At 40.9% G+C, this 58,750-nt stretch overlaps 1 protein-coding gene across 1 annotated transcript; it reads right to left on the bottom strand.

The window, feature by feature from the left end:
* Positions 1 to 10,604: 10,604 nt before the first annotated feature.
* chd1 (chromodomain helicase DNA binding protein 1) lies at positions 10,605 to 52,667 on the bottom strand. The gene is made up of 36 exons (XM_046066372.1): positions 52,276 to 52,667; positions 50,704 to 50,822; positions 49,905 to 50,112; positions 49,426 to 49,539; positions 49,093 to 49,283; positions 48,626 to 48,900; positions 46,942 to 47,167; positions 44,524 to 44,624; positions 44,235 to 44,413; positions 43,992 to 44,116; positions 43,540 to 43,756; positions 43,230 to 43,319; positions 42,908 to 43,098; positions 38,172 to 38,360; positions 37,127 to 37,289; positions 33,819 to 33,971; positions 33,568 to 33,639; positions 33,323 to 33,472; positions 29,876 to 30,024; positions 29,591 to 29,687; positions 29,403 to 29,498; positions 29,117 to 29,293; positions 28,797 to 28,957; positions 28,670 to 28,711; positions 28,457 to 28,590; positions 26,443 to 26,581; positions 26,213 to 26,363; positions 24,149 to 24,271; positions 21,513 to 21,656; positions 21,140 to 21,409; positions 20,867 to 20,998; positions 18,089 to 18,267; positions 15,124 to 15,223; positions 14,982 to 15,033; positions 14,649 to 14,895; positions 10,605 to 12,163 (listed from the first exon to the last, which is right to left on the bottom strand). The coding sequence occupies exons 2-36, from the start codon at positions 50,754 to 50,756 to the stop codon at positions 11,881 to 11,883; spliced, it is 5,373 nt and encodes a 1,790-aa protein (XP_045922328.1). The 5' UTR covers positions 50,757 to 50,822; positions 52,276 to 52,667; the 3' UTR covers positions 10,605 to 11,880.
* Positions 52,668 to 58,750: the final 6,083 nt, after the last annotated feature.

Genomic DNA, 58,750 nt, shown 5'->3' with positions numbered 1-58,750 from the left:
TCATGCTTTGGGGGTGTTTTTCTGCACATGGGACAGGGCGACTGCACTGTATTAAGGAGAGGATGACCGGGGCCATGTATTGCGAGATTTTGGGGAACAACCTCCTTCCCTCAGTTAGAGCATTGAAGATGGGTCGAGGTCGGGTCTTCCAACCTGACAATGACCCGAAGCACACAGCCAGGATAACCAAGGAGTGGCTCTGTAAGAAGCATATCAAGGTTCTGGCGTGGCCTAGCCAGTCTCCAGACCTAAACCCAATAGAGAATCTTTGGAGGGAGCTCAAACTCCGTGTTTCTCAGCGACAGCCCGGAAACCTGACTGATCTAGAGAAGATCTGTGTGGAGGAGTGGGCCAAAATCCCTCCTGCAGTGTGTGCAAACCTGGTGAAAAACTACAGGAAACGTTTGACCTCTGTAATTGCAAACAAAGGCTACTGTACCAAATATTAACATTGATTTTCTCAGGTGTTCAAATACTTATTTGCAGCTGTATCATACAAATAAATAGTTAAAAAATCATACATTGTGATTTCTGGATTTATTTTTTTTGGATTATGTCTCTCACAGTGGACATGCACCTACGATGACAATTTCAGACCCCTCCATGATTTCTAAGTGGGAGAACTAGCAAAATAGCAGGGTGTTCAAATACTTATTTTCCTCACTGTAATGCTTAGGTTTTATTTAACTACAATGGGTGTATTTTATTCCAAACATTTTTATTTGAAATTTAATTAAATATTTTCCTCAAAAACACAATCATATTTAATATATTTTACCTAATACATTAATTCAAATTTACATGTAGCTTGATGGAGCTGATACTCAACAACTACAGATAAGTGGCAGGATTTTCTCCTGACCACAGTCTTACAGGCACAGCATTCTAAAAGCTCTACACATCAAAATCCCATCAAATCCTTATGGGTTTTTGAGGTTAGACATAGGTCTTGGTCAGGTTAGGGATTGTTAGAGCTGATGAAGAACTGACCGGGTACATTAGGGGAATACATCCAGGCACAAATAATGATAAATTAACTTTGAGCCCTCAGTAGCCACACCCTTCCTTGCTTTGATGACATGACAATATACAACAGCTGGGATAAAATGCACATATTTTAAATATCCTGCAGTCTGTAACAGCTGATTTACAGGCATCTGCTTCTCTGACATCTTTAAGGAAGAATTGTGATGACATAGTAGTTTGGGTTTAATGTCTACTTGATCATTTATGGTGTATTTAGGCTTGACCTATTTGCTTTCTCTACTCTGTAATTACATTCATACAGTGGCAGTTTGTTACTAGACTGGTAGTATTACAAAATGAAGCATCTCAAGAGTAGCTACCTGCAGACAAAAAACCTCAAGAGGCATCTCCTCAGTTGACAGGAAATCACATGATTTGGCACTAAAATGTAGAAACCTTCACCATGAAAAATGTTTGCTGTGTGCGTGTCGTATCAAAAATTTATGTTTTGCCATGAAACAGGAAGTTGTAACTTCATTGTACATGCTCAAATACACTCACCTAAAGGATTATTAGGAACACCATACTAATACTGTGTTTGACCCCCTTTCGCCTTCAGAACTGCCTTAATTCTACGTGGCATTGATTCAACAAGGTGCTGAAAGCATTCTTTAGAAATGTTGGCCCATATTGATAGGATAGCATCTTGCAGTTGATGGAGATTTGTGGGATGCACATCCAGGGCACGAAGCTCCCGTTCCACCACATCCCAAAGATGCTCTATTGGGTTGAGATCTGGTGACTGTGGGGGCCATTTTAGTACAGTCAACTCATTGTCATGTTCAAGAAACCAATTTCTCATTCTCGTTCTCATTCTGTTTGCACCAAATTCTGACTCTACCATCTGAATGTCTCAACAGAAATCGAGACTCATCAAACCAGGCAACATTTTTCCAGTCTTCAGCTGTCCAATTTTGGTGAGCTCTTGCAAATTGTAGCCTCTTTTTCCTATTTGTAGTGGAGATGAGTGGTACCCGGTGGGGTCTTCTGCTGTTGTAGCCCATCCGCCTCAAGGTTGTGCGTGTTGTGGCTTCAGAAATGCTTTGCTGCATACCTCAGTTGTAACGAGCGGTTATTTCAGTCAAAGTTGCTCTTCTATCAGCTTGAATCAGTCGGCCCATTCTCCTCTGACCTCTAGCATCAACGAGGCATTTTCGCCCACAGGACTGCCGCATACTGGATGTTTTTCCCTTTTTACACCATTCTTTGTAAACCCTAGAAATGGTTGTGCGTGAAAATCCCAGTAACTGAGCAGATTGTGAAATACTCAGACCGGCCCGTCTGGCACCAACAACCATGCCACGCTCAAAATTGCTTAAATCACCTTTCTTTCCCATTCTGACATTCAGTTTGGAGTTCAGGAGATTGTCTTGACCAGGACCACACCCCTAAATGCATTGAAGCAACTGCCATGTGATTGGTTGATTAGATAATTGCATTAATGAGAAATTGAACAGGTGTTCCTAATAATCCTTTAAGTGAGTGTATGTACCATGCTTTATGTATTTGATAATAGTCCCGTCCTGAACACATCTACATGCCACATTTGAGGTTGATCGTGTAAAAGCTGTAGGACGAGTTTGTTAAAGTACGGAGGGTTGAAATGGGTTGAAATTTCATAAATAAATTAAAATGGCTGACTTCCTGTTGGGTTTAGTGTATGGCTCCAAGAGGGTTAATTTTAAGTCTAGAAATGGTACATCAGCCCCCCACATTTCGTACAGCTACGTAAAGCATACGGCGGGGACTGCTTCTTTGAAATTTTGTAGGGGGTGTTATGGAGCCATTTTTCCACAACCACTCTGCGCAACCATATTAGAAAACAGAGAACACCCCTTCTGACATGCGTGGCAAGTTTTCTGAGGTTTTAAGCATTCCTAGCCATGTAAAAGCTAAAAAATCTCACTGAGACCATTTGTGTCTCTAAGGTGCTATGTGACATAAAACTGAAAAATAAAGGTATTGGAGGTAAAGTTTGAAACATGCCCTTTCCTGGTGCCAGAAGGTAGTAAAAGTACGGAGCCTGTAAAGAGGGAAAACGCTTGTAAATAAATCAAGGCCGACTTCCTGTTGGGTTTAGGGTATGGCTCCAAGAGACTTATTTTTAAGTCTGGAGAAGGTACATTGGTTAGTCAAGATTCGTACAGCTGTGTACAATGTACGGCAGGGGCTGCTTTTTTGAAATTTCATAGGGGACGCTATTGAGCCAATTTTCCACAACCACGCCCCCAAACCACATCAGCAATACAAAACAACAGTTTTGACGAGCGTGCAGTCCCGTTAGGATTTGACTATCCCTGGCCATGTGACTGCTAAAAAGGCTTTAGGGGGCACTATGCCAACCCTCAACTAGCCAACATGCAACCCTCAGTCTTAAACATGACATCAAATCGAAAAATTATCAGTTTGAGTCTGGCTGCAAAGCTTTGAGCATCCTAAAGGCCTCAAATATCTGTTTAAATAATTGAAAATGACGCAGGAAGCGCCATATGGCTGACTTCCTGTTGAGCAAAATCTCATCAAAAAAAGCAGAAATGTAATAAGAACAATAATCCCACCATCATGAAGATCAAAGAAACATTTTCCAAAACCTATTGTTTGTTTAGGGGCGCTATTGAGCCTCCTGGCCACGCCCGACCCCAATCACTACAGAACATTGGATTTCCCACCAGACCTGAGGTGTGGTTTTTCATGGGGATTGGAGTATCCTAAGGCCTTCAAAAATTAGTTCCCCGGGGAGAAAAGAAGAAAAAAAAACATCTAAGCAAAAACAATAGGTTCCTGTCTTATACCATATGAATTGGCAGTATCCCCAAAACACGTAGACATAAGGTTTATGAATGTGCAATGTAGTGGCACGTAGTTATGGGGCAAAATGTCCTTTGTTTGAATATCCCATTTAAATGAATGGGATTTATCCAGGGTTTTGAGCTTCGATTAGAGCATTACCTATAAGCCGAATTGCACCAAATCTTTCAGGTGTCATCAGGGGCCCATGGGGAAGAAATGGCCCAAATTTGGTATCAATTGGACTTGTGGTTATGGAGATATAAAATGCATATAAATCAATGGGATTTTTTTTCAAGTCTTTAATCTGCAATAACAGCGCCATCTATGGACATATTTGGGTGAACTTTGGTGTCTGTAGTGAGGGGACCATGCTGAACAATTCGACTCAAGTTTTATGTCAACGTGACGTGGTTATAGATAATTTTTGGGGGTTAAATAGCACCACCTAGGGGCTGGTTGCACCAAATTTTGCATAGGCCCTCAGGTCCCACATTATTGGACCAAATTTGGTGTCGATCGGACATTCCAAACCTAAGATATGACCTCACTTCCTGTTAATAACAGGTAACATTTGTTAGCCTAAAATTGCGACAATTTTAGTCGGATCAAAATTTCCTCTACAAAGTTTTATCAGCTTGGTCCAGAGATGGTCCGTGCCAAATTCAGTGTCAATCGGACCTGCGGCTTAAATAGGTTTTTCAGTTTTTGCGATGTAGCCAAAAAAAAAGTGTAGGCGGAAATGGGCGTGGCCTATACCACGAGATTCAGCTTGATCCCCCGAACGCGTGGATATAAGGTTTTTGATACGCACCTTCGTGAGCGGGAGTTCCAAGCCAAAACGCGTTGACCTTGCTTATAGCGCCTGAGGTACTTGCAGGGGTTTGCACCTACCCTATGAGTTTCGCGTCCCTAGCAGTCACTGTCTAGGCTGCAGTATTGGAATTAGCGGCGGAAGAAAAAAATAAAGATCCTAACGATTACACTACGGTTCCCAGCTCGGCTGGTACTGGGAACAGCGATGCCTTACCTTCACGGGTTCCCAGCCCACTCGGACTTGGACCCCTAATAACTAAAACAGACAAACATAGAAGGGTTCTACTGCTTCGTGGTTTGAACCCTAATAATAATCCCTTCAGTTTCAATAGGGATCTCGCACGGTTCGTGCTCGGGCCCTAAAAATAATTCCTTCAATTTCAATAGCACGGTTTGTGCTCGGGCCCTAATAATACATACTAGTTTCAAATAGTAAAACTTGTTCTACATGTAAATTGATGTAGAAATATTTTGCTAATGTTATTAGGTAGCTGGTTACAATAAACAATCTCTGAAGGTCATCTTCTCTACCCAAAAGTTATTCAGGAAAATGTTAAAAATGCCCAGAAATGTGAAAACATTTGGAAATATAGCCTCCAGCTTTTCTTCATTTTTGAGGATTACCAACTGATAGCTAGAAGGATACACAGTTAACGAGTAAGGTATATTATCACTTTAATAATATGGCCCTCCTTTTATTTAACACCAAGTGCACTGCAGAGGGTTGCAGAGGGAGTGACAGACAACTCTTCCGGGCATCCAGAATTTATAGAACCCTAGTTACATTCGTAACTCTTGTTCCATTTCATTCTTCCTGACTGCCAGACGGTGGTATTTTAGTCACTGGATGACTTATACCAACAAGGTCACGAGGAATGCTTACTGTGCTAAGGAGTGGAAGTAGTTGATAGAATGGCTGCTGCCACCGCGTGGGGAGCAGCCACATTTACCCGGTAATAGCAAGCTAAGGTACATGAAGACGCAGTACAGGTGTCATGCACAGAGACCCATCTCAGGATCGCCTAGGATGTGGACACACTCGAAGTAGAGTGACACTTTACCTTAGTGGGTGCAGGAAGGCCTTGCAACCTATAAGCGTGCAGAATCACATCTACAATCCAAATGGAAAGTCTCTGCTTTGATAGAGCTTCACCCTTCCTACAACCCCCATAGCAAACAAAAAGGTCAGATTTGCCTCCACATAGGCCTTCAGGGCCCGAACTGGACACAGTAGCTGTGACAGTTCTTCCGCCCCTTCAGATGAGCCTGGTGGACTAAATGTAGCCAACTCGATGGCTTGGTTTACATGCGAGGGAGGCCCCCCTGCTTTGGCAGGAAGTATGGATTTGGTAGGAGAGTAACTCCTGACCCATCTGGGTACCAACACAGGCACCTCGGGTTCACTGATTAAGCATGCAGTTCTCCCACTTGTTTTGCTGTGACAGCAAGCAGAAATGCCGTCTTAGCAGACAACCACCTCCACTCTGTCTGTCCTAACGGGTCAAATGGGGGCAGACCTAAGGATCTCAAAACCACCTTCAAGTCCCATGGTGGCACTACAGTGACACCTGATGGTCTAAGCCTCTGTGCGCCCTTCAGGAACTGACTAACCAGATAGCGTGACCCCACTGTGTGGTTGTCCACTCTCACGTGCCCCGCTGAAATGGCAGCTGCATACACTTTCAAGGTCGATGCACACCTGCCACCGTCCAACAACGACTGCAGGAAACACAGAATGCTGGTTACCGAGTAGTTCTCCGGTACCTCACCCCTTCCCCTGGTGACACAATCAATGAGGCAATGGTAGGCTCGACCGGGGCCATACGGTCCAAACCATAGTTATCTGCATCCTGCATGGCAGCCAAGTTCCTGTAACCACTGGTGTGATGAGAGTGTAACATGGGGTCTGACCAGAACCGTTGGAGCTCTTCAATATAGGGCTTAGAAGGAGGGACTGAGAAGGCAGAGGGCTGCGGCATCTGCCTGAAAAAGCACTTGAAGGTGCTAGCGCCACAGGAGCTTCATCCAGCCCCAGGTGTGCTAAAGCCATGCGAATCACTGGCTTCAGTGAGGACCGGCTGGCCTCCGACCCACATAATGGTCCCCCATCAGATACCTGAAAAAAACCCATCAGAGGCCCGGGACAGCGTGTCCCCCCTCCTTGTCTTGCCCTTCTTCCCCTTCATCTGTGAACAAACTGCAGGAGGCTGCAAGTCGATAACACATCATCCTTTTGAGGAGAGTCTCTTGTGGCGGAGTCACTACTGGGAGCTGGCTCCCCATTATCAGGCTGGAGATGAATCAGAATTGGGTTTATTGCCAGGTACATTTTCACATACAAGGAATTTGGCTTGGTATGAATTAGTGCTTAAAGTACACAAAATATAAATAGTAATATAAATATATAAAAAGAAGATCAAAAAAATTTACAAGTATACGAAAGATATAAAAAAAACAATAATACCATAATACAATGCTGACAAGTATGTGCAAAAGTTGGCAACATGAGCATAAAGCACAGATGAACGTTGTTGTAAAGTGTGGGATCAGGAGAGTGTATGAGTGTGTGAGAATTTGGGGAGGGGGGCATGAGAGTCACTGACAGTGGGGACCCGGGCCTTGTTGAGGAAGCCCACTGCCATCGGAAAGAAACTGTTCTTGTGGCGAGAGGTTTTGGTCCCGATCGACCACAGCCTCCCGCAAGAGGGGAGAATCTGTGTCGAGGGTGGGAGGAGTCAGCTGCAATGTTTCCTGCACGTCTCAGAGTCCTGGAGGTGTACAGGTCCTGAAGAGACCTGCTGCCAATCACCTTCTCTGCAGAGTGAATGATACGCTGCAGCCTGCCCTTGTCCCTGGCAATGGCAGCAGCGTACCAGATGGTGATGGAGGAGGTGAGGATGGACTCAATGATGGCGGTGTAGAAGTGCACCATCATTGTCTTTGGCAGGCTGAACTTCTTCAGCTGCTGCAGGAAGTACATCCTCTGCTGGGCCTTCTTGGAGAGGGAGGTGATGTTCAGCTCCCACTTGAGGTCCTGGGAGATGATGGTGCCCAGGAAGTCCACAATGGTGACTGGGGAGTCACACAGGATGATGGGGAAGGGTGGGGCTGGGCTCTTTCTAAAATCCATGACCATCTCCACGGTCTTCAGAGTGTTGAGCTCCAGACTGTTCTGGCTGCACCAGGTCACCAGATGGTCAATCTCGCACCTGTAAGCAGACTCATCCCCACCAGAGATGAGCCCAATGAGGGTGGTGTCATTTGCAAACTTCAGGAGCTTGATGGACTGGTGACTGGAGGTGCAGCTGTTGGTGTACTGGGAGAAGAGCAGGGGTTAAACACAACCTTGAGGGGAACCGGTGCTGAGGGTCCTGGAGAGATGTTTTCCCAGCTTACTGTGCTGCTTCCTGTCCGTCAGGAAGTCAGCGATCCACCTGCAGGTGGAGTCAGTCACGCTCAGCTGAGAGAGCTTGTCCTGAAGCAGGGCCGGGATGATGCTGTTGAAAGCAGAGCTGAAGTTTGGCTGTGGCTCAGGAGGTAGAGCGGGTTGGCCGTTAATCGGAAGGTTGGCGGTTCAATCCCTGGCTCCCCCTGTCGAAGTGTCCTTGGGCAAGATACTGAACCCCGATTTGCCCCTGGCGGCTATTCCGCCAGTGTATGAGTGAGTGTGAATGTTAGTTTCTGTTTGAGCACTTAGGCTCAGTGTATGAATGTGTGCGACTGGTGAATGCAGATGTAGTGTAAAAAAGCGCTTTGAGTGGTCGAAAAGACTAGAAAGGCGCTATACAAGTACGGAGCATTTACAAGTCCACAAACAGGATCCTGGCTTAAGTTCCTGGGGAGTCCAGGTGCTCGAGGATGTAGTGAAGGGCCATGTTTTCTGCATCGTCTACAGACCTGTAGGGGGTCCAGGAGTGGGTGATGGATTTCAGGTGGGACAACACAAGGCACTCAAAGGACTTCATAACCACAGATGTCGGGGGGGGGTCTGTAGTTGTTTAGTCCAGTGGTCCTTTGTTTTTTGTGGACAGGAATGATGGTGGAGACTTTGAAGCAGGCAGGCACATGGCATGTCTCCAGTGAGGTGTTAAAAATGTCTGTGAACACCGGAGACAGCTGATTGGCGCAGTGCTTCAAGGCGGATGTGGAGACAGAATCCGGTACAGCTGCTTTGCGAGGTTTCTGCCTCCTGAACAGTCTGCTGACTTCCCTCTCCAGGATGGTAAGAGAGGGGGAGGAAGTGGGGTTGAGATGGTGGACTGTGGCCGATCAGTGGTGTGACGGGGGATGGTGTCAGGTCTGTCCCATTGTCTTTCAAAGCAAAACTCGGTGGCATGGTGTGAGTCGTTGGATTAGGGGGATTTAGGTTTGTAGCTGGTGATCTGTCTAAAGCCTCTCCAGACAGAAGCAGAGTCATTCCTTGAGAACTGGTGTTGTAGTCTCTCTGCGTACAGCTGTTTAGCATCTCGCACTGCCTTGCTAAACCTGTACTTTGACTCAGATTAAGAGCTCCTTAATCTGGGCAAACTCAGACGAAAGTCCATCAACTTTCAGAGCAAAGGTGTCCACCTGCCTTGAATTTTTTAGATTTATCATGCGAGACTGCCCTGCGGCCCGCAGATGCTTGTGGGTTTGCAACCACACTATCAGGTGGTAGACTAATATCACCGCCTAGCTCTCCAAGTCTAGCCCTTCTTACTGATAGTATAAGTAGGTAAATGTAACTACACGTTGAGGCGATGCAGACCGTAAGAACAGTGATTGGTAGGCTGTAACACGATGGATCAATATATTTGACCATCACAACCCGAGCGAAATAACTCGTTTCACTATCAGAATGTGATCCATTCGGTCGCTAACTTTTTAAAAGTCTTTAACCGCCGCATGCATACAATTTTACACCCATTCACGTTAGTGGAGGGCTAAACCGGAAGTTAGCCTGCTCGGCCGGCAAAAGTCAACACAGTGGACGCTGTAACAGTACCGCCAACTAGCATTTGGCAGTGTAATTGCAGATCAACGGAGACACTGACGCACAAGTATAAATGCATGACTATGTGCGTAGCCTACAGTGTAGCCCTGATGCTGGAATATAAATCAAGCATTATTCAACAAGAACCTTAACGGCAAGACCATTGCTGTCCGTCCGAAAGTGAAAAAGTTTACAACAGAAAAAAAACCAGCTGATTGCAGCCTCAGGTGGACGTGATTACTCAACACCTACCCTCAGGTTACAAGGCTAAAAGCGATAAGCCGAATTGACCTGCTATTTTGTCTCCTCAATGCAAGAACATTGAAGGAACAGACCGTGTGATAACGTGAGGGTTTTATACTGGGGCATGCGCCCTGTCAATTACTCGACCTGTGCAAATGAGAGATGGAAACATCCAGCGCTAAAGCACCGCCATATAGCAGTCAGAAAAATGAAATCGAACATAAATTTGTCACAGTCAGCCATGTTTATTGTTTACATTTAGTGTCATGCACCACCATGCAACTGAAACGCTTTTGAGGTCAGAAGTCAGATATTTTAACTTGGAAATTTCCCAGTTCTGAGCAGCCTGGAATGGGCATTAGTATCGCCTCAGCTCGCTTGGAACCTCGACGGAGGTGATACGAAAAAAAGTACCAGATAACCGGTACAACTTTTCCCCAATGGAAAACCAAAAAGGCGAATAGAGTCGCGGAGAGTCGAGCTGGTTGGCTACCATGCGGTGGAAAAGGGGCATTAGGTAACCCTATAGGGGGCACCGCTGACTGAAGCCAAACAACTATCTGCTGTTACATTCAAACAAATGTCATGACAGGACTAGTAAAAATCTAGCTGAAAATGATTGCTGTGATTGCGTCTTACCCTGGTCTGAACAGATATTGGCTACAACTTTGCTTGTGATAGCTGAAGTGTAATGAAATCAACCAACCAGCTGGCAGAATCAAAACACGACCCCTTGTTGAAGAGAGACGGTACGAGTGAGTACAGTGATTGATTTTAATGGCTTCATAAACAACTATATAAAACAGTTCATAAAAATTCATGCACTTTCAGTGTAAATTCATTTTGAAATATAGAGGAAATGTATGTACAACAGTGTGAACCGTAACAGTAACTTCATTCAGTTGGGTGGTTCACCACAAATATACTTGGCTGCATAGAAACATTGACATTATTATTGCCTACGTATAAAATAAAATGAAGAGGTAAAGAAACAAATATATGTAAAAAGTTTTGTTTATCTAAGATTTAATAGGTGCTTCTATTGAAAGACAACAGTCTTTCAGACTGTATGGGTCAGTTCATTCCAACTCACTGATTTCAACACACCAAGACAAAAGAACTAAGCACTAGTGAATAAAACTGAGTATTGTTTAAGAACTTTCCCTTTACTAAAAGTTACATTCTGAAAGCATTATCATGAAAGAACTAATATACAGAAACTCACTTATAGAACGACAAAAAGGCCTGAGTTGATGGGGAAAGGTATAGTCATAATAAATCCCAAAAGCCTGAGGAAAAAGACCACTGATTTACTAATTTACAAAAATTTACACCAGTATTACAGAAGGAAAAAACATGATATAAGCAACTCTTCCCCCCCCCCCCCAACCTTTATTTTTACAGCTAAGATATGTTATTAAATAATTCACGCCTGGTGGCAAAAGAAACACCTGCTGAGGAGAATGACAAATGCTGTAAATGAGGTACTTAAGGTGGTGAGCCTGAGACCAGACTGGATCCAAGCGGACACCTTTACATCAACTTGTAATGTGATTCATGTGACAACTGATTTTTCATCCAGTCAACACTTAAATAAGGTAGATAATCACATTTAGCATGATAAAGAGACAGAGACAGACAGACAAACATAGAGAACAGTCAAATACAGGATCCAGTGTCATGGGTTGGTGGGAATATGAGGCAGCACTAAGGGTCAATTGTGTCCGTTTCCAGAGTAAAAAAAAAAGTTTATAAAAATAACAAAAAATGATGCTGCATGCTGTTCAGCCTACACAACAATGCAGCTTTAAATTCTTGATTACAAAAATATGCTTTGATTTTTGAGCTGCTGCCGGGTTTGGGCCACTCCCTGGCATTCATCTCACAGGTACCCGATATGAGCTGTAGCTGAAGCGAGGGGAACTGACTGATACACAGTGCTTTAAACAACATCAGGTTGGAGTCCACAGTCCCTGTAAGGCATTTGCTGTGTTACTGAGTCTATGGCTGCTACTAGCAGACCCAGGCAGCTCCTGTTATGTCTTGCGGCTGCTCCAGATCTGCTCTGGTGTGCTCTTGTGGTCTGACGAGTAGTCAAAAGGTGACGGGTGTCCCATGGGCGAGCGGGAGTCATAGGGTGAGCGCTGGTCTCGGGGAGAGCGGGGTCCACTGACTGAGGCTCGCTGCTCTGTCTGCCAGTCTGAGTGGTAGCGGTAGGAAGAGCGGTGGTCTGAATGGGAATGATCCTTCATGTCCAGACGATGGTCTCTGCTGGAGCGGAACTCCTCCAGCTTCCTGTGCTTACCATCACTGTAGTATCTGCATACACATAACATCAGCATAACTGAACAACAAAGCAAAGATGGAACTTAAACAACAAAACACTTTCAATGCTAGTGTACAAGCTGGTGTGCACCAACTTCAAGTACTTTAATATGTAATTCTAATCCAAAACAAATCTAAAATATAACCGCCCTGAAAATCAGAAAGTCTTGTTTTCTTCCTCTCCCTTTCCTTCCTTCGTCTTCTGACGCTTTCTTCTCACTCTCGTTCTCAGCTCGTCTTTCTTTTGCTCTTCTTTTAAAGTGAGTCTGGAAGCTGTTTCCCAACTTCTTTTTACCACCATTAACAACAAATATCCTCCCCTCGTCCTGAAAATTGATGCCAGAGTACTTCAGGGCTTAAAGAAAGAAATTTTTCTGTGCCTGAAATGTGTTCGGGATTTACAATAAAGATGGAGGGTAGGTGGCAAGACCGTAAACTTTGTGTTGAAAACTGTCGGGGACATAGGGAGTCAGATTATTATATTATATACATTCTATTTTTGCTCACAAAACATGAAGAAACACAATTGTGGGTTCACAAAAAGACGACAAGCAGATAATTGTATGCTGGTTTGATAAAACGTTCATTGTGGAAATATATGTTGGGGGGTCTTCTCCCAGCATATTTTGAGCATTAAACAGTTCATTTCCTCCATTCTGGTAAGATTTTCTGCCACCACCTATAATCAGTGCTTGAAGTGGAAAATATAGGTGCTGTAGCGCATTCGCGCAGCACATCCTCTCACTCGTCCCACTCTCACAATTATGATTAAGTAAATTTCAATTAAGTAATATTTTTTTCAGTCCCTTTTCCTCAACAAATTAAAGTGCTGTTCGTGACTCAAATTAATTAAATCAATGTTTCAATTATGAAACATTTGTTACATTGTTATTGAGGAAAGTTATATTGCGATAATTATCATAATTGTTTTATTTCCCAGCCCTGCTGGTACTTCCCATTCACATGGGGGCTCACAGCTGCATGAAAGGCATCGAGCTTCAACCTGCTCCATCTCCGCCGACAGAGATTAGCAAACAGGCGAGAATGGGAACAGATGAGAGCCACACAGAGCCCACCGGTACGCAAGAAAAGTCCCAGGACATAAAATTATTGGTATTACCAAACATGTCTCCAGAGACATTAGATTAAGATTAACACAGTTCAAAATTCTCCACCGAGATGCTGTAGTCCCATTATTTCAGGAATGGGTCTCAGAACTGGGTATGGTGGCGGCATTTGAGAAAATATCATACAATCTGATGAACGAAGTAGAGAAGTAAAAGGAAAAATGGGGGAAGTTTTTACAATTTCACTCATTACATTCGACTTAATGGACTAATTCCCAGATTCTGTGGTGTTGTTTCTCCTACCTTGCTGTTGTTAAGTCGTATTCGATCCATCTGTCAACCTCTGTCTCAACAAGTTATCTGTACTTGCAAGGTATGCGTGTGTATGTGATTGGACACAAGTATGAGAGAGTATCTGTATGTATGCATATTATTTTTTATTCTATTTTTCTTTTAAACTTGTCACAGTTGTGATTTCACTATAAAAAGGTAGGATGAAGGTGGTGAGGGCGCTGCAGAAGTAATAGCAAGGACAGTATTATATGGACACTATTCTATTATTTGATCCCACTATTCTACTATTATCGTGACTCCCCATGTGACAATGATACAGTCAGTGGACAAACTTCTAAGCTGAATCCTTATTTCAGGTACACCATCGTTGCCTTGGGTCCCCTGTTTCGTTTTGTTGTTTTTTTCCCCCTTTCGGTTGGAAGTCGTTTTTATTTGTATTGCAAACAAAATATAAAATATAAGTCCCAAAAACAAAAAGAAAAGTCCCGGGACACCAAAGAGTAAAATGTTGAAGTAACTTATTGGTATCGGTGGCCCACTTCAAGCACTGCCTATTATAAAAATTGACACCACTTATCTGTGAAGCAATACTCTGCCGGTGGATAACATTCAGACAAAAATAGCCTTGTTACGTTGGCAAAGGTCCAGACGATCCAATCCAGTAAAATATTTAGTCCAAAACGCATTATTATATCAATAAATACACAAATGTGGATTAATCTGCTCCTGTAAATATTCCCCAAGATATGCATTTCCTCATGTTTGAGTAATGTCTGCTATATATAGTGTCACACAGCTTCAGTAAATAACGGAGCATTTTAAACAAAATTAAACTTTATATTTGGGAGGTGTTTACAAAGATTTACGTTTTCAGGAAGAACCAATGCACTTGTGGCTGAAAGCCAGACAGAGAAGGGAAGTTAGAAAGGATTAAGACACAAACTAACACATTCTTGGTTTGGGTCTTAAAGAATTATTTTTTCCCATAACAACAACAACAACAACAACATAGTCTTAATAGGCTTGGATTTGGTAGGACACCAGAGGATAGATAATGTGACAATAACAATGTTTAATTTGTCCCTGGAAGCAGCACTCCTGCAGTCTGCGTCCCTCACCTGTCTTGTTTGTCTCGGTCCCTGCTGTCTGATCTGTAGTGGTCCCTGTCCCGGTGGTCTTTGCCGTTGCTGAAGGAGGAGTACGGTCTTTTCCTAGATTCTCCTCCCATAGTCTTTCTGTGGTACTCTGAGCTGTGTCTCTCCACACTGCTGCTGCTCTCATGGTATCGACCTAAAGGCCTGTCAGAGCTGCAACTGTCCCTACTGCTCTCGTCCTGGTGAGAGCTGTCCTTCAGCCGTTCAATATCTGAGGGCGAAGACAACAAATAAATCAGTACAGTGACAACTTGCAAATCTTGTTCTCTATGTAGAACAGAGGAAATATGACTGTACCTGCATGTTTATAGCCGTGGGTGTTAATACTTCTAGTATTCTGCTCCACTGCCTATAGAAACAGAATCATCGTCATCATGGATTTCTATTTCTGTCATATTGTAATCCAAATAAAAAAATGACTGTAAGGTCCTTCACGTACCTGGGAGTTCTCTTGTCTTTTTTTGATTGCATGCTTATATAGTTTATGTAGTTTCCTGGCATCAAACTCAGTAAATTTGGAAACAAATATCCACAGGTTCCTGTAAAATACAAAGACCATCAGCTTAACATATGAATACAGATGCAAGTCCTAGACCTAGAGCTGAAACATGAAATTTTAGTTGACAGATTGTCATAGAAATACTTAGGATATAACGTAATAATTGTCTATGTCACTAGCGCTGACCCCGAAAAGTTCAAGATTCGATGGGCGGAGCCTGATTCGACTGTCAATCTCACAGTCGAAGCTTTGCAACGGCACACGGATCATGCCGTTTTGGCGATGTGTCTGATTTTACATAGAACTACCAGTTTTCTCCCAATAAGTTAATATACAGCCGAGAGAGAGAGAGAGAGAGAGAGAGAATCAAAATTATGCAGTCGTGTCAATCTTACATAGTTTGCACGTTGTGCGTTCTAACAGTGTTTTACCTGTTGCTCTGCCACACATGCTCTGCCTACCTAATGTAATAAAAAATGGTACTAGACCGTTAATTCATATAGGATTCTTGCTTTTATTTTCAAAAGTTAAAATTCAACGGGTAAATACAAAGCCATGTTTCTATCCAGGAATGACCAAATTAGATTAAACTTTATTGTCATGTGTATTACAAATACAATGAAATACTTGTGCTCTGGATGCTGGAGGGAAACGGCAATCACTAAGAAGGTTTTACACCAATCATGGGAGTGTTTTGGGTGTAACATGAAAAGTCTGTATCCCCACAGCACTGAATTATTAAAAACTATGATGAACTGGTCATGGGTCACATCTGTCTTCCATGTGAAAAATTTGGTTTCTTTACTTTGTTATTATCATAGATATTAGTTAGTTGTTAGTGACATAATAAATGTTTATGAAATAAATATTTATTTTACTCCATTCCAAAAAACTGATTTTAAAACAAAAGTGAAAAGGTATCTGTTGTGGCACCGTTTCACATCAATGATAAATTAATTCATTTTAATTCCGTTATAAACTCTTGGTCTTATAGCTCCTGTGTTTTTTTTTCAAAACTTTCTGCACAATCAAAATATATCCCACATATTGGTGTTCTGACATGTCCAGAAAAAAAATCATAATATACATTTGTTTTTCACTGCGTGAGGAGCTTGATGTGTGGCACTCAACTCCTATAGAGTATTTCTATTTGTCCCAAAAACATTCTATTTGAATGCCGTTAGTCTCGAGTCCTGCTAGAGGGTTCGGTACAACCGGATTAAACAAGGCTGGTGTGAACCCGTCCTTAATAAATATCCATACAACTTACACCCGCTCCTCTTGTAGATTAAAGCAAAAGGGTTTACTAATTGACTTTGCCCCTCTTATAAAATAAACTTGGTGAAAGAAAAGATTGTTTATCTCTGTATACCCTGGAAGTCCACAACAAGGTTAGTAAGCAGTGAAGCTCCACTCTGCACCTAAAGCGTCGGCATTCTGTCCTGCGTGTATTTCTTGTATTGTGTTTAATCCCGGTCTAATCTGAATAAATTGTTATTTTAGCCGCTTTTCCACCAAAGGAACTATACCTCGGAAGTAGGAACCTTTGGAGGAACTCATTGTGTTTCCACCGCAGGGACCAGGGCCTAATTTAGTTCCAGGGTTTTTATTTTACCCCAAAAAAAGTCCCTCATCGGGGGGGTTGTACTTTCCAAAAGTAACGGTACTTGGGGAGGGGTTACTGGCTTTAAATCGAGTATGTCGGCTGTTTTTTTACTACTGCTCCTCTTTTCCACCTTTGTAAACCCATAACCTACACTCAACAGTGAGATAGCACACAGTTCTCACCGATGTCCACCTGAGATTGAATGTATGCATTAAATGTATTGCTTGGAAATAACGGCCAGCGTGCAGCGGTGTGTTTAACAGCTGATGGAGTTCTCCTTTTCTCCAAAGGAAACGGACCAGCTGATTACAGCAGGTAATGAAGCATGTTAAAAATCCCGTTCCTCCTGATCTGTAGCTCTTGTCAGTTGGAAATGTTTTAATGATCTTCCAAACTGTGGTGATTTTGTGTTGGAGTTGCTTTCGCTGTGCTAGAGTTCTTTTAAGAACTTCATGGCTTTATCCAGTTTTTTATATTTGTAATGAACTTTAATCATGTGTCTCTTCATTTTACTCTAACACAAAAAAAAAAAGGCAATTTTTAGTGGTCAAGCATAGCCAACAGTTTTTCATTATTTTCCTAACAAATCTGATGTTCATTTATACTTTTTGCTCATGGCTTATGGTTACTAAAGATGACTGTCCGTCGGTTTGCGTAGCGTATATGTCAGCTGGTTAAGTTGCCTAATCTTTGCAGGTGTTTAGACCGCGGTGGAAATGCACATAACAATGGGCTAAAGGAACCCTTTCCTTCCTTGAAAAGTAGATCCTGGGACTAAAGGTCACGGGTACTTTTGGTGGAAACGCGGCTTTTGTTACCTGTAATGCAAAATAAACAATATATTAAGAATATAAGCAATAATGACTAAGTATCAACATGTAAATAATTATTCAACTGCAGAACTTCCCTTGACTGTCGAATTTGACCATTGTGCAAAAAGATTGTGTTGTTCTTACATCTACATATTTAGCTGACACTTTTATCCAAAGCGACTGCTATATATATTTCAGAGGTCGCACTCCTCTGGAGCAACTGGGGGTTAAGTGTCTTGCTCAGGGACTCTGGTGTCTCACAGTGGATTCGAACCTGCGTCTCTCAAACCAAAGGCATGTGTCTTATCCACTGCTCCATCACCACCCATAAATAAATAAATAAAATCAGGTGATCATGTAATAATTGTGACAGGCGTCCTCATAGCCAATTCAGCGTTGATAGCCAGCTTAACTTCCTCTGTGTGGAAATAGTATAGTAGTAGTATATTTGATAAATGTGCGTGTATAAGTGACAGTGTATACTAACTTTCTCCATTGTTTGATCTGGTCAGGATTAGAATACTCCTTCAGACACTCAGTGATGTGGTCTCCAATCTTTATGAGGCACTGTCTTGTATGTTCAAGCTGCTCGCGCTCCGACAGCCCTTTCTCTGGTCTGTCCAGCTGCTTAAGCGCTGCTTTCACCGGCCGCATCCTCTCTTTACACTGCAACATTCAAACAAAAGTATGGATAAAACATGTTGAACCTGGCGGGATCTTAGCCATCAAAGACTTGTTTTAATGATGCTGCTATTTCATTAGTCAACAACATAATCTTAAGCAAAAATAATGATAATATTAAAGGGATACCAAGCGATTCAAGTCAAGGACACTTTGTTAAATTCAGTGAATAGTTCCTCACAGTTTGCTAGCTCTCCGTTTTGTGTGTACTCTGTAAAACATCTGGTTTGCCTACACAGCCCTGCGTATGTCAAGACGAGCTTCGCAAGCGCTCTTGCACAGGAGCAGTGAGTACAAAAACTTACATATAAAGTCATTTAACTAGGCGAGGTGAAGAACCGTTTTAATATTGTTGAGGCATCTCAATGCAGGAAAAACCACTGTTTTGAAAGGATTTAAAAGGGAAGTGGATGTTGCTTTGTTTGAAAAAAAAGTACCAGGTAGCAAGTACAACTGTACAGCCGCACCAGTGTGTTTACAGCAAACAGCTGATTGAGTTAAGCTAAATACTGGATCTGAGTTGTTGTTTTAACCTTTCATCAGTCAGAAAGTTTTTCCACAGAGCTGAAGTCTGTCTCCTCTCCAAAACAAGTGGAACAGCTGATTACAGCAGATATTAAAGCTCAGTTCCTCCGATGTCCGCCTGAGATCGTATGTCGGCATTAAATGTAGGCCTATTGATTGGAAACAGCAGCAAGTGTGCAGCGCTGTGTTTACAGCAAACAGCTGATGAGTTGTTGTTTTAAGTTATAAGTCAGAAAGTTTTTACACAGAGCCGAAGTCGGTCTCCTCTCCAAAACAAGCAGAACAGCTGATGAGCAGGTAATAAAGCTCAATAAAAATCCCTTTCCTCTGACGTCCAGGCGACACAGATGAGTGCTGCAGCTGGTCTGCAGCTCTTGTCAGCTGGTAATGTTGTAATAACCTTCCAAACTGTCACAAATTTATGCTGGAGTTACTTTAAGAACTTGATGGCTTTATCCAGTTTGTTATTAAATGTGTAACAAACTTTATCGCGTGTCTCACGCACACAAAAAAGCTGCTTTAATGGTCAAGCACAGCCTGTAGTTTTATATTATTTTTTTATTATTCCAATTAAATCTGACGTTCATTTATAAATTTTGCTCATCGCTTTGTACAGCGTGCAGGCCTACCGCCTACGTCAGCTGGTAAATTTGCCTGATCTTCGCACACAAAGTGGGCTGAAGGAACCTTTTAGTTCCTTGAAAAGAGATCTGGGGACTTAAAAGTCCCGGGTACTTTTGGTCGAAACACGGTTAGAGTGCCCTCGGGCAGCAGACTGTGGATTCTGCCATATTTCAGCAGTGGAATAGTAGTAAATAGTACTGGTCGGCTTGGCAATGCTCGTCCATGACTTTGGGGGTGGAGCTTCTGAAAGGAGTGCATTTGTTTGGCAGCTGGGTTTAAAGATCATCACCTAGTATCCCTTTAATAAACTATACAAATTACAATTGATGCAAATAACAGGCTATTAGTGAAGTATTTTTTTCACATTTTGTTATGTTACAGCCTTATGCTAAAATCTTTAATTAATTTTCCCCCTCTCATCCATCTACACTCAGTACCCCAAAATGACAAAATGAAAACAGGATTTTAGAAATATTTGCTAATTTCTTAGAAAGAAGAAAGTGAAAGTCTTTGTTATGATGTATGATTGTCTGCCATTCTTCTTTGTAGATCCATCCATCCGTTATCTTCCAAGGTAAAGTCAAGGTGGCAGCAGGCTTAGCAGGGTATTCGAGACATCCCTCTCCTTTCTAGCTCAACCTGGGGGATCCCAGGGTGTTCGCAGGCCTGATGGGATATGTAATCCCTTCAGCGAGGTCTGGGTCTACCCCAGGTTCTCCTTCCAGGTGGGCATGCCTACAAAAAAACTCCAAAGGAAGGCACCCAGGAGGCATCCTTATTAGATGTTTTAACCACCTCAGCTTGCTCCTTTTGATGCGAAGTAGCAGCAGTTCTAATATGACCCATCTCTGAATGTCAGAGCTCCCCACCCTAAAGAGTAAAAAACACATTTCGGCCGCTTGTATTCGCAATCTCGTTCTTTCGGTCATACCCACAGCTCATGACCATAGATGCGGGTTGGAACATAGACTAGTAAACCAAAAGCTTTGCCTTCCGGCTCCCTCTTCACCACAATGGTCCGGTCAGCAATCCTGTCTCAGAGCTTTTCAGGCAGTTTTTTGGACCAAATGGCTTGTTTTTTGCTCTGACATGCATTGTCAGCTGTCAGTCCAATCAACTGATGTTACCACAGGTGGACTCCAATCAAGGTGTAGAAACTTAGAAATCTTAAAGAAAAACAGGAAGCACCTGAGCTCATTTTCAAGTGTCATAGCAAAGGATCTGAATAAAAAACCTTTGCAAGACATTCTTAAATCCTTATACTGCTTTGTCGTTATGAGGTATTGAGTATTGATTCATGGGGGACAAAATTAGTTGAAATGATTTTAGCATAAGCCTGCAATATAACAAAATGTGAAAAAAGTGAAGGGGGTGAATACTTTATGGAAGTGCTGTCTATTTTCTTTCTCAAGATTTCGTTATTGATGGAACATACCACACTGAAGGTCCTCTGGTCCAGTTCGTCAGACTCCTCAGATACTGGCACGTTCTCTCCACTTGCTGTTATATGGACTGGCACATCAGAGGCTTTCTTCGTTCGTTCTCGTACCTCAGTCTTGACTTCATTCTGATAAAATGTATTTGTGTATTAATTCTTAATCAAATAATAATGTTTTATGCTTTATTTATTTACACTGACAACAATAATGACAACATGAATCCAAACTATGGTCCACAGTAGTAAAATCATAACAAATTATTATTTCACCTTTTCCAAGCTCTCCTCCTGTTTATGTAGTGCCTCCAATGGCTTTGCTTCTTTTTTCTCCTTTGGCTCCTTTGTCTCTCTAATGTCCCAAATTTCCTCCTTCTTGACTTCTTTTTTGATCTCTTTTCCTTTGACCTCCTGCTCCCCTGATGAAGAAACCTCCTCCTCCTCCTCAGGCTCCTCATCGTAGTCATCTTCGTCGTCCTCCTCCTTCACCACCATCCTGTCTGCTCGGCCCCTTCTGCTTGATGCCTTCACTGGTGCCAACTCCTGAAAGGGTCAAGAAAGTTACACATCACCTCCACACTGAAAACAGGAAATATTCCTTTCATGCTATGGCAAGCAAAACAGTACACGTACTATCTAAATGTACCTTTTCTTCCTCAATTTCATCCTCATCATCTGACCTCTTGTCCGATGGGGGATCTGAGGACGTGCTCTTCATCACGTCGTCTGTCTTAGTTGGCTTCAGAGTTTTGCTCTTTTTACTTCTTGGTTTCCTCTTCCGTGAATTGGCCTGTACACATACACACATTAAGGCATGGTAGATTCTGGTAGTCATACATTTTGATATATGTAAATCAAATTTGAAAATGACTAATTTATTGTGTCTCATTTATTTATTGTGATGATGATGTGATGATCACTAAGACTATAAAATCATTCCCCAATCAGAAGGCCTGGATGAATGGAGAGGTGAGGTCTCTATCCAGAGCCAAAACAGCTGCTTTTCGGTCGGTTGATAAAGGAGTTTACAGCACCGCCAGAGCAAGACTGAAAGCTGGCATCAAGAAGGCAAAACAGAGGCATCAGCGGAGACTGGAGAGAGACCTCAACACCACCAAAGATATGTGGCAGGCCGTCAAAACCATCACAGGCTACCAAAGCAGGAGCTCCCCCATCATTTGTGAATCCACATTAACAGATGAACTTAACACCTTTTATGCTCGCTCTGATCTCCTCAACAAAGATTCAGCTGTAAAGTCTACTCCACCTCCAGAGGACCGGCCCCTGTCAGTATCCACAGCAGATGTGAGGAGAGTCCTGCTGAGAGTGAATATGAGCTGGGCCTCATAACAGTCCTGGCCATATACTAATAACATGTGCCAATCAGCTAGTTGATGTTGTTACTGACATTTTCAACATCTCACTGTCTCAGGAGAGGGTTCAGCCACCATCACTGCAGTACCTAAAAAGTCTGCAGTGTCCGGTCTGAACGACTACCGCCCTGTGGCTCTCACCCCCGTTCTGATGAAGTGCTTTGAGAAACTGGTTCTTCTGCACATAAAGAACAACATCCCAGCCAGCCTGGACCCTCAGCAGTTTGCTTTCAGAACCAACAGATCCATAGAGGACACCATCTCCACTGCCCTCCACTCAGCCCTCACACACCTTGAGAAAAACAACACCTACATCAGAATGCTGTTTGTGGATTTCAGCTCAGCACTCAACACAATCTCCCCTGAAACTGATCAGCAAACTCTGCATTCCCCAGGGCTGTGTGCTCAGCCCCCTCCTGTTCACGCTGTACACCCACGACTGCATCCCCCGACATGGAGAGAACTCTGCTGTAAAGTTTGCAGACAACACCACGATCATCGGCCGGATTTCAAACAACAATGAGATTTCATATCTGAGGCTGTCGTGATAACCGCAAAATTGAGATACAGTGCTACTGGTTAAGCCTACCTCGGAGGATGGCAAGCACCACAACAACTGCAATGTTCATACTTTACACTTGGCGTGTTAAATTAATAAATAAGTGCTTTAAAAGTTCCACAACTGTAATAAGCTCTGTAATGGTTCAAGGATGGATCGCCATGAACTGTACATGACCTGACTTCAAATTTGGAAGCTGTAAGTGTTGCCGTGTTTTGTTTTGCTGTTTATTTTAAAGGTTAGCTAACTTGGTGTTAGCATATTAGCGAGGCAAATGTGGCTAGGAGGCTCAGCGATGTAAGACTACAGTCGAGACAAACTGAACGGTAAGCCTCATTTGAAGCTCCTAACTAATGAGTGTAGTGTGTCACAGCTGTTTTTCATGTTGCTTTTTGTAGGAATTTAGTTATAACGTTACTACAGCGTGGTGGTTAGTTGTGGACAGCCCTTTCTCCTCTGCACCAGTGTGTGTGCGTTGCTGCGGTAGGTAAATTGACTTGATAAGACATGCCCTGAAAGTAACGATATAGCCAACATTGCGTGTGAAAAAGACGGTCAAACTACAAAAAGGAGTTTGCTTGGCAACGCAGCTAGCTTGCTCAGACCATAAATCTGCTGTTAGCGGCTCGCTGCGGCGTGAGGTGACAGACACAGACACTCTTACTAAGCTATATGGCACTAAATTACTTCATTCATGAAAAATGTGACAATACTGCATACGCTGAGCCCCAACATATTGCTGCGGGGGAAATTACTTGCCTGTAACAGCCCTATTCTTATCGGGAGGACACTGATAAACTTGTAGAGTGGTGCACAGCGAACAACCTACTGCTCAACGTCGCTGGTGAAGAAAGCTCAACAACGCTTGTATTTCTTAATGAACCTTAAGAAGGCCAAATTCCCATTCCAAGTTCTTGTCAGCTTTTACAGAGGAGCAATAGAAAGCATCCTGAATGGAAACATCACAAACTGGCTTGATGTGCACGGCCCAGGACTGGAAGGTCTGCAGCGGATGATTAAAACTGCTCAGAAGATCATTGGTACACAGAGCCCAAAGGATACAAAAGGACAGTACCCAACCAGCCACAGCCTGTTCACCCTGCTGCCTTCTGGGAAGAGATATAGAAGTTTGTGCTGCCGCACCACCAGACTGCAGAGCAGCTTCCCCCCTCCCCCCCTAAGCATTGCTTCTATATTAATTAATGTATATTGCAATGTAGCAGAAGGGAGTTACAAACACAATTTCACTATATATCCTGTTATACTGCGACAAAATAAATCTACCTACCTTAAAGCATTCTGGTTATCGATGCTGATAAGCTTGACAGGTAGAGTTAGTGTAAGACTTACTGTCCCTGCTTGTTTCTGTGCTTCTTTTTTGGCCAGGTCCTTGCTCAGCAACTTAATGAGGTAGTCTGCTCTGGTCTGTAGCTGTTTGGCCTGTGGCTTCTTGTCAGGGTCATCTGGTAGGAGCTGATCAACAATAGACACAGTAAATGTTACGCAAATGTTATGTGATTTTTAAGGGAGAAGATAAGTCAGTTCAGAGAGACAATTCACAGTAAATATGACATTTTAAAGGCTAACAGCCATATTGTAAATATTCTTTATTACTTTATATTATTATATATTGTCAATTTTATATTTAGGGGTGGTGATGGCGCAGTGGAGAAGACACATGCCTCTGATGTGAGAGATCCGGGTTCAATTCCCCACTGTGACACAAACATACACCAATGTGTCCCTGAGCAAGACACTTCCAGAGGTGTGTGACCTCTGACATGTATAGCAATTGTAAGTCACTTTGGATAAAAGCAGCTAAATGAATAAATGTAATGTAATGATTCGTGACCATCACTACTTGCTTTATCTTTCTAATATTTTCTACCTACTATGTTTGTTATGCACCAATATACCAAAATCAAAAAATAATGTATGTGTTTTTTATGTGTGTGTATATATATATATATATATATATAAATACATATATATATATACACACACACACACACATATACATACATACACATACACACACACATTTTAGACACTTTATTATACTTCCACACTGCCGATGCGTCAACGTAATTGTTCGGTAAAATTTCTTCGGTCTTTTGACTTATTATGCCAAACACCAAAAGTGCTTTTTTTGGCTATTTTCGCCCGATTAATTTCGGTGGCCGAACATTCGGTGCATCCCTAAATAACACAACTTTATGAAATCGTTTACAAGGTATCCTAATAATACATTCAAACAATAAAGAACTGATTCATTATGTTCTTATAACATTTTAAATATACATTTATTTTACCACAAATGTGCTATTTGCTTCTGCATATTTAAAAACACAAAGACAGGGAGCGACTTTGCAGATATTGATTGGCGTTTACAGTAGCCAATAATGCTAAATGTTTTACGCTCCTACCCCGTCATGCAGACTGGTTCAGCTCTCAGTGACTGAACACTGCAGCCGGACCGGGACACACCACACAGCCTCCGAGACCGACATAGGCCAGTTTGATGACAGGGAATATAGGACCAAGGTGGCTTTCTTGTTGGGTATGGCTCTTGGCACCCCGGGACTAACTAATAGGACAGCTAAAAGCACAGCTAAACGAGCTAACTAGCCACAGATAGGCTAGACAGATACATTTACTTTTTGCTAAACCGTGAATTGTATCTGTTCATCAAGAACTCTATAAATCACCGTGGTAATATATTCCCTGTTGGTGTCTGTGTTCGGTCCCGTTAATGCCGTGTTTACAGGGAAGCTGCTGAACAAAGTTTTGTTGCCCGCTCGCTCGGCTCTGGTGCCCAATACAGCGCTGCTCACTTATGTTATCCTGGCCTGAAACCCTCCAGTTCTTTAGTAACTTAGTGTAACGTTAAACACAATACACTCCCTAGGTGCTCCGATCTCCCAGTCTGGGCTGAGTCAGCTATGACCACTAGGCTACTTAAGGTAACTAGTTAACGGCAGCTACTTAGCCGCAGTTATCAGTTACTTTAGCAACAAGTAACACTTTCTGTTAATCAGCAAACTCCGTAAATCACAGAGAGTTGAGGCAGAGCAGCTGGGTGAAACTGGGAACTTTACAGTTAATTTTATGAGGCCCAACAGTTACAGAGTTTCCTTTGTAGAGAGCGGAGGACGCAGGGAGCGAGGCAGCTGACCTGCAATGCTGACAGAGCAACTGTCAAATGCGTGTATGAGCCACAGCTGATAGGACCGTGCTACAGTGCACAATCTAACAATCTCCCTGAAAAGGCAGATTGTGGAGACTTTTTAATCATTCAAAATTGTAATATTGCACACCCCTAGTATATAGTATTAAAAACAAGACAATATGACATTAAACACAATCCTATGAAGATCATACAAAGAGATTAAAATATATTGTGCCTGAACTCACCTTATGTGTGAGATTGAGGTCCGGGTCCATCTTGATCATCTCCCAGCTGCCATAACCATACTCATAGATTCCTATGAGGAGGCTGGAGTCGTCCTCCTTCCCCCACTCAATGTCAAAGTGTGCTGCCTTTGAATGGCATGGAATCATATACCTATTCAAAAATACACAATTAAAATCCAGACATACAAATCCTGTCTTACAGAAATCATATAGCGTATCGGGAGCTTTACTTCTTTCTCTCCTCAGGGTCAGCAGGAATAGCCTTGTGGAGTGGAGCCAGCTCTTCCTCGTGGGAGATAACAAGCTTGGCATTCACCTGGACGCCGGAGATCCTGAATGTAGGGCCTTTCACCTTCCCTCTTCTGCCTCCTGATGATCAAACAAGTGGAAAAACAAGCAGGTTTTAAGCAAAGTTTCCTAATGAACCATTTAATCATGTAAAGCAGCGAAAGTGTGGTGCGCGCACCCCTGTAGTAGTGTAATAACTACAACAATTATTTTTTGTGGAATTTTTCATGAAATAAAAACCTTAATTGAAAACTTTCCTTTGTAAATTTAATTTAAAACTAAAAACATTAGTGTTACTAGTTAGCTCACAGGGAATGGCTACTCACACACCTCTTTCCCTCTGCCTCTCTCTCAGGCTGAGCCACCCTCGCTGTACTAACAAATCCTCATATGGATCCTCTTTTAGTTCATGTTAATTTGTTTATGAGGCTATAACATGGTACAATTTGTGAGAAAACAGCAGAGGGATGTTTTTTTTGTCATGAAAATACCCCCCCACCTCCCTCCACACGGTTCCACGCACGCAGGGGAACTGTGGATTGATTTCGAACTTTAATATAATATAATATAATATAATATAATATATATATATATAGACAGAGGTGCATTGCCTAAAAAATTTGGGAACCGCTGATGTAAAGGACAGATGTTTAAAATAATTCACATTTTGAGAGGCTCAATATTGTTACTAAACAAAATCCTATGGGCCAGATTTACTAAAGGTTGCGTGAGTAAAAACCTGTGCAAATTTGTATCAACAGCAAATTAACATGTAAGCTGATCTACTAACGATGTGCACAGAGAATGTCGTCTTTCAAAAGTGCAATATAGTACATGTTGTTCATTTAGTACTTTTGCCCTAATGAATATGCAGTTTTGGGGCCTTTCAATTTTATTGAGCAAAGTAGGGTAACATGCAAATACTTTTATTTACTAAACGCAATGTGATCTAACAAGACTAAAAGCAATTTCTCGTGAGTGCAACAGCATCTGTATTTAATACATTTGAAATGAAGGTGCAAACCACCAAGTGCTGATCAGAGATGGCTTCTGTTATTGTTGCGAGAAGGAGAGACAGATGTAATGATAGAAGGCGTAGAGAAATTAAAAATATTACATAATATTCTATATCAAATATATACAAGTAAAATTATTGTATTTACTCAAACTATATGAATTGAATTGTTTTTTTTATTTTCCTTGAAGCTTTGGCAATACCGTTGTATTTAATATTCATGCCAATAAAGCAAATTTCATTTCGACCTGACTTCTTTTCCCTCCCAACTCCCCATGATACAAACCATTAAAACATGCAAAACCTTCATTTAAATACCGCCACCTCCATTGTGTTTGCACCTTTTAGAATGCACACGCAATTTCATACTCTTTATTCAGGCTGCTGGTAAATCTGGCCCAATGTAGCCCTACTGGTATGTGTACAGAGCAAAGTTGATTTGCTGTCTGAAATATTGCAGCTCCTTCAATATTTGACACTTCTCTCTGTTTTATATCAATGTCAATTTCCGTTTTGGACTGTTGATAGAGCAAATAAGTCACTTGAAAACGTCACTTTGGGCATTTCCACAGTTATCTGACATGTAATGGACAAAATTATTAAAATAGATAGATTTTAAGAAATTACTGATAGTGTTAGTATGAATGTAGGTTAATACCTACACAGGCCAATAACACAGTCTGATTCAAAATCAATGAGTCAGCTATTATATGTGAATGGGATCTACTAGGATGGACTAATTCAAATTGCGGCTGCCCACTAAATGTCAGATCCAAATGAGTCACAGCCACGAGTTAAATTGCTACCCTTGAGGTGAGGTGGATGGATCAACTCAGCAAAGGAGAAGTGCTCACACAGATTTTGAACTAGTGTGCAAAAACAAGTATTTCCCATCATGTGCTGATAGAATCTTTAACACATTAAAGGATCTGTTTAGTTACCGGATGTCTTCTCTGGTCCACAAGGGTTTTCTCGTAGTGTTCTCACGCAGCCGTTGTGAACCGTCTCTGCCAAGCGTTTCAGGTCATGTTCAGACTTATCCACAAGTTCAGCATCACGAGCAATAGCATCCAACCTGAAAAGACATTTGTTAAACAGACTGTGTGGCACGTTGTTCTTAATTGTTAACAAAAACAAAATCTGATGCACTTTACCTTTCTAGTGGTCCTCCAAATTTTTTGTAACTTTTGACAAACCTGTAAGTAGTTCACAGAGATGTTAAAAGGAATATGTAAGGAGTTTATATAGCCAAACTGAGAAATCTGCTTTTAATATAATAACCTCCGAATCTCAGCATCGCTGAAGCCCTTGATATTTTCTCGTGGAATGGTTCTAGGCCGTCCTCGTTTCTTTGGCCTCTTTCGGTCTGAGGGGGAGTCACTGTCAGATCCAGAATACCTCCTGTTCCTGCTCTGCCGGCCCTCACTGGCATTAAAGCTTATCTGTTAACAAAAACCAAGAAAATACACCCTGAAGTTCATAATTACCCAAAACGCACAGTAGCCCTGAATAGCATGCAAATTAAAGCAAATATTTTTTTCTGAAAACTAAATACCTAAATCACGAGTGCTTATAATAGCTGACATGAGTTCTTGTGTTACCTGTTTGGCACAATTCCTCATGCGTGGCAGCAAATAGATTTCCTCCAGCTCTTTCTGTCTCTCCTCCTCCTCCATCCTCCTCCTCTGCTCCTCAGGAATGATATCGTCCCAACTCCGATGACTACGTTCAGAGTCAATATCCATTTCTTCATCCTCCATCATGGAAAAGTTGGCCACCTACATAAAAAAAGTCAACAAACTGAACTTTGCTGAAGAACAGAGTATAACAATGTTGAATATTGTTCAATCAGTTTCTGAAACATTCTGAAAGTGTTTTTTCTTTTACCTTGAACTGAGACAGCAGTTCTTCTCCCACTGTGGAGGGTCCAGGATCATTTTCCCTGGTCTCAGCTCTTTTGAGGATCTCGTCAATGTCCATTTCCTACACAGCAGAAATGGCCATAACATGCTACTTCCATATATTTCGAAATAAAGTGTAATTAAGTACATACAATTCTGTATATAACTACATACCTGAGGCTCCTGCTCCTCACCCTCTGGCTCTTTGAAAAGCTCCACAGCACCAAACTTCAGGATGGCAGACAGCTCCTCCTTGTTGAATGGTGCTGAACTGTATGTAATAAAATAAAACAAACTCAAGTGAGATAAAGTGTTGCAGCACTGGGTGAGAAAAGAAAAGAGCTTGTCTTGGCAGCTCTGTCAATAACAATGTGGTCAAGAGCAGAGATTTTAGGTCAAGGGACATGGGCAGAATGAGGACAGTCAGTGAAGCAGCAGAATGCAGCATGTGTTGCTTGCCTGGAGGGTGCAGCACCAGTATGGAGCACAGTTTTCCCTGTGGTGTCCATCCTCTGAATGACAAGGTGGTCCAGCACCATTTTTTTCTTCGCCCTCTCAATGATGTCCTCTTCAACTGAGCCCTTCGTCACCAGACGATAGATATTCACCTGCAAACCACAAGCAAAGATTTACAGTATACTGTGTATATCAACGGGACAGCAATTAAACACTTTTTGGCAGTGCATTTGGTGGATAATTTATGTCTCCTAGGGATTATCCAAGTAGAAAAACTGTATAACTTTAGTAATGTGATGACCACAGTGGTAGAATGTAATCAAGTACATTTACTAAATTACTGTACTTTAGTACAATCTTGAGATACTTGAGTAATTGTTTTTTATGCTACTTTGTACTTCTACTCCACTACATTCTGGCGGGCTATTCCATATATCCACTATATTTGACAGCTAACACGAATACATTTACAGCTATTTTTCCATATAGAACATATCATGATCTCATAAATGATGCATTATTATAGATATTATATATGAAAATGTCAATCAAATACTTAAAAATTTTAACATTTGATCATAGGGCTGGACGATTAATTGAAAAGTAATCGAAGCCGAAATTCAGAACTTCTAAATGATTGAATTTTCCCATGTCTGTTATTGTTTTTTTAATCCTGTTCCCCACTGTGTGTGTTCATCATAGTGTTTATGTACTTTCCCCTAAAAAGAGACTACCGCGTTTGTTGTCGTGTGATTCCGTCCCGTCCAGTCCTGCTCAGCTTCCAGACCGGAAGCACAGGGAGATCTTTGCTAGCGCCAACTGCCTTCACTTTCCAGCATTTAGGGAAACGAACAAATGATCTCTTGTTAACAGACACACTGTGGGTGCTTCTGAAGTCTCTTATTTGTCGTTTCTTCGCTCCTTTCTCCTCACTCAAACCGGAAGTTGTTCCGCTCCGCCATCTTGCATACTGTCCCAGAGCTATTCTTTGCGCTCCGAGGAGTCAGGAACGAGCAGCAATTTCTGAGGAGCTATGAGCAAGGATACACCCGTGCATCCTTCGCGGAGGTTTTACTGACCGACACACCCCCTTACTGGGTAGTCGTTCTATTGATTAGACGCTGCAGCTGATCAGACTGATTGATACATCAGGACAGATAACATTAAACTCAACTGTATCAATGTAAAGTATTATATTTGATTTGTTTTGATTTACTGTCTAGTTAAAATCTGAGTTCATTGTAGGTCTGAACAACAGCCCGACAAACTTTCTTCATTTATTAGAAAGATTTTTTTCTTTTTTTCTACTATTAACTTTTATTATAGAGACAATTAAAGTCAGAGAGAGTCGGAGTCTGTCAGCAAGAAACACTTCTCTTCAGAAAAGCTCAGCTTTGCAAATGCAGCAGTTAACCTTTTTGGTTGAGAGAAGAATGAAATGCTGCCACACTTTTTTACAGGGGTGCCAGTCAGGTCACTCTCCTGGCATTTCATATTTTTAGGCTTACAACACAAATGTTACAAAGGACGCACACATAAAATGTACACCCTCGCATTGAAATATACAACAGTGTGAAAAACCAGCACTCAAAGGTTCAGCTTGAAACAGAGGTATTTTGTATTTTATCAATCCACAAAAGAAAAGCAAATCTCAAAATAACACACTGCAATCAACTCTAAACGCACATCAGCCGCAGTTTAGTTTAACTAAAGTAGCAACATAAATTCACTCCATCACAAAATATCATCATAAGTTTAGTCCATACCAAGTAGCAACTTAAATTCTGTCCATCACAAAGTATCAACACAAATCAGCCCATCACAGAGGAGCCTAGGAAAAACAAACGAAACTGGCCAGAGCAAGACAGGGGTTTTGTTGGACTTACGACCGGAGACAACTGGAAGGCGATAAATATTGTAGCCTACTCAGCAGTGGTATAGAAGTGGAGTAGTTTATGGCCGGTACGGTGAAAGAACGTGATTGTTAATGACTCGAACGGTCTCAAGGGATTAACTACCTCGGTTTTTCTGCTTCATCTAACAAAGAGCATGCTGCTCCGCCGCTCACAACTCTTCTTCTCTCAATCCTCTCTCTCCCGTTCACTTTTTCCCCCACACCTGCTAGCAGGGCGATTCAGTGAGTCTGATTAAGAGTGAGTGTTTACAGGGTGGTGCAACCTGGCAGTTGCAGGTTGTCACAACATGTGAGGCTGATCATTCCTGTGTTACATAGTAAACATAAAAAACCAAAGGAGTTGGACAAGTCACTAAAAGGAAAATAAAGCTGCTCATCCAGCAGATTTCACCTACTGCATCTGATGCAGACAGCGGCTCTGTGAGTAAAATCAGCTGTAGGCCTAGGCTATGCAGTAGTTTTAAAGGATATCAGAAGAGGAAATAAATGGAAAGCCTAAAACTACATCATTTCAATTTGCCTTTAACATTTAGCCAAATAAATCCAAAGATACCATGATCACATTCTGGGTTATTCAACACTGAATTTACAATCAGAACCAATAAATCTAACTGCAGATAATATAAGCATTGTTCCAGTAGAAATGATCCTGTGTGCAGGACATACAGTAACCTATAATTATTCATGGCAGGTGTTTGTTAACAGGTAACAGCTACAGAGAGAATCGTGCTGCTCTGCACTGATAACTGAGACTTTAGTAGTACCAACACAGTGCACATGTGTGCAGACACAAACTCCATCAAAAGTCTCTATAGCTGTTAGCTGTGATCAGCTACTGCCGTCATCAGAAACTTCTCTCTCCTGGTTTGGTTTCCTTGCGTCTCTCCATACATCCCCAGTGGGCAGGACTAAGACGCAAGGAAAAGACGCAAGTGAGGGAAACATGGATGCAATTAAAAGACTTGAGAAGCACGCTGTGACTTCCTCATATCATCCAGCCTTAAATAATCCTATATTAACTCTAATAATCTAAATCTCTGAAACTGGACAATCCACCTTTTCATACTTCATACACATTTTGTTGCCAATACTTCCGTACTTTTACTCAAATTTAAATGTAGGACTTCATTATAAACTTTAACATTGCGGTATTGTTACTTTAAAGAATCTTTGTCCACAGCAGGATAATTGGTTGGCCTCATTGCCTTTTTCCTGTAATCTTGCCCAATCATTGATCTCCATCAGTAATTAGGTAATGCTACTGGTAACAACCAGTTTTCTCTGCTGCTCCGGGCGGAGCTGCAGTATTTGTTAATGCCAACACTTCCTGTTGCTGTTTCACAATTTCAGTGTTTCACTGGCCAACTATTCGAAGGCTTTTGCTATAACGCAGCTACTGTGTCCAGTAGCCACAGTCAACATCATTTTACTCACTGCCAACTCTATAGTGTGTTAATACAGGTGACAGTTTGCATACTGCAGCAAATTACAACAAACAAAGAATTGGCTCTAGGTTTATGAAAGCTGTTGCTTACTTGTCTTTTCTGTCCAATCCTGTGGGCTCTGGCCTGGGCCTGCAGATCATTCTGGGGGTTCCAGTCTGAGTCAAAGATGACTACTGTGTCAGCCGATGCCAGATTGATACCCAGACCACCCGCACGTGTTGATAACAGGAAGCAGAAATCCTGGGCACAAGTAGAGGTTCACTATATATTGCAGTCCTTGTTTATTCAAATTAGGTAAACACTGCATTTTACTGTATCCAAGGCATAGGTCTTACCTCTGAGCCCTCAGCATTAAAATGATCCAACGCCTGCTTCCTCATCTCCCCTTTAATGGAGCCATCTAATCTCTATACAAATATACAACATTTCAAATTAGAAAAAGTCTAACAAATATGTCGATGTCGATGGCATTTCATCTTTAGTTGTTAGCCGGAACAAAATTCTGTGAGTGCTTTTGTGGTGCATAACCTGTGTATGTATGTACAGTACCATGTCTAATGGTCGTATGAGGACAGTGTGTAGCTACCTGAAAGAGGAACTGTCGGCTCCTCAGATATTCAGCCAGGATATCCAGCATCCGTACCATCTGGGAGAAGATGAGAACTCTGTGGCCTCGCTCCTTCAAACGCACCAGTAGTTTGTCCAACAGAACAAGCTTCCCACTGCTGCGGATCAGTTGCTATAAGAGGAAAAGAGGGGCTAAAAGTTATTTGTCTATAGTAAAATCATGAAATTCATGTGAACTCAACTTTTTTTCATTTGGTATGCTGCCGGAAATTTAGCACATCCACTCAGTTCTCATACATTAATCTTGAGTTGAAATGAATATCAACATTCTTCTACCGCAGCACTACTACAAACCACTACCTGCAAATAAAACTGAAAGCTTGGCATGTCAAGTCATGAACTGAAACCTGACATTGCTACCAGGTAGAACAGCACATGGTGGTAGTGTTGTCACAACACCAAAATTATGACTTCGATATGATACCTGCCTAAATATCTCATTACCAATACTGACACTATACCACAGCAAAGATCTAAAACATTAGGTTAAGTAATGGAAGGTGAAAAGAGGAGCTGCAGCAATGTGCAGTATGTCGAAAATATGGTGTTTTTTGAAAATTAAACCATGTAAACATGTTCTGGTACAACCCCTAAATAAGATTTTGAACCTGAAAATGAGCAGAAAACCACCTCTTTAAAGAAAAGTCTCTTGGAGCCATACACCAAACCCAAGAGGAAGTCAGCTATATTACGCTGTTTACTGGCACCATACTCCATAATGAACTCCTCCTACAGATATGTTCAGATCAACTTGTGGGCAGTGCCATCCAAAGACCCTTGCAATGTTAAATTGCAAAGCTTTTTAGGATACATCAAACTACAGGTCTCTGGCGTGGTGTACAATTTTAATGTTTCACCAATAATAAATAGTAAATGGGCTGGGCGTGGTTAAATCTGCCCCAAACTGTACATGTTTGATAAAAGTCCCACCCTGAAGACCCCTACAAACTTGTTTAGTCATAGGTATGGCGCCACCTACTGGCAAAACATAATGACATGTTTTATACTATCATGTACTTGTCCTAGCAGGTTGATCTGATTCATCTCAAAAGTGTATCGGAAAAAGCTTAAGACCTTGATGATGCTATAATGTAACGCCGTGTCGTGGCATTGACTTTTGATCCTTTGCCATGAAATATTAAATAGTTGTAACTGGACTGTATGTGGTCAAATCTGCCCCAAACTTCATATGTTTCATAGGAGTCCTGCCCTGAAGATATCTACATGCCAATGTTCAGCCATAACGATAACTCTACCTACTAATCAACGACTGTACTTGACTCCCTTGCCACAAAGACAGAACTTGCACAACGGGAAAACAGATGCAGCAGACCCCAACTCGCAGGAAGTCGAACTACGCAACAGCTAGGGTGCGGCACACCTCGATGTATGGGAGGTGTTCGGGCCCTCTCATTGCTGCTTGCAGCTTCAATTATTATTTTAGGTATTATTATTAATAGTAGAAGTAGTATATTGGTATTTTTATAGTTTCAAATTACATTTATTGGCATGAATGTGTAACAACAATATCGCCAAAGCATCATACAAACTACTAAAAAAGGTTTTAAAGCGTGTGAGTGAGAAAAATTTTAAATAATAACCTCCATCTGGATCTAAAACATGCCGTCTATGACACAGTGACCCAGAGGAAACACTGAACGTATCTAATACTACACTGTCAACAACGAGGACCTGAAACTTTGAGATTTCACACCAGTGTTTCACATTTGAAAGAGGAGCTAGAGAACTTGGGACAAATTACACATTAAACACACTACTGTGACCCAGGAGTTTTTTTTTTGTGGTGTTGCAGTGTTATCAACAGTGATGTTGAAGAGCACCCTCTGGTGGGCAAACTATGCAACACTCATGACATGAGTGAAAGATCAGACTAACTTTTGTAATGGTCATAAATTGGCCATTATAAATGCAGATGCCGATTAATCTGCAATTAGCTCAAATCGGCCGATAATATCTGCGTAACGATAAGTCAGTCAGGCTCCAATTTTAAATGCGCCTTAGTTACCACCAGAGGTGGCAGTAAGTCACACATGTCCAAGTCACAAGCAAGTCTCAAGTCTTAACCTTCAAGTCTCAAGTCACTGTGATGAAAGTCAAGCAAGTCAAGTGTAGTCATTGTTGGGGTAGGAATTCAGTTTGTTTAAACAGTTTAACAGAGGTGGCAATTCAACTGTATGATCTGAGTGTTTCTGTTCTAACTATATTGAACTATACACTTTCAATTATTTAGTCTACTATTGGCTTCACTGATTATTGAAATTGGATAGAAAAATAGAGTAATAGAAACATGTGTCAGTAACGGTAAGCTTTTACCATTCCTGTAAAATTAGTTTTAAACGCCTATTCAAGGTATATCCAAAGTAAATTGAATGCAGTTCATGAACTATTTGGAGTAAATGTATGGTTTTGGGCTTCTCTGAACGATAACACTCTGAAGTGTCTAACCCAAAAGTCAGAATCACTAAATTGCTACTGGAATTGATTAATATAAGTTTAAAACACACTAAAAGGAATATATTTTTCGTTTCCATGCAGACAACAGCTGTGATTTATTAGCTGAAAAACACTGTGGGGCCACAGCATAAAGCCTTACCTAGTCCAATTTTAAATTTTATACCAATTCCATGAAAAATTATATTTTACATAGGTTTTCTAAGGGTATGTCTTAGTGTTTTGTTTTTGTTTTTTTCAAAAACAGCACCACACCTTGCAGCAATAGGCTGCTGCAGCATCACGCGGTAGATTGACGCCGATGTGTTTTTTTGCAGGTAGATCATGAACTTCCAACTTAAAGCTGGATATCGTTATTTTCAGAATTTTATTGGCTACACGAAGTGCCAGCACAATTGGTTGCAATTGGCTCAGCCAACCCACGAAATGATAAGGGCTGGCCCTTACTTATAGTTGGCTATGTAGGCTGTGAACATGTGAGCTCCTATTGGGTCAAATTAGCAGTCAGTGGAAAGGTCAGTGGCTAATTAGAGTACAAGATACTCCATTTGTTTACATCCAAATCGGAGTTATTACGGTTATAATGACATACTGCCACGTTTGCCGGCAAATATGAAATGATGCAGCAGCATCATCCCTGGGGATTTATTGATGGAATAATGTGTTTTGGACTAAATGTTTTTACTGGACTGGATTGTCTGGATCTTTGCAAAACTCCTAAATTAAAAAATATAAACTTTGTCAGGCCCAACAGAAACCCTGGTGCTGCAACACAATAGCATAAAATACACAGACCTGTAAGGCTTCAGCTCTGTTGACAAATTCGTTGTCTTCTGGGGGCTTGATAAGGTAACAGTGGTTACAACACTTCTTCAACTCCATCATGATGTTCAGGAAACCCGACGTGCTGCCTTTTGTACCTTTGCTCAGAGCCTTGTAGTTCCTGGTCAGGATCCATCTGATCACAAACAGAAAACACACACACGCACCTATTACTACAAACACCATTTCCAGAAAGGTTGGGATATTACCCAAAATGCAATAAAAATTAATAGTAATAATAGTTTTACTGACCAGTGTAATTGTATTTTGTAAATAAAAACCAAGTTAGAATTTCATGCCATGACATCAAGAACACCGTGCCAAAGATGAAGAAGACCATCCAGATTGTTATCAGTGAAAGGTGCAAAAGCCAGCCTCTGTGATGGTATGGGTGTGCATCAGTGCTTTTGTCAGTTAAATAAAAGGTTCCAATAAATTAACATATCACAGATTTTTGTTTTTAATGCATTTTGGAAAATATAACTTTTCTGGAAATGGGGCTTGTACACTATTCCATAAGTTTAGCTAAAATGTCTAGCAGCAAAATTACATTAGAAATGTCCGTTTCCATAATTACTGTAAAATGCTTCTTTTCTGTATAAGACTAGCATGAGATGACCCCATATTAACTGACTGACTGATGCAGGGCCCTTTCAAAGAATTTTGAGTATAATGCCCGAGAACGAAAAAGAGCTTTTAGCCATCTCTCTTCATTCATCAGATTATTGGTCCCTGTCAAATAAACATGTAAATAAATAAAATGGGGGAAATAAGCCTCAGGATAATTCATTTCAATAAGGCCTGCATTGGTGCCGTGAAAGTTGCAGCGGGACAGGTATTTTGCTAGTGCGCTATCATTCTGAATACATCCTTAACCCTTAATTTGGACTGAAAAATAAGATGTGCATGTCTTCTTAACAAAAATGGTCATGCATCAAAGTTTTCTACACATTACTGCTGAAGGTGTATAATGATAAGAAATCAAATATCTACACATTTCTTTCTATTTAGCTCTTACTTGTAATACTGTTTTTGGATAGCACTCATCTCAACTCTGAGAATCTGCTCCACTTTGGCAGGAAGAGATTTCTCCACATCCTTCTTGACTCGGCGCAGTAGAAAAGGTTCCAGCTCTTTGTGCAGACTGGTGTAGCCCGAATCCCTGCCCTTACCATGCTCTTCCTCAAACAACTCCCAAGAGTGAAACCTTGAGAAACAAGACATACATCAGTGGGAGCGTAGCGATAAAGTCAACTCAGGACAAAATTCCTAGTTGGTTAGAATATTAGAATATCATGATATATTGTTACAACCAAAAATATATCTATATCTGGATATTTTTATTTTATTTTTTACTGTGTTTGTGTGTGAAAAAAGGCTTTAACATTTAGGGAAGACCTGCCGATTTATTGGTCATCCGATATTGTTCTATTGCAGATATAGCAGTGTGGTGGTTTGAGTCTGTTGAGTGCTACACAAACATTTTTGTAACTAATCTGTATTGGAAAACTCTCCTTATTAGGATCTCCATTAGTATTTACTTTTCTGACTGGGGTCCATATAGAGCTGTGCGACATTATGATATATCATTTGATAATAGAAAACTGTCAATCATGTCCTTCGTTGTGTCTCAAATTCCACACTTTACTGTAATATTTCCGCAAAGGGATGCCGTTTTTCACTGAGGTGAAGTTAGTTTTAAGTTGGAATTTTAACAGACATCTGTCGAATATCCAATGTAAAACTAACATCCAGTTTAAAACGTTCTTCCACACTTGCTGGTGTTGCAAGGAAGAAATTTTCATTCAGAATAAACAAACAGAGAGAGAGAAGTTTACTCAGAAACAGGACTGCAACTAATAATCATTTTCGTAGTAAATTAAATCCGTTACTTATTTAATCAATAAGTCATAATTATTTTTGTCACCCCCTAACCCTAACCAAACATTTTAACTAATTAAATATATTTTAAGTGAATTACAGATCTCCAACACGCAGCCTAACTAGCTAACGTTACCATTAAGCAAACGAGGTTTACTATTCAGAATGAACACTAGTATCAACACCAGGGGGAAAACAGGGAAGAAGACAAGACAGCGTAGGCTACTCCTATAATCCACTGATTTACTATTGCATTTAACGTATTTGCTAATGCAACTAAAAGAGTGTTCTCTTAGCCAGAACCTTCCATGAGACCTCAAAACCAAGAAAGCAAATAACTATGGAGAAGCTGCTCCAAGATAACAGCCAGGCTTTATCACCAAAACAATAAGCTCACACACTGATTTATTGCCAAGTAGGTTATAACTTTAAAACTTATCATTTTTAATGAAGAATTTTGCTTTTTAACTATATAAATAAAAGCAAATTAAATGCAAGTACTTTAACCACAACTGTACACTAACAATGTAATCTCTATTTAGAGTAATAAAGCAACAGCCCCCTTTCATAATACTTCTGTAGTTTATTTTTCCAAAGTACTTATAAGCTAAGGATGTTCTGTAGGCTACATTACGAGCCGGATGTTTCTTGATTTACTTTAAAATGTTAAACCATTACTCAGATTGTAACGACGGTACGAACATTAAAACTATCTTACAGTTGTGGCCTTTCCTCTGTTGCTCTGTTGTTGCTGTTGCAGTGGTCTGAGTAACTAGGACCAGAGGGTAGTGGCCGCGACTGGCTGGCGGGCTGGCACCGCTAACCTTGCGGGCGCTTGTGGAGCTTCTCAACCCCAAAAACATTTGAGCACATTTTCGCCATCAACTTTCGTAAAACTGCCAATATTCAAATTCTACACAGTTGATTTCTCTCATCAGAACTTCTCAAAAGTGTATTTAGTAGGGGTGTGACGAGACACTTAACCCACGAGACGAGATTCGAGACTGGTTTCACGAGATCGAGACGAGATTTTAACACCATTTTTAAGAAATCTTTAATGCTTAATTATATGACACACAAAATTCCGGTGGCAGGTGACGACTAAAAATCTATAGCCTAACTATAACAGAATATAAGTCAGTGCAGCTCTCAGTCACAGTTTCTGGGAGGAACATTCACTTTTCACATGGCTTTTTTGTTACCTGGGAAAGTAAATAATATATTTTTCATTCAATTATGTGTTTTTTCCATGTTTTTAATAACAATACAATAAAAAAAATTTTAACAAAATTCAGAGCAAATAGCAAACATCTTTTTAGATGGGGGGTGGTAAAGGACCCGGGTAATGAATAGGGGGGCGCTGGCCCAAAAAAGGTTGAGAACCACTGATATAAGGGAAATACTGGCTGGGCAGATGCAAACATTTAAAAAATCATTCAGAAAATACCTTTTGAATTGAAGGTTTAGTTGGTCTTCTTATGTTATTCAAATCCAATAACTGCACACTGTGCCACTGGCCATGTTGGAAAGCAGCATGTATGGTCCTGCACAAAGCTGCACAAATACTTTCACTTTCCATTAATGGCATATTAAAGCCCATTTAGTCTCTGCAGAACAAATAGGGCTATGCACTGAATAAAAATCTATGTCAGATGTTCACTAGATTGATTCTGACAGCCTAAATTAGCAGAGGCCTCTTCTTTGGAAAGAAGTTATTTACTGTCTCTAATTCACCACCCAAAGCTGGGTGGTGATCCTGCAGGTGCAGCATCAAGTTTAATGTAGTTATTCGCTCCTTTAGCACCAACCTTTTAACAACAAGTTTTTGAACAGGTGATCAGTCACCTCTTAAACAACGCCCTGGTCACCAAAAATTCTCCCACACTGCCAAATTCAGCCATTTCTTTAGTGGAAATAAAGCTTCAGTTTGGTCCCTCTGCCATACTTAAGAGAGTGTGCAGTAGTAGCCTCCTCCAGCCATTGAAAATTAAACCATGTAAACCTATTCTGGTACAATCCCCAAATACAAATATCAACCTGAAAATGAGCATATGATCACTTTAAAATATAATCTGGTAGAAATTATTGAAAGATAGATGTGTTTATTTTTGTGCTGTTTGCTTAATGGACACAAGTGAGAGAAATATTTTTTGTAGGCTATAGGTGTGCGAGTACTTACTTTCATTGTAGTTTATGTTCTAGTTAGGTAAACGTGTGTGACTTTTTTTGATACTTTTGATATGATTGATGCTTGAATATAAAGATAATCATATGAACGTTTGAGCAAACTGTATCTCTCATTTTTAAATGTTTAGGCCAACTGTTTTTTGTCTAGACTTGTACATTTTTGTACTATGATTTGTAGGCTATTTTTCAGGAGTTTGAGGCCACCTTGAAATCTTTGTTCAGATAGGCTACTTCAATAGTAAGTCCCAAATGTTGTATTTTGTAATGTGGATAACTTTCTTCCCAGATGAAATTTTAAATTATTATAAATTATTAAAGTATAAAAGATGCCGAGACAGATACACAAATGACACAGCATTCCGATTGGCGATTGGATCGGCTATCGACGATTTAAGGGATGATCAGCGCACATATACTAGGACTGAACGATTTTGGAAAATAATCTGTATTTCCTGTATTATTCAAAACAGACAAGCAATAAATCAGTGTGTAGTATGACCAACACAATATTAGATAGATTAAACACACACTGTTCTTTCTTTCTTATGTTATGATGAAATTAGGTGATGCATGAATTATTATGCGCAATGGTAGAGAAGTGGCATCAAATTATAATAATTTCAGAGAAAGATGATTTGAGTTAAATATTATCATATAATATCAGGTAGGTCTACCTACAGACAGAAGAAACACACAGTTCACCAAAGTGTGTTACACAGTAAGCGAATCAAAGAGTCCATATCAACAAAAACTTCTTTTCTGTATCCCAGCAAGCAAACAAAAAAAAAAATACTCAGTTTGAGGTTCAATACAAAAGTTGGCAAATAATAATAAAATAATAATAATAAAACCAAGTAACGCCTCTCTAATCTAATAGACCAGCTTAGTAATTCTCAGACAACACCGGAGTCCTGCCCACCCATACCACCCTCCCCCGCAGCCGCCCGATGCTGCTGGTAAGCAGCGCTCTGGCTTCAACAGATCAGTTTGTTTTGAAACACCACTTCACCGTTGCTTTACTCTCGCATGTCATGTGACCACAGTGTAATCGCAGCCTTTACCATTAAATAGGCGTAAAATCATAATTCATTGCGGAGCTGGCACAGAGATTCACTCAGCACCTCCGGCCCATGTGTTTATAGAAAAACTAAATCATTCAAGTTAACTAAGAAGTTAGTCCATCTGTTTTCTTAAAGAGATGGTATTATGCTTTTTGGGTTTTTCCCCTCTCCTTTATTGAGTTATGTAACAGGTTTGCAAAGTGAAAAAGCCCAAAGTCCAGCCCAAAGGGAGTTCCCATCTCCCACAGAAAGCAGCTCGTTTGCAGTCCAGCCGTTTCCCTTTCATTCCAGTGACGTCACAGGGATGAAAGCAAAATACGCGTTATATAACTGTGAACTTAAACAGCACAGTGTAGTTCCTGTATTAAACCAAAGCATTTATCAGTAATACAGTTAAAATGTGAAAAATTGTGGTCTATTTAAGGTGTGCGCTCCAAAATTGTCTGCCTGCAGTGCTAAAAGTTTCTGTTAGGGGCTACAGTGCTCCTAGTAAAAAAAAGTTAGTCTGAAGCCCTGACACCTGACAGTGGTATCAAAGAGTACTGAACATACTCTGAGCACACTTTTACATCACTACAGCAAGGAGAGAAGTTACTGGTTAAGCTTAAAAATTGACATGTCCTACTTCTCGGGCATAATGAAGTGCAGCAGGGACCAGAGCTCTTTCAGGGAGTTCTGCAGTGGCGTTCCTGTGATCAGAAGCCTGTGATTGGACTTGAAATCCATCATGGTCTTGTAGAGGAGGGAGTCATCATTCTTCAGTCGGTGTGCTTCATCCACACCAATGAAGGCCCAGTTGACACTGCCCAAAAATGACTGGAGACACATTTGTTACAAGTTTTAAACACCATACAGCACCATGTATTGTGTCATACATAAAGGAGATTAAGTGACAAACAACAGCAAGACCACGATCCATGATACAGTGAAGTAGCTGCTGAGCTAACCTTGTCTTTGAGAAGAATCTCATATGTTGTGAGGAGGATGTTCAATTTCAGTCTCTTGCTATGGACATGCATCCACTCATGTGTCCTGATCTATTAAAAGAAAACACAGAAGGGAAAATAAACGGTGACAGTCATTAACAAACTGAAGGCTTTGCTGCTTACATCCATACATCTTAACTCTCATTACAAGAAAATGGGAATATAAAATTGTAACAGCTGAATATGCGATATCCTTCCTCAGACATGATCTGGTCGACCGCCATTCCCCCTACTGTGTGTTTGTCTGTAACAGGTATTTGAACCAGCATACCATATTCCTGCTGCTGATGTCTCCCAGGTAGACCACAACATTCATCTGAGGGGCCCAGAGCTGGATTTCTCTCTGCCAGGAGGTTAGTGTAGAAAGAGGCACAACCAGCAAGAATGGCCCATATAGTTGGTGCTCATTAAATAGGTAATTGAGGAAGGAGATTGTCTGGATGGTCTTCCCTAAACCCATTTCATCAGCAAGGATGCAACTGTTGCCTCTGTGAATGACAAGCAGAAGAGAGCAACAGTAAAAGGTCAGACTGGGCCAACTACACAGTGCTGAGTGATGAAGCAGCCAGCATTTGATTGTGGACTATATCACATTTTACTGTTAGGTGCCACTGCAGCTTTGTGGGGATCCAAGGAAACCCTGATAGCTATGGTACTTTTTCTCCCATGATTACAGAATGTACTTTAGGACAATGCAACGTTTAAGTATTGATTGAGTCATACTTGCACCAGGAGTGAGCCATCCAGTTCAAACTGTCCAACTGGTAGTCTCTGAGCTCCAGTCCATCACCTCCTATGTAAGCTGGCTGCTTCTTCATGGGCATAAACCTGGGTCTTTGTTTCAGCACCTATAGGAAAGAATAGCTTATTTTAAACTGGAAACGGACACAGAAGATCTTATCTTCCACTCTACCAACACATTACCAACATATTGCCACTGCCAGTATAGACTTGGGAGTGACTTACCTTGCAGTCTCTGGATGGAATGGTCTTTGACTGGTTTCTGCTCATGTAGTCATCAATGCATTTCTGGAACTTTTTGGCGATCAGAGCACCATCTTCCCAGCTACACTCGGAGTATGGTAAGCCCTGCCATTTACACAAGTAGTCCGGGTAACCAGCTGCTGACTTCTGGTTTGAATGTCCTGATCAAAAGGAATTCAGAGACCTATTTAATTACTCAAATCCAGTGGCATCAAATATATTCACAGTAAGATGTTTCACACAAATGATTCTAGAAGAACCTATGATGCACCTATGATTCGCTCTACAAGCTGGTACTGAGAGTGCAGGTCATCCATCAATTCTTCCTGACAGTTGAAATACTCTATATCCTCTGGTGAAGCCGCCTTTAACCTGGGGAGAAGAAAAAAGCATTATAAAGTAAACAATAACTTGTATTCAATTTCTGGGCCCTTTGCGGAATTTCTTTACATCTCTCTCCCTTATTTCCAACTTCTCTCTATGTCCTATCGAAATAAAGGTTAATAGAGATTAGGAACCGACAGCGCTGCAGCAAAAGATTTACAATTATTAACTTAGTAGCAATAAAGTCACGTGAAGCTGTGTCACAATCAGCGTTTAAATAGTCTGGATGTCACTGACTTAGTGTTGTTTGGAGTGCACCAGGGAGAGCAGAGGGACTGAATCTCTGCTGGCCGACAGACAGCTGCTGATCTACGGGGAGCTGTGGAGGAGAGAGCAGGGGCAGCGCTGCAGCTTTTGGACAAATAAACACCTGTAGTCGGACTGGATTATGCTCTGACAATTGCACGGTTTACCGGTGGGAGGAGCTCAGAGTGAATTACTTTTATTAAATTTACTTTTTCCTTTAATCTTTTTGGATTAAAACAATTCATCTTCACTTGAGGATTAAATTTGCGTTTGGTCTGAATGCACAGTCAGATCATTTCTTTTAAGGGTGCTCCAATCGATCGATCACCGATCGTAATCGGCCGATAATGGCTTTAACTAGTTTGATTGGTGGTCTCTAAAAAGGCCGATCAGAAAAGCCTATCAGATGATGCAATACTTGCCGGACAAATTTTCAACGGCAGGTAAAATGGTTTCACTACGCGGTCTGAGCGGTTTTCAAAGCTAGCTAGCATCAAAGTCAAGGAGGCAATTAATGCGCCCAGTTAAATCATTTACAAAGAGTTGAGCAGCAATCAGACAAGCGGAGCAAAAAGCAGGAGCGATCATGTGAAACTGCCGCGGTCCTGCTCATCTCACACACACACGCCCGCCACCAGAGTTTATTTGTCTTGACACTCATCAGTGCATCAGGCAGAGAGAAAGACTGATCCTTCAGTGTGAGTTTCAACAACAGAGACTTTTTGCTACGTTTCCGCCTCCTGTCCAGAAAACGGCGAATCCGTTGGCAAAAAACGAAGGACTTTATAAACACACTCACAGACATTCACTATTGGCTATGTGATTCGGTTTTATCAGTCATGAAAAGCAAAAACACAATGCTACCGGCAAAGTTGTAGTTTCAGTATTTTTATCAAAATATTTTATGTATTTATGTAAAATATTCATGTCAACCCTCCCGTTTTCCCCTAGATTCTCCGGTATTGCTCCATTCTCACCCGGTCTCCTTCTGTTAAATGTTTCCCCCGTAAATCTCATAATAAAATCAAATAAAAACCTGCTGGCCGTATATAAAATGTTTGCTACTCTCTCCTCTGGTAAAGCCGGTAGCAGTAGGCCTATGTAAAAGATGCAGACTGTGCTTCTTGCACAAGGATTTAATAAATGGAAACAACCCACTGAAATATTAGGCCTATACTAGTGGTGAACCATATGTAATTATAATTAATATAGTAACTATAAGCAATATTAACAATTAGGGGTGAAACGGTATGAAAATTTCATATCACGATTATTGTGACCAAAATTATCACGGTTATCAGTATTATCAGGGGATTGTAAAAATGTGTTCTGATACACACAATGAAACCATTTCAACAAGTTTTATATTGAAAAATACAATTGCCATTTTGTTTGCATAAAAATAAAACAGAAAATACCTTTTGTAAACATGTAAAAATCATCAAGTGTGCATTATCAAGATTTTATAGTTAATACAATGACACTACATCACATTCACCCATTCACACACATTCGAGCCTAAGTGCTCGAACGGAAAAAAACATCTATACATATTCATCCATCAGGGGCAATTCAGGGTTCACTTTCTAGTCCAAGGACATTTCGACATGCAGCCTGGAGAAGCCGGGGATTGAAAACCTGATTTCCTGGAAACTTTCTCTAACTCCTGAGCCACAGCCGCCCCCAGAACAGTAAGATAGGACAAAGTTAGAGATGGTGACATTTGGGCTGTCGAGTTATTTATTTTGTGTGTGTACGCTTTCAGATAGAAATAGGCCGAATTATGGGTTTGGCCTGGGTAAGGTCATTGCATTGACCAGGAAGAATGACTGGCCACTAGAGCAGCAACAATTAATCGATTGGTTCTCAACTATTAAATAATTTGCCAACTATTTTGATTATTTTCAAGGAAAAAAAATTCTTAAATCTGAATATTTTCTGGTTTCTTTCCTCATCTATGACAGTAAACTGAATATCTGAGCTCAGTGGTCAGTAGAAGACTGGACAGATTTTAGTGTGTAAGACTGCAAAGACCTTTAATAAAGCAAGAAGCTCTCACCATTTCTTTTTCTCCTGTTCCTTTTTCTTGAAATTATCCAGTTTCTTCATGCCCTTGACGTTCTGCAACTTGAGTGTCTCCTCTGTTTCCCAAGTGTTGTGAATATGGGCCCAGTTCTTCCACTTTATCAAATATTGACTTTCACCAGCCTCTTTGTTGGGACTGAAGTTGGCATTGGGGTCTCCGTCTGCTTCCACAGCATATACAGTGGTTGCACTTCCTGTTGCTGTTGGGGGGAAAAAATTAAGAAACACTGTGGTACATATTTCTATTTATTTTCTATTCATCCAGCCAGTCAAAAAGATTTTTTGTCCTTAAAGTTACCAGTACACCGAAGTTCTAAGCAGTCTCCCTGTTATCTTCTGACATTCCCCAAATAAATGGTCTAATTCCCTCATTTTCCCTTCCTACAGTTTGATACAGATAAAAAGCCAAACCTGACTAAATTCTATCGCGGCAGTTAAATCAGCCGGGTTTTTCCTGCATAGAAAATTACAAGGTGACCACCTCAGTCAAATTCGGTCCCGTCTCTAGCGCTCGACAAAACTAAACACTGTTCTAAAGAGCGTTGCACTTTGTGGATTTCTGTCATTTGTAACTGCAGTTACATTACAATTATATTACGCAGACGTGGTTACGCTGTGTCATAATCAGCACAGTGCACCAGTAAAGACGCTGCTGAAACTTCCAGAAAAGGAAGAAAACAGCCATCTGATTGGCTGGACCGCAGCGCCACAGTGTAGCACACAGTGTTTCTGCTGGTAACATCTTTGACACACAGCAAACATAATCACTAACAACTGCTTTTCCATGTTTTAATATAGTTTTATATTACCAGCAGGCATTTAAAATGCTGCTGCAAATGGCAGTGGGCTTTTGCGAATGCTGCTCTGTGCACCACATATTTGACTGCATGCCGTTCTGTACAGCGACTACAAAGCCAAAAGGTGTTTACACTGCTGAATGGGGAAAAAAATTGGACATTTAATTCTATAATCAACTTTTCCCCCCAAAAGTTGATTATAAAAGTGAGTATGTCAAATAAAGATGCTTTAAAAACAGGATGTTTACAAAGAATTCAGTATCTCAGTGTTTGTCGTCATGTTCTCAATCTCAAACATAGATTAACCATGTCATGTGACATGCTTCAGTAACAACAGAAGCATGTAGGGACACTACAGAAAATTGTAGATTAACATTTAATATCCAGGAATTCACATCAGTTACACTGCTAGAGGACCCCGGCGAACTATACATGAACACAAGAGCTGATGTTACTGTGTAAATTTACACATTAGCTTTTATCTTGTATTTGTTTTAATGTAGAACAGGGCACCTGTTAAAACTGTTGGTATTTTAAACCTGGGCCGTATTTTCAATCATTTTGTTGTTGAAATGACTTGTAAGTACAAAAAGTTTTAGAATCTACAGAAGACGGCTTTAGCCGTGAACTGACTACAGTGGATGCACCCTATTCCTTCAGGGCAAATGCACCCGTCAAAATGACATCTCTTGAAAAACATTTCTTTAAACATACAATTACGTATATACATATAGTATGTTGTTTGTAAAGAGTGCTTCCTTGAGCCAGTTCAAGCCACGGTACAAATGCACGTGTGTACATGATCAAGAGGCAGGAAAACTCCGATCAGAGTGGAGGATATCAATCTTAACACTGTGTTACCTCTTTTTCTTCCTATTCTGCTGTCCATCACTCTCTCCAGTGTTTCAAACTCGTCTTCTTCCGGCTGCGGGACATCTTCACCCACAACTTCCACCAGGTCATCTGAGTCTGTCTTCAATTCCTCGTCCTCCTTGTAGCTTATGTTGACTGTGGCCTGCCGCCGTGGACCTGCAGACGCCACCTTCTTGTAGTCATCATCCTCATACTCAGAAGAAGAACACTTCTGGGCTTTCTTCCTCTGGGTGCTGCTTTTCTTCCCATTCCGAAAATTCATCCTTGACATCCATGACAAGAGGTGAAGAAGTAATGTATGTGCCGAGTTTATCTCAAGCCAGTTTTTGTATTCCTTTTAAGGGCATAGGTCTTATGACCAATACCTAAATGGCTGAGGTGAGTGACCATAACAGTTAGAGAAATAGTAATGTAACTCTGTGTACTCAGGCATTAATGGGTAACTGCCCACTTACTTGGTTGGAGGCTTTCTGCTTTTGATTTTGTGACTGGGCTCATAGTCTGATGCCGTTTCATCACTGTTGTCATCTGCTGATGAGTCTGATCTCGAACCACTCCCAGATCCAGAACCCGATCCAGAGGAGCCTGAATTTCTTCTTCTCTTGGATCCACTTGATGAGTCAGATTCATCGCTATTTGACGAGTCCTTAAAAAGGTTATCAAAGACATGTTCATGAATAATCATATTGTGCACCTCCAAAAACATCCTATGTAAGTACACTAATGACATCCCCAAATGGTGTTGATTAGTTCCTAGTAGTCCTTGTATTGATTGGTTTGAAACAAACCTCATCAGATCCACTATTTGAGGAGCTTTGTCGCTGCTGCTGTTGTTGCTGCTGCTGTTTCCTAAGCATAGCAGATCTTTGCACTGCTAGGATACTTGGGTTGGACTTCCAGAACTGCAATCAATGAGTGTAACTTAAGTTTAGACAAAAATATGTTAACAAGTTAAAAAGCTTTCATGTGACGAGCCAACCATCGTGTTAACCCCTCCCCACCAGAAAAGGACAACTTGCAGTGCTCTGAAATGTGTTAAACTAGGTCAAAGGTCATACCATCTGAACTCTGACTTAAGGAAACTACACTGAGTCAGTTTTGACAAATAGTTTCACACAGTGAAAAGCATTTTCATGCTGATTATATGAAAGCAGCATTACAGGTAACACATAATGATGAAATGTTGTCTTGTCAGAATATTTTTGTTTTCTCCGCATGTCCTATTGGTTGAACAAATGTGGGCCCATCTTTGATGACATGTCTTTACCTCAGCTCCATCAATGTTTGACTTATTTGGCAGCTCCATCTTCTCCTTGAATTTCTCTGTGTCAGATTCTGACTGGCTGCCAGAGTCTGAGCCACTACCTGAGTCACTGCTCCCTGATTGGCTGCTGCTGCTGGAGGAGCTGGAACTAGAGCCCGAGTCGGACCCTGATGCTGAGCCCGATCCAGAACCGGATTCATCATCGGAATTACTGTCACATGTAAAGAGAAATCTGTCTTTATTAACAGGTTTTGTACCACAGTCCTTTAAAGAACAGAATAATTGGTATTTAGTATAAGCCATTTTCTCAGTCACACAAACGTCAAGTTACCATGACTGCAGCGGTACAGAAATTACTTTTAACATGGAGGTGATGAAGAAACATTTAGAAAATCAATTTTACGCGACCACTACTAACAGAAACACATTCCTCGTGTTGATAATCCTGATATATCAGGTTTGTGTTGGGACAAAAATCAAATATGGTCCCGTCTTGCTGCTGCAGTCTTGAAAAGTGCTCTGGGATGCTTTTCGCAAGTGTTCATGCCGTTTCAAGTGTTCGTGCAGTTGAACTCGAACTTATAGAGCTTACAAAGCACCACATTGTTGGTTCTCGGTCTAAAATACTCCCAAACTTTAGGTGAAGGTTTTCAGCTGGAGCTTTTTCTCCAGAAGAATCCCAGCTTAGACTGGGCGCAGAACTTCATTACAATGCACTTAATGCAAATTGATGTATTACCATAATCAATTACGTCCATGAACCACCCCAGCCCTATTTGTGAAAGATAATTTGATGATTTACCTTGACTCTCCACTGCTATTGCTTACACTTTCATCCTCACTGCGTCCAGCCATGTTGAAGTCCAAATGTATAGACTTCTTCCTGACAACTTGTAGTATGTTATGTTCCACGTGGACAACCTTTAAGGGAAGATACACATTAACATTAGAAATATCGTCTGGGAAATGCCAGGACTGTCTTAGTCAAAACTGGCTCATTTCAATAAAATTGTGTTTTCATAACAGTATACACGAAGAGGGTCTTTTCAGCCCAACATGGCAAAATAACACAATGCAGGTACAAATCTGTATGCTTACAAAGCAAAATGCCCTTGCAGCTGCCCTGACTGACTATAACGTTAACCCTGCATCAAAGTTCAACCATTCAGTTGTCCTTGTGTAGCTGTCAATACACTTTTTCAACGAGTCTTTTCATCTCTAATGTTAACGTTTCTAAAGAAATGTATGTTCTGCATTGTAGTTACTTAAAGAGATTAACGATCTCCGTAAAAACACAAACACATTTTAACGAATACCAGACGTTAAAACCACAACAGACTGGCTGTGCGGATGGCTGTAGCTACATATAACATAACGCTAGCTGTATTTGTTCCCACACCGGAGAGGCCTATCAGGCCCGCGTAGCAGCAGCGTGTTTTCACATCCACACAAAGCACCGCGGATACTCAAGAATAACTAACTACTTTAACTTTAGCCGATGCTGGAAAACGACTTCTAGCAAACGGTCTTATGCCAAAAGTGGTCATTCTATTACCATATATTCTTAGTGTGGCTACAGCTTAGCTTCTATCCAACTAGCTAATACCGCTAATAAGCTATTGGCGGGGCAAGTTAGCAGCAATGTATGCACACTGCCAACGCGCCAGCCAGTATTTTGTCTCAAAATCCAAACGGAGAATATCCCGCAACAATCGGCATTCCTGTATTACTTTATTGCTAACTTACAGGATAATGACTGTCCCTAATGTCTAACCAATTACTGTTTGCTTGCTCTTGTATGATACTAGATTATGTTCTGGGCTAGAAAAACATAACACCTGTAAAACTATAAAAGCAACAGTTAACTTAGCGTTTTAATTTCACAACGTGTGCCGCAACAGTGTGGGTCAGATATTGAATGTCGAGGCACTTTTTTATTTAACGTCAACGTGGGTTCAGTATGAGAGGGATGCTCCACCGTCTGAGCTTGTCAAGGAAAGTAGCGTTAGCTAACTTAACGTTATGAAGCACGAGGCTAGCACGGAAGCTAAAAAAATGACAAAACTTTGCGCTAGTTCATCTTAGCAGGGGATCGCTGGAATGTTTAGTTTCCGGTTATTGCCGATATTCAGCGTTTACAAGTCAATTACATTTAACTATGCAAATGTATGGTCAAGCAGTGGATCACACCAGACTGTGAAAGGTATTTAGTATTCATTGTTAAACCCACAAACACAAATTAGCTAACCTAACTTCACCCTCTTCCATCTTGTTTTCATTCGCCGCTCACTTCTCGCGGCTTTTACCACATCAACATGCAACGTTAGCTTACTTTCTCGCTAAACTAAGTATCTCCACGCTGCATGTTACCTACCGTTATATTGTCACCCGGTGAAACTCCAATGAAATACTTTTCTAAATCCGCCTTTCCACTTTAGAGGGCCGTTCTTCTTTTATTTATCTAGCGCGCTAGCAGCCACTGATAGCTAACGCTTGCGTTACCTTTACGCTAACGTTAGCTAGCTAACTCCCAGTTAGGGAGAGCAGCCCCGTACGATTCACTTAGATAAAGCTGCTTCAATGTTGCGTTTCTTCTCCCTCCAATAATCAAGTATGTCCCCTTTCCCGTTTTAGATGTAAGCAAAGTACAGTGGTCGTCGGTCAACTGCGATTGTAGAAAGTTGGCATTTCAATCCAGGGTCTTCCGACAACCGGCCTCCGCCATGACGCCGTAGGGTTCACTTCTCTAGGAAACCCCGGACAGTGACGTAACGACTGTGCTCCTCTATACTGCAACAGCAGCAAACATCTGGCAGCGGGTATTTTTAGACAAGAAATACTTCTTCACAGCAAACGGTTCCGGGAGTCCCGAAACGGTGAATTTGTTAAAATGTTGACTCTATGGCACGTGTATCTGAAGGAGCTCAAACACAATGTACTGAAGTAAGATCAAAGCATTTAAAGAAGAATAGTTAAGTGTCAGGTCACAGTGAGTGGGAAACCCAGAATGAATTAACATAAATGAAAAGGTAAACAAGAGTGAATAATAAAAAGTAAGCATTGAGGTGGGAAAACATTTTAGTGACTAAGCTGAGTGAAGCTCACAAAGGCTATACATAAAAACATATGCAAGGTTTTTCAGCTAAAGAATGTTGTTGGAAAATGCAGCTATGTCGTCCAACAAGGCACTGAAGATGCAGAGTTCGAATTAAAGTAGAGTTCGAATTAAAAGTAATATTCCCGCAGAGTGATTAAGAGTTCCTTTAGAAATCTCTTTGAAAGACCTCAGGAAAGAACAGCAGGGACTGGCTCAAATAGTGGCATTGGCAGCTACCAGTGGCATTCCCGGTGGCAGCTTGAGATGCCGCGGCACCTGCCGCTGTTTATTATGGTATTTCCGGTGGCAGCTTGAGATGCCACAGATTTTTCCTGAGATGCCACGGCACCTTTCGCCGTTTATGTGTATTTCCGGTGCCAATCTAAAATGCCACAGATTTCCCTGAGGTGCCTGCCATTGTTTGTGTGGTAGTTCTTGTTGTAATCTAACTGTTATGATGCCACGGGACCTGCCGCTGTTTGTGTACGTTAGGTTGCCACTAATTTACCATGAGGTAAATTTACTATTACTTCAGGTGACCCAGAAGTAATAGTAAATGTTAAAATAAAAAGAGAACGGTCATTCTGTAACATTATGCAAGCACTAATGTTATACCAGGGTAAAGTTAGAAGAAACAAATCAATCAATCAGTAAACCTGGACAGCAGGTGGCAGTATTTCAATGAATGTCCGGTTAAATCAATGGCTGCACAACATTGACTGTGAGCCATAAGGTAAGAACATTTTACGAGGTCCTCAAGTCCAGCAGGTCTGTAGAAAGTCCAGAAACCATAGGTGTCATTGACACTGGGGCTGATATTGTCCTCTTTACTTTTTGAAAGCATAACTTGTTAAAAATGTTATGAAAAATAGCTTGCAACAAGAAATTTTAAATACCAAATGAAAATGCTTTGAGAAAGGTGTAATTCTCCAGAATGCAGGAATGTGTTTAATGCACAAAATGTCATATATCAAATATTTCAGCATTGAAGATTTCTTCAAAATAGTGTTAATGTCATCCTCTGTAATCCCACAAATTTGGTAACATTTTAGTGCACAAACCTGCCTGAGCAGTTCCTTATAAAAATGTGTTAACAACATTCATTCTTTCACAGGGGAAAGCTCTCAGGATTTAGCTGATTTAAGCCCACTATGTTTTATGAGAGCAGCTCTTCCAATGAGTAAAAACATTTTAAAAAAGCTGAGCAGCAGTTACTTGTGTAGAAAAGCTGGCAGCAATAAGACCTGCTGGGCCTCGGCAAGTATGCCCGCACTTACAAAGTCAGCACTGTGGCCCTGACTGATGATCAGGTGAACAATGGGTTGTCAACATTTGCAAAGGTGAAGCTTTCCCTCTTTCAATAACAGGGATGGATTATGTGGTCAATACTTTGACAAGTAGTGTTAGTTTTTTATTTTTGCTTTTTAACTTTAATAGTTTTTGATTGAAATGAAAAGATTTAAGCATACTGTTGTACAATATCAGCCAGAACATTTAAAATATGGCCTCACAAACCTGACTGATGTCCAGAGAAGACATTCTAAGCGTTAACAGCCTGTTCTTTTATAATTTAATTATGTTTTTGGACTTTCTACAGGCCTGCTGCTCTTGAGAACCTCGAAAATGTTCTTACCTTATGGCTTCACAGTTAATGTTCTGCAGCCATAGCTTGTACATTTATGTTAAGTCATAATATTATTGCACGTATTATTGCCATTGGAAATATGCTATACAATGGCACTTGAGGTTTCTGAACCTTTTAGAATTTTCTATATTTCTGCACAAATATAACCTAAAACATACTCAGATTTTCACACAAAGTAGATCAACAGAACTAAATTCCACAAATTCATTGAGAAAAATTATCTAATGTTGCATATCTGTAGAGTTGTAAAAGTATGTGAACCTTTGCTTATAGGATCTGGTCTGACCCCCCTGTGCAGCAATATCTGCAACTAAACATTCCAGTAACTGTTGAACAGTCCTGCTCATCGACTTGGAGGAATCTTAGCTCATTCCTCTGTACGGAACAGCTTCAACTCTTGGATGTTGGTGGGTTTTCTCACGAGCTGCTCGCTTCCCCAGCCTTCGATAATTTTAAGGTCAAAACATTCACTTTATTCTTGTTTAACCCTTTTTTGGTAGAACAACTTGCGTGTGTAGTTCAATAGCAGATAGACAGAACTGAACTTTTCATTGAGAATTTGCTATTAAAATTCTGAATTTATTGTTCCATCAACAATGGCTAGCTCTCCTGGCCCAGATGCAACACAACAGGCCCAGACCATGATACTACCACCATCACCATGTTTCACAGATGGAATAAGGTTATTATGCTGGAATGTTTTCCTTTTGCCAAACATAACACTTTTCATTTAAAACCAAAGTTTTGGTGTCATCCATCCTCAAAATATTTTCCAGTGGCCTTCTGGCTTGTCCACATAATCTTGAGCAAACTGCAGATAGGCACAAATGTTCCTTTTGGAAAAGAGTGGCTTTCTCCTTACAGCCCTGCCATGCACACCATTGTTGTTCAGTGTTCTCCTGATGTTGGAGTTATGAACATTGACATTAGCTAATGTTAGAGAGGCATTTTGTTGCTTAGAAGTAAGTCTGGGTTCCTCTGTGAGCTTCCTATGCAGGGTAGTAGTGGTCTTCAATTTCCTCCATTTGTACACAGTCTGTCTGACTGCAGATTGGTGGAGACCAAACTCTTTATAGATGGTTTTGTAACCTTTTCCAGCCTGATGAGCACCAACAATAATTTTTCTGAGATCCTGAAAGCAAAAGTTCACATACTTTTACCACAAGTATAGTATTTTTCTCTCCTCGACTGTGTGACGTTTGTTAAAATCTGAGTATGTTTTAAGTCATATGTCTGCAGAAATACGGAAAATTCGAAAGGGTTTTCAAACTTTCAAACACCACTGTATATGTTGAATATATGTATAAATATGAAAAATCAAAAACAAACTACCGCACACTGATCTGACTTACTACTTTATTTGTGAGCAACGTGTTTCGCCCATTGCTTCTTCAGGCTCACACAGTGAAATTACAAAGCACTTATAGGTGTGTTAAGTAGATCCTATGCAGGTCATGTGACGAGCACAATCCATGCATTACATGACTCCCACAAAAACAGCATCTTATACAAAGTGTCATGATAACAATATATATATATACATACACCATTTAAAAATTTTTTAAACATACATAAATTACAAAAATTACAACATTACCAGGCCGCATAAATTTCATAAGGAAAAATAGCCTGACATTCCTACCTTTAGCATATATCCCTCAAGGGGAGGGGAGGGTATACAATATGTAAACTTTCTCTGAAGGACAGAAACCCCACCTCAGAGATAGACATAATAATCATCATTACAAAAATGGGCTCAAATCTAGTGTCTGATTCAGTCCATGAGCAAAAACAAGGTCTAGACACTGCTAAATGATTCAAATTTGGGTCACATTCTAGGATACTCCAATGTTGACTTGTGTCTTGTGTTAAACACAATGACTTGTGTTAAAATCTGAGTATGTTTTAAGTCATATGTCTGCAGAAATACAGAAAATTCTAAAGGGTTTTCAAACTTTCGAATACCACTGTATATGTTAAATATATATATAAATATATATGTTTCAGAAGCCAGTATGTGGTCAATACTTTGAGGGACACAATAAGAAATTATGGAGGCCACAGAGCAAAGCCAAAACACAGCGTTGGAATAACACATGAAATTAATCCAACTACCCGCGACCCTGTATGCAGGATAAGCGGTTGACGATGGATGGATGGATGGATGGACTCGGGTGCGCCGCGCCAAGTGGCAGCCCCTTCGCTCTGACATCTCTCCATGTGTTGTCCCTATAGGTCCTGTTTGTGCATGTGCATGTGTGTGTATTTCAGACCTGTGTGTGAAACAGAATGAAAACATTGAGTTTCCCTTTGTGGGATTAATTTTCATTTGCATTGCTAAAGTTGGACTAACTTAATTACCTGTCCAGCAGAAAACAAGCAACTTCAGAACCACTCTGAAAACATCTTTCCCACATCTGAGCCTTTCATGTGGGAAAATCCACAACGATTATATCCTTGATTTCTGCTGTCATCTGTCCCAACTTCGTCTGGCTTCATTGTGTTTTCGCTAGTTTTGACGACAAAGATCCACAAGCTAAATAATACTTGTGCTCCTCCATTTGTCCAAATTTCTTCTTTTCTTACTTCTAATAAACCAGATGACTACTCAGAGACTGTATAATATTATTATTATTATTTCCTCTTCGTAGCATTCCATGTAGTGACGGGCGTCTACACTGCCGGAATTATATTATATATGACACATTCTTTTTTTATTTTCAAGGTTAATTTTTAAATTTATGAATACAGCAACACAGTTTATTAGTCACCTTTTCAACCGCATTGATTGTTTTGTAAAGTTTACTGATGGGGTTAAGACAAGGTTTAAGTGGGTTTTGGGGGAGGGAGGGGTGGGAAAGTGTCTAAATTTAGTGAAAGTAGTAGTAGTGTGAAGTCCAGAATTTGCAAATATCAAGGCAAGTTGAACTTTTTGGAGAGCTGATTAAAAGACGCAAAAGTATTTCCAATTAATGAATTTGTCACGCTCTGCCGGTCGGCCATTCTTTGTGTTGCACTTTTGAGTTTAGTATCTGCCTTATAGTATGTTGTGTTTTGGGTTCTGTCCTGTCTAGTGTCCAGTATCTGCTTTATAGTCTGTTGTGTTTTGAGTTTCTCTGAGTTATTGTTTGGACAGTTCATTATCTGTTATTTAGTTGGTCTTTTATTCCATGTCATGTTCTTAGTCTTGTATTTTAGTTTGTCTCTTTAGTGTTTACTCCTGGTCTTGTGTTCTAGTTCTGTGTTCTGATATTTTGTAACATGTATGCTGTCTCCCGGAGTTGCTGTGAGGTCTCCTGTTGTCTGCCTGCTTGTCGTGTCTCCCGGTCGTGTCTCCCGGTTACCCTGCTCCCTTTCGATCTCTGTTTGGACTACCTTAGTTTTTGGACTCTGTATTCAGCCACTCACCTGTAAGTGTGCTCGCTTTTGGTTTGTTCATTAAAACCCTTTGTACTGTACCTCCTCCTGCCTTGCGTCCTGCGTTTGGGTCCTCCAACCTGCCTCACCCACACCAAACCGTGACAGAATTGTCCAAGGTGACTAACCCCTTGAGTCATCATGTCTCAAAAGTTCCATCAGTAGTGGTGGGGGTTAAAGAATCATTTTTCGCAATAGGGGGGCTAAGCGGGAGAGATTCCAGTTTAAAGGCCTTTCTAAATTGCTTCCAAATTTTTACAGATCCGGATATGATTGGATTAGTAGTGAACTTTGATATTCACCTTATTCCACCCCGCCCACTTTTAATACTTCGCTGTTCCGCATTTTGTCATCTGACTTCCGCTAAAAGTGACACGTCACGTCCGGTAGCTAGTTCGCTAGTTAAAGCACGTGTTCTGACAGGAACCAGGAAAAGAGATCACATTTCTCCTGTCTTAGCTTCTTTGCATTGGCTTCCAGTAAAATCCAGAATAGAATTTAAAATCATTCTTCTTACCTACAAAGCTCTTAATGGTCAGGCACCATCTTATCTTAAAGAGCTCATAGTACCTTACTACCCCACCAGAGCACTGCGCTCCCAGAATGCAGGGTTACTTGTGGTTCCTAGAGTCTCCAAAAGTAGACTAGGAGCCAGAGCGTTCAGCTATCAAGCTCCTCTCCTGTGGAACC

This window comes from Micropterus dolomieu, linkage group LG13, assembly GCF_021292245.1.
Source record: "Micropterus dolomieu isolate WLL.071019.BEF.003 ecotype Adirondacks linkage group LG13, ASM2129224v1, whole genome shotgun sequence".
NCBI classification, from domain to species: domain Eukaryota; kingdom Metazoa; phylum Chordata; class Actinopteri; order Centrarchiformes; family Centrarchidae; genus Micropterus; species Micropterus dolomieu.
Note: the sequence above shows the minus strand (reverse complement) of the source record. Positions and strands in the feature narration are given on the sequence as shown.

What these genes read in the sequence shown, in the direction of transcription:
- chd1 (XM_046066372.1), bottom strand. Translation starts at nt 50,756, where the DNA reads ATGGCTGGACGCAGTGAGGATGAAAGTGTAAGCAATAGCAGTGGAGAG. An exon ending in AGCAGAAAGCCTCCAACCAA is followed by an intron (nt 48,901 to 49,092) that starts GTAAGTGGGCAG and finishes ATGGATGTCAAG; the next exon opens with GATGAATTTTCGGAATGGGA. An exon ending in TGGACCAGAGAAGACATCCG is followed by an intron (nt 26,582 to 28,456) that starts GTAACTAAACAG and finishes TTTGATCATCAG; the next exon opens with GAGGCAGAAGAGGGAAGGTG.